This window comes from Antedon mediterranea, chromosome 11 (assembly GCF_964355755.1).
Source record: "Antedon mediterranea chromosome 11, ecAntMedi1.1, whole genome shotgun sequence".
NCBI classification, from domain to species: domain Eukaryota; kingdom Metazoa; phylum Echinodermata; class Crinoidea; order Comatulida; family Antedonidae; genus Antedon; species Antedon mediterranea.
Window position 1 is genome coordinate 21,944,320 of NC_092680.1, and position 56,416 is coordinate 22,000,735.

The 56,416-nt window shown below is 33.8% G+C and overlaps 4 protein-coding genes across 4 annotated transcripts; 3 read left to right on the plus strand and 1 right to left on the minus strand.

Moving 5' to 3' along the window:
- The first annotated feature begins 392 nt into the window (after nt 1-392).
- On the plus strand, nt 393-2,466 carry LOC140062611 (serine/threonine-protein kinase mos-like). The gene is made up of 2 exons (XM_072108902.1): nt 393-531; nt 792-2,466. The coding sequence occupies exon 2, from the start codon at nt 948-950 to the stop codon at nt 2,187-2,189; it is 1,242 nt and encodes a 413-aa protein (XP_071965003.1). The 5' UTR covers nt 393-531; nt 792-947; the 3' UTR covers nt 2,190-2,466.
- A 2,332-nt stretch (nt 2,467-4,798) lies between these two features.
- Nucleotides 4,799-28,645, plus strand: LOC140062078 (uncharacterized). The gene is made up of 26 exons (XM_072108124.1): nt 4,799-4,804; nt 5,058-5,174; nt 5,451-5,533; nt 5,722-5,899; nt 6,400-6,452; nt 6,898-6,943; nt 7,271-7,363; nt 7,634-7,691; nt 8,018-8,187; nt 9,615-9,758; nt 10,112-10,298; nt 10,526-10,912; nt 11,075-11,177; nt 11,514-11,686; nt 12,077-14,097; nt 14,514-14,581; nt 14,929-14,965; nt 15,179-15,769; nt 17,168-17,302; nt 19,304-19,453; nt 19,680-19,935; nt 20,311-20,462; nt 20,701-20,792; nt 21,043-21,192; nt 21,534-21,681; nt 28,123-28,645. The coding sequence occupies exons 1-26, from the start codon at nt 4,799-4,801 to the stop codon at nt 28,180-28,182; spliced, it is 5,658 nt and encodes a 1,885-aa protein (XP_071964225.1). The 3' UTR covers nt 28,183-28,645.
- Nucleotides 28,543-31,582, minus strand: LOC140062612 (coiled-coil domain-containing protein 25-like). Its single transcript, XM_072108904.1, has 7 exons — nt 31,314-31,582; nt 30,766-30,813; nt 30,558-30,597; nt 30,346-30,473; nt 29,929-30,032; nt 29,617-29,819; nt 28,543-29,531 (listed from the first exon to the last, which is right to left on the minus strand). The coding sequence occupies exons 1-7, from the start codon at nt 31,336-31,338 to the stop codon at nt 29,450-29,452; spliced, it is 630 nt and encodes a 209-aa protein (XP_071965005.1). The 5' UTR covers nt 31,339-31,582; the 3' UTR covers nt 28,543-29,449.
- A 126-nt stretch (nt 31,583-31,708) lies between these two features.
- On the plus strand, nt 31,709-55,195 carry LOC140062604 (multifunctional protein CAD-like). Its single transcript, XM_072108891.1, has 38 exons — nt 31,709-32,134; nt 33,276-33,545; nt 33,868-33,926; nt 34,906-34,989; nt 35,208-35,349; nt 35,479-35,650; nt 35,746-36,039; nt 37,000-37,153; nt 37,596-37,727; nt 37,948-38,181; nt 39,359-39,580; nt 39,874-40,062; nt 40,281-40,514; nt 40,971-41,108; nt 41,205-41,449; nt 41,803-42,049; nt 42,200-42,400; nt 42,529-42,651; nt 42,823-43,224; nt 43,331-43,498; nt 43,613-43,795; nt 43,886-43,990; nt 44,178-44,423; nt 44,610-44,858; nt 46,718-46,882; nt 47,888-48,019; nt 48,180-48,381; nt 48,592-48,707; nt 48,854-49,069; nt 49,423-49,624; nt 51,143-51,342; nt 51,795-51,872; nt 52,084-52,225; nt 52,335-52,531; nt 53,014-53,169; nt 54,313-54,414; nt 54,648-54,742; nt 54,862-55,195. The coding sequence occupies exons 1-38, from the start codon at nt 32,047-32,049 to the stop codon at nt 54,962-54,964; spliced, it is 6,687 nt and encodes a 2,228-aa protein (XP_071964992.1). The 5' UTR covers nt 31,709-32,046; the 3' UTR covers nt 54,965-55,195.
- The last annotated feature ends 1,221 nt before the right edge of the window (nt 55,196-56,416 follow it).

Genomic DNA, 56,416 nt, shown 5'->3' on the forward strand with positions numbered 1-56,416 from the left:
ACTGAATACCAAAAAGCGATGTATTTGATGTCTTTCTTATTAATTGTGTATAATTCAACGGAATTTATTTTTACAACAAGCGCGTATTCTGGGTTGTTGTTGCAATACATAACTACGAAAGCAATATCGTCCATGTAATGTGTGAAATGGCATGGAGCGCATTGCAGCAGAAGCTGACGTCATCAAATCAGTGTATCAATATTACGCACTAATTGTTATTATTTTCACTAAACCGATTACCTGTATAAATAGTGAATTTACGAGTGTCTGTATGCCACTGACTTATATTTGATGGTATGATGAGTGCATGCTAAACGATTGGCGTGGGTGTTAGAATTCAATAAAACAAACAATAACTACAACCTGTTGCCTGCTATGTATCGGAATCACACACTGTTTATCGATTACAGTCGGTTCCCATCCGAAACGACGTCCAGGAGCAATATTGTTTAATTTCACAATTAATATTTAAAACATTCTTATGGATGGTAATCCTGCAGCAGTATTGTAAGCAACATACGATAGCTAAATGTAAGTAAAATGTTATCTATATAATTTGGTGATGATGCTTTTCTTAACTGAACAAAATAATAAATATAACTACTTCGTTCAGGCTGCTGTCAAATTGTCATTGAATATGGTTTAGCAATTGTTGCTGATTGCGTTGGACTATTACAAATATAATACAGTCATGTTCAAAAGATGTTATTATTTCACAAATCTCGTGTTCTTTTAACACACGATGGAGAAATTTCATTATTTAAAGCGTCATATTTTGTTCTATTTTTCAGATTTATCTTCATTTTGAACAAGTTTGACGTTGAACAATGACGTAATAGTGTGATTAGTGTCAAATGGAAAATTGTATAGTAGTTCTATTCTTATAATTCCTTGTTCAATTACTTGAATGTGAACAATCGTTGTTCAATTACTTGAATGTGAACAAGATGACGAAGCTGTTTGAAAGTATCCTTGCTCAACTCAACAGACAGGTGGCGTTGTTGAAACTCAATATTATAATTATTCAAGACAAGCTGGAAATGCAAATGTATTGCAATAAAAACAATGCAAATACACAAATCGCGTCACTCGTTAAAGGCAGTTCAACAAAACATAATAAGAGGACTAAAATATTACGAAAAGCATTATATTTGTGTGTTGAATTTACTAACGTTTGTCATACAATTGAAATAATGTCACCAAGACGAAGTTTGAAAAGACAAGCTGGCTTTGAGTTGGTTCCATGCGCTTTTTCTCAGACTCTTGCTGTCGAACCAGGTAGGCCTACAACGTCTCAACATTTGGACTCGGTTAACGGTAATAATAATAATAACAACTGCTGCCAGCAACAACGAATGGTAAACGAGGATGACTTCTCACTGGACAAGTTAGCTCACCTAGGTTCCGGCGGTTTTGGATCAGTTTTTAAAGGTACTTATTGTGGCAGAAATGTAGCGATTAAATACATGCATGAAAGTAAAAGAAAAAGTCGAGCTTTAGTGCAGAGTTTTGAAGCCGAACTAGAAGCTGTCAACTTAGTTCATGAAAACATTGTTCGAATATTGGCGGCAAGTGACCCAACTGATGTACAAGTAGGCTGCTTTTTAATTATGGAGTACGCGGGTGATCGAAATTTATTACAATGTATTAATGACCCAACTGAACGATTTCCACTTCAGCGCAGGGCAAAGTATGCCTTTGATATAGTGAGCGCCTTAGAATACATACACAGCAACTGTTTGGCACATTTAGATATCAAACCAGCTAATGTTATAATTTCACCAAATGATAGCTGTAAAATAACTGATTTCGGATGTTGTCGACAAGTAAAGAACGGTGTGGTTATTAATGGTATCACAGACCGATCTTACTTAACCGGTACGTATACGTACCGCGCACCAGAACTTTTACGTGGTAGTCTACCGACCGTTAAAGCGGATATGTATTCCTTAGGTATAACTCTGTGGCATATGATGGTTCGTGAACAACCGTATGATGGAGATATGCACGTGGTTATATTTGCAGTGGTTGCGTACGGTTTGAGACCAGAATGTCCTGATAACGTGAATCTAAATGAACAGTGGTTTGTAAACCTCTTCAAGCAATGTTGGCATGCTTCACCAAGTGAGCGACCGTCGGCAAATGTTGTCAAGGAGACACTCTTTTGTAAACTTATTCGTTGCGTTTAAACGCCAATAAGAAACTACGATGTGAAGGCAATGTTGCCCACGCGCCATTATACTATTCAAGTCCAAAGTTTTATCTATGCCTATTGGCACAATGCCATGTACGTCTTTCTTTATTTGATAATTGTGTATTTTAGATATTTTTTAATTTAATCATTTTCTAAAAAAAAAAATTATATATATATTATAAAATTGTACATTATTTATTTGTATGGGTCGTTATTTTTTTGCACAAAGTATAATTAAATTGAAGGTATAATGCATGAATATTTTTATTTGATGGTATTTAATAACTGTGTATTTTAGATATTTTTAATTTTAATCATTTTATAAAAAAAAATTATATTTATACTAAAAATTGTACATTATTTATTTATATGTGTCGGTATTTTTTTGCACAAAGTATAAATTGAATTGAAGGTATAATATATGAATATTTTTATTTGATGGTACGTAAATAAATTAATATATTTGATCCTTGAATCGAATTTTCTGATTTTAATTTCTCAAGTTTATGTATTTATAATTTATTAGTAGCCTACTCAACATTAAACGGAGTAGGTGTATCATAATGAAATTGTACCATTCGGGCCTATTCGACGTCATTGTTTTTGCGAAAAAATGTAAGGTTTTTGTCTTAAAGTTAACGCAAAAATAAGAACAATTTTTCGCTTAGATAAATTAATAAATCTGAGGAGTAAAATTAAGGAGGATTTAAAACAAAGTTTTAGAGACTTCTTGTTTGATAAATCTGGCCCAACGCGCCCCAGGTACGTAAATATTATGCTTATATAGTAAGTAACTTTATTGACAAACACTTTTGGATCATTGGCAACACACTCATTAGTGGTGCAGTCAACTTAAACCACATACAAATAAACATTATAAACCAAACATACATACATATAGACATTAAATACAATGCAGTGGCTTTTCTTAAAGATGTATTGTCCCTTTGTCAAATTCCAAAAAAATAAAAAATAAAAGATTTTGAAAAAAAGTAGGTCATTTTGAAGTATCATAATAGTTATTAACTTTCACAAAAAATTAGTCAATTAGTCAAAAAAAATCATTTAACTGAAATACAGACGTTTTTTGGTTAAACAAGGCCAACAGCCATAAGTCGCGTGCTCTCAGAAAAAAATGAACTTTCAAAAAGTAATGTACTTTAAAACTTGTCTGTACATCAAAACAGTTAAAAAAGTACAGAAAAGCGATAAAACGCATAGTGATACCATACCGACCGACCGACATAGTGAACTATTGAGTCGCGTCCACGCGACTAAAAATAACTTTGACTTCCTTCCAGCATGGATTAATCCATGCTTCCAGTCAAAGTTTTCGTTCAAACCATATCTCATAATGCAACGCACTTATTTGGCTACTCTGTATGCATAATCATAAAACTTCCTCGCGATCTGTGTGAATTGGCAATTGAATAAAAAATGTTGTATATTTTCTATTTCACCACTCTGACATATAGTGCAGTGGCCAAAAATGTCTTTAGACCATTTACAGGTTCGTCCATCAAGGGGTAAAGTATTCGATCTTAATTTAAATTTTAAGCTTGGTTATAATCTGCATACTGCGCATGCTCTGATATGCATGAGGCGCGCGAGAAAGAGGATCATCGGGAGGATTAAATCGCGAGAGCGAGCAGCTGCTGCAACAGCAGCAGACGACAAGAAGTAGTAAAAGACGGTGATCGCGGGAATTTTGATTGGTTTTGGTAAGAAGCTTAGTGGGCCTAGGGCCTAGGTTAGCTAGACTAATTTGTTTGTTAATTTGTTACCCTTTTTCGGATGTTAATTAAATATTTGGGTAATAGACAGGCCTTATTAATTAGCCTCTAGCCTAGGGCCTATATGTGAGCTAGGCTGACTGACTGAGGAAGCAGCATGCAAGCAGTCAGCATCGGAGGACCAGGCCAGCCAGCCAGAGCAGGAAGGGATTTCCAATACAAACGAGACACCATCAATATGCCTAGCTAGGCCCTATCCTAGGCCTACATACAATATAGCCTATTAGTATTAGAAAATGTTTGCTGATCCAATAGGCCTATCTTAGAGGAAGGTGGCTCATAATAATACTTAAATTAATCCTTAGGGTATGTTAATAAATGTAAATTATAATAGGCTACTACTAGCCTATACTAATAGCCTAGAGGCCAGGCTAGGTTAGGCCCTAGTACTAGCCTAGGCCTAGTGTAGTAGGCCTATATTATTTTAATGTGAATCAAACTTGAAAATACAATATGAAACTGTTGACAGTGTTATCTCTAATCTAGCTAGGCCTAGGCTAGGCCTAAAGCTTGGTTCCCACTAGAACGTAACGCAAGGACGTAAACGCAACGCAAGCGTTTTAACCAATGACAAGCGAAGTTATAGACCGTTAGCAATCACAAGCGAATACGCCATCGCTTGTGATTGGTCAATTCACTTGCGCTGCGTTACGTCCTTGTATTGCGTCGCTAGTGGCAACCACGCTTTAGTAGGAGTCCATGTGTCTGTGGGCCTAAATTCATTTTTTTTTCTTTTCACACTACAGACATTCCTTGGATGAATTTCCCAAGACTAAGACTTAGAGGCCTATTCAAAGCTGAATAAACAAAAATGAATGTTAGTTTTTTTTTCATTCTTGTCCCACCCATTCTATATCAACTTTTCTACATCCTTGATACTATACTATCAAAAATGTAACTAAAACACTCCTTCTTGGGTGGATGCTGCATAATGATTTATAGTTAATTCTTATAATGAATGTGCTCTTAATGCACTGTACAAAAACAAAAGGAAATGTCAAAATAAAAGTTTTAGATTTATAGATATTGGATATTTAAGAAAAATAAATTCATGATTGCAATAATTACAGCCGTTAGTTGAATGCGAGAAAGGTCATAGCAAACAATCAATGATCCTGAAGTCATTAGACAGACTACTGGACCTTTTGAACAGTAGAAATAGAAATGATTTCTACACCAGCATGCAGGTAAATCAAAAATACACTTTTTCATTTTTTATTTATTAATAATAATGTAAGGAATTCCATAAAATGTTTTTTTATGGTTTTAATCAATCAATACCAAGTTATAATTTGAAAATTATTGTACTTTGTACCTCACTATATTAGACTAGTATTTATTCAGTATCATAATAATGTTTTGTTGTTTATTTCTTACTCTCTCAGTAAATAATAATAATATCCTGAATTTATATAGCGCCTAATGTTGTGAAACCTCTAAGTGCTGAACATTTTGTTTTATAGGCTTTGAGAGATATTAATATACTTTTAGAAGATTTTCGTCCTGATTCAAGTACCAAAAATGATTTAACCGTTAAAAATATTTTGTAAGTATGCCTACTATATTTGTACAACAAAAATTGTATGATGTTTTTTGCCAACAACATAGAAGATAGAAACTGGTGACAAATATACCTTGCTAAATATAATGTTATGTTACATGGATGATTGATTTCTATTTATATAATTCTTTCCTGATGTATTTTAAATTGATATTAATTGTAAATTAATTTAGGAAACAACTAAATCAGTTCTTAGTAATAGCTGGAGACTTTGAAATGCAGATGTCATTAATTGAGTTGATGGTACGATTAGTGAGAAAATCAGAACGTCCATTTTATGCTAAAAAATGGTTTCCACAACATCATCTCGCTCTCAAGTTTCTTGAAATAAAGGAATCTTGTTTTGATGAAGTATGTATTTTTTTAAATGTTTTTAAAGATGTATTGTCCCCCCAAAACATCTAAAATGAGTAGGCCATTTAGTTTCAATATAGTTAATCAATTCCAGAAAAAAATGTTTTCACTTAGAAAAAAAACCCCAAAAAACAAAGTTTAACCAAAAATCTAATTTGGACTATTTTTTGGCTTCAAATTACAGTTTTTTCAGGTAAATAATTTGTTTGGATCAAATTTTTGGTCAAAGTGAATAACTCTTGAAATTAAAAAAGCATATTATAAAGAGAAACAATTTAAAAATAAAAATAAACTTCATATGAGGCTAGACTGGTGGCATTGAAACTGCACACGCATTTCTTTTTTTAACTTGCAAAGCTAATTAATCAGTCTGCTAATTTGTGTCTAGCCCTGTAATAATTAAATTTACAATTTCTAGAAATTGAATCAAATTAAATAAATCAATATTTAAAATGATCAACTAATTCCTAAATAATATGTTTGTTATTACTTTAAAGGACTGTAGGAAATTCTTGAATATTTTAAATGAATCTGCTGGTAGAGAGAGGAGGTATGTTACTATATTTAGAAATATAATACGTATTGCTTATTTTGATGTTTCATCTTATTGGCATTACCTGTGGCGGAAGCATCAATTAATAATGTGTCTTTACTGTATTACTCTGACATGCTTAATTTACGGCGCTTATATTTATGGTTCTCGTCCTATTGGAATCACTTAATAATAATTTACACCATTATTGTATTTAAAACATTTTCTCACTATAATCTTAATATACAATATACCAATTTATTTAATGTTAATATTATCTTATAATATTTATAAAATATTTATAATTTAAACAAATAATATTAAAAAAAATTTCAGTATAAAAAGAAAATTTGCTAAAGGTGTTGTAACAATATTAATGTTATATAATTGTTTTTAGTGTCTACTCTAATATGTAGCTGCTGAAGGTGTTGTAACAATATTAATGTTATATAATTGTTTTTAGTGTCTACTCTTATGTAGCTGCTGAAGCACACCTTGGATATCATAAGGTCAGTAACACTCAAGTCTATTCAGAAAATATACCATGTCATTTTCAAGTAAAATATTGTTAAATATGGAAACAAATATATAATGTAATATTATGTAATGTATTCATGGAGAGATATTTATTGAAAGCCCGACTACTCAACAAATATTTTCCACATTAAACTCATAAACATTTATTATTTGTATACTACTGAAGCAAACATAGTGTGGGTGGTTTTCAATTAAAGCAACTGGATTCTATTCCAATTGAGAATTAACTATATAAAATCTATAATAATCTTTCAGACTGATTTTAATTGTGTTGATTTAATATTCTTTTCTTTTTACAGTTAACTGTCCCAAAAGGAAATGAATTTTGGGTTGATTTCAATTCAGTTTCAAAGTGCCTTACCATCTATGTTGATGATGAAAATAATAATAGTGTTAGTTATTTTAACTTTTCTAACTGTCTCAAGTTGCATCCTCTTTTATATTTATCATAAGTTGTCTGAACATAAACTTATCTTGCTCATGAAATGATACAGAACATAAACTTGTCATTTTATTTATGAACTTAGAATTTATGTCTCAATTGTATATTTCCTTTCTATTAATGAATTCAAAATTTCATCTGTAGTAAAAACAATCAATATTTACTGCTTTGGAATTTGACAAAAGTTTGTTATTTATAATTAAAAGTGTTTTACTTTTAGAATGCGTGGGAGACAATTACTATAGCAGATAATGATGTCAACAATTACACAATTAAAGGTATTTATCACATTCTGCATTTCAGAATTTGGCATATTATTTAGTTTTTGTTTTTTAGTTTTTGAGCATTAATTTGGTATATTATTTTGTTGTGGTTTCTGTAGTTTTTAGGTATAATTTGGCATATTATTTTGTTTTTTTTAGTGTTTTAGCATAATTTGGAATATTGTGTTGATTTTGTTCCTTCAGTTTTTTTTAGCATAATGAATTGTTGGCCAATTAAGTTATGTTTTTGTTCATTTAATTTTTTAGTATATAAACTAATGTAAATATCATTTCATTTTTACTTTTTGAGCATTAATTTGGCATGTTGTTTTTGTTTACAGAGAGAGGGAGGAGGTTTAATATGCTACATCTGAACCTTACACTTCTTGTGAGTGATTTATTTGAAAAGTGCCAGGATAACAGTCAAGTTGTTCAGATAATGTTTGACAAATCTATTAATCTTAAACATGCATTGAATGTGGCATTTGGAAACAAGTCTTGCAGAAGAAGTGTAAGTAGCAGTGTAAGATTTAATCTGCTCGCAAAAACATAAAGATAAATAAAATCGATTTGTAGTTTAATCAAGTGAAGTCCCCGGTAAAAATTCCAGTTGAAGACCAGTTGGGAATTTTCCCGGTTGTGAATTGAGACAATTACCAGTTGTAAATTTCCCAGTTGTGAATTTTCCAACTGGTCTGATAATCCCAGTTGTAAATTTTACCAGTTGTAAATTTCTCAACTGGTCTGATAATCCCAGTTGTGAATTTTTCAACTGGTCTGATCAATCCCAGTTGTAAATTTTCCCAGTTGTACATTTTTCCTAGTTGAGAATTGTCCCAACTGGTAAATTTCAGTACAAAATCGAATCACACAAACTACAGAACTTATTGTTTAACTGTTTATTTTATTAACTTTAATATTTACAATTACAGTAGTTACTTTCAATTCTGCAGTACTGTAGTTAATTACCCCACAAAGGTCTTAACGACCTGCATAACCCCTACATCTACACAAATGTCAGCATATATCCCTCCTGTTTCCTTTTTACAGGTCCATGAAAATGGAGATCTAGTATTTATTCAGTAATATATTTATGAAGTTATGGCCACGTACCTTCTTTATTTAGGCATGTTGAAAATTAGTCCTGAAAGAGAAAAACCAAAACAAATTGTTACTTATATAAACAATCTACTGGTAGTACAAGGAATAAATCAAATTCAAATCTCAAGTGTCAATTTATAATTTATATACTCTTACTGAAAAAGGAAGATGGAATAATATTAATAGAAATGAAAGATTATGCAAATTATGTGGTTCAATTTTTGGTCAAAATAAATAATCTTTATGACATCAAAATGGTCTATTCAACCAACATTCCCTATTTACATCATCATACAGTAAAATGAAAATCTTGCCTCGTCTATTGGTACTACAGGTCCTCGTCTATTGGTACTACTGTAATTAAAAAAGTATGTCCTTCCTTTTGCTGGCAAGATGGGGAATCAATTCCACCAACTTCTCCTATAAATGCTGGCAAGATAGGGAATCAATTCCACCAACTTCTCCTATAAATGCTGGCAAGATAGGGAATCAATTCCACCAACTTCTCCTATAAATGCTGGCAAGATAGGGAATCAATTCCACCAACTTCTCCTATAAATGCTGGCAAGATAGGGAATCAATTCCACCAACTTCTCCTATAAATGCTGGCAAGATAGGGAATCAATTCCACCAACTTCTCCTATAAATGCTGGCTAGATAGGGAATCAATTCCACCAACTTCTCCTATAAATGCTGGCTAGATAGGGAATCAATTCCACCAACTTCTCCTATAAATGCTGGCAAGATAGGGAATCAATTCCACCAACTTCTCCTATAAATGGAAGAAAGAAACCTTGTATAAAACGAAGATTCTGTATTGAAAGTATTATATTATAGATATCAGGTGGAAAGTCTTCAGTTACTGAGATGGATATTTCAGTAAATAGAACCACTAAAAGCAGTAAAGACATTTTGTCTGTAATACCAGTCTCTCCAGAATTAATAAGCTCAAGTCTACCACAAGACGAACCTTACCCAAAGGTAGTGTGTGTTTAAGAAACATTAAATTAATATCAGAAACAGGAGTTTAAGTTGTATCCTGAGTAGTTATAATATGCTACGATTTTGATGGAAAACTTATGAATAATGGTAATATAAGAATAATGGGATTCATTAAATCTCAAATTTAGTGAATGTATGTAAAGCTCTGTCTACACTATCAAACTTATGTGATGTGCTCATATATGGACATGATGATGTCATATCACTACCATATTTGGGCACATCACAATTGTTTGTCAAACTAGTTTGATAGTGTAGACGGAGCTTTAGTTGACTTATTGTGAAAGATCAAACAAGATCTTTAACAAGAATGTTTGTCTGAATATATTCAGATTGGAAGAGGAAACAGTGATGTAAGAAGAGTTTCTGTACCTTTGATTGCTATGGTTTCCCCTGCTAGAGAAACAGTACCAAAATCAACTTTTAAGACATCTAAACCAACTCCTAATGCCTCAATAATGGCTACAAAAAGCAAGAACACTGGACACAAAAAACATGATAATAGTAATGACAAAAAAGGTAGATATTTATGAAATAAATTATGGGATACAAATTAAATAGCACTAAAAAGTGACAATGCTGGTTATCAGTGGCTGAATCTCAATGGAGATACAAATAAAATAAGCACTAAATAAATGCTGTTGTTATCAGTGGCTTGATCTCAATGGAGATACAAAAATAAGTAAATACTACAAAAAGTGGCGGAGCAGCTTTACATTTGTATCTATTTTTGCATTTTGACATAGATGTTCCTAAAACACCCAAGACAAAGCAAGGTAGTACCAAACGAGTGAAGACGCCATTACGTATTATTATACCCAATGATAAATCAAGCACTGATAATGAAAAGTCTAATGATACTGATACAGACATGAAAAAACCTGTTAAAGAGAGAATAGAGATTTGTGAACAGATTGACATAAAACGTGAAGTTCAGACAGCACCCAACGGTGAACAGGTAGGCCATGAGGTTGAACTGAACATTGCTGACCTGGTGGTTGCTGACCTGGTTGTTGCTGACCTGGATATTGCCGACCTGAAGATTACTGACCTGGTAATTGCTGACCTGGGCGATGGCCATGGTATACAGAACAATGAAGCTGAGAATGATTCTGATGCAGAAGATTTACCAAGTATGTAAATGTGATCAAACAAATTAATTACCTTTTATGAAACTTTGATTATTTATTTAAAAATTTATTTTAATAAAAACACTGTTATCCAATCTTAATCATTGATTCTTGATTCTCCAACGGAAAACCTGGTATTAAACATGTTATTTGTCTTAATTTCAGTAGTATCTTCTGGTCGTATAGTTCCAGTGGAAAATGATTCTGATGTAATTCCAGACTCATTGCCACCTTCTTATGACAGTCAACTTAGCAAAGTGGACAACAGGTAATAATATTAATGATGTCATATTTAGCCTCTAACAAATTGTCCTATCGCTTAGAAATAAAAAAGTATTAAATAAAAATTAAGGTGTGTTCTTCTATTGAATAGAAAAGATTAATGTTTCACAGTTTAGGAGCTGTAAACTGCAAAGGCGCGATCACCATACAAGAGATGTTGCATAGACTAGAGATCTACATTTATTTAAGTTTGAAATATTATTACATTCACATGTATAAATATAAATTTTAGGACAATCTGTTAGAGGCTAATATAAATACTTACATATTTGTCTTAATATTGAGAAGGAAATCTAAACAAAATGTCTATAATTGATTGCAGTGAGTTGTATACTAAGAAGGTGTACTTAGCAGCTCTGACTCCAACACTAAGTACTGTCGCAGAAGAGGAAGCATCGCGTAGTAAGCAGACTACACCCAGTAATAAACCTGAAAGTCCAAGTGGATCCCATACTAAGAATCTTACACAAAGCAATGTACCATCACAGAATTCAGGTAAGCATTTATTTATTAATTATCTTTGATATGACGACAATTTTAGTTCTTCCATTCTGCTGTAATGTTTACAGATCTAGTAAAAAATCTTGTATAACTCTGCCCACCAGTTTAACCCTGCCCACCAGTTAAACTCCTCCCACCAGTAAAACTCCGCCCACCAGTTAAACTAAAATTATTTTTGTCTGTATTTTGTAAAACAAATTTCATGTATACCTCAGGTGTAAATGTGTCAATAAAGTTTATCTTATCTTGAATATTAAATAAATTAATTAAATAAGTAAAGCTACTGAATCAATTTGTTCCTCCTATAATTAAGAATTTTTCGTTACATTAATCCATTTTTCGTTACATTAATCCATTTTTCGTTACATTAATCTATTTTTAAAGATATTAATCAAGTATCAGATGAAGACCACCTAAATGTATCACAGGAATCAGTTTGCTCACAATCTAGTAATGTACTACTGAAATGCAGCCAGACAAGAGCAAAACCCAAGTATAACCCTAGTCTAGGTGGATGGCAGATAAAAACACAGAAACCCTCAAGAGGAAAAGTAAGAGCCAGCCAACCAAAGGAGAATATCGATGAAGTCATTCTGGAAAATGAATCGGACCCATACGAATTTCAAGTAGAAACAAGAGCAAGGAAACGTGAAAGTGATTCTCAGTCCTCCTCACCACCATCTTTCTATGCGAAGTATAGAAATAGACAAAAGGAATCAACAAAACAAAAAGTAAAAAAAACAAAAAAACAACAGAAAGGAAAAATAGGAAAAAAAAATGACGAGAAGAATGAATTAAATAAAAGAAAAACAGAAGACAAAATAGATCATTATTCATTTGAAAAAACCGATGAAGAATGTGGAGCACAAAAACAAGTAAACAGAAGAGGTTATGATGATACCGATACTGAACCAATTCCATATGACGACTTTATAAAAATGAAAGCAAAACAAAACTTAGAGAAGACGATCAGTGAAGAAGAGTGTCAGGAAGATTCATTAAGTGACTTTAAAAAGCAAAGTTGTAAAAAGAGTCAAACAAAAGGGAAAGGACGGAAAAGGAAATTTCTTCAATCAATTAATCCTGTCAAACAAATTAACAGTTTAAACAAAATACTGGAGAAGGAGAACAGGGGCCTAGAACGTAAAAACAAAAGAAACAAAATAGTAGAAATTGAGGTTCTGAGTGATGGAAATACTGATGAAATGGAGGTTCATCATCTTGAAGAATGTAATGAAATGGACAACAGTTATAGAAGAAATAAAAAGCAAAGGAAGAAGAACATGCATGAAATAGAGGTTCTGAGTGATGGACATACTGATGAGGTTCATCATCTTGAAGAATGTAATGAAATGAACAACAGTAATAGAAGAAATAAAAAGCAAAGGAAGAAGAACATGCATGAAATAGAGGTTCTGAGTGATGGACATACTGATGAGGTTCATCATCTTGAAGAACGTAATGAAATGAACAACAGTAATAGAAGAAATAAAAAGCAAAGGAAGAAGAACATGCATGAAATAGAGGTTCTGAGTGATGGACATACTGATGAGGTTCATCATCTTGAAGAACGTAATGAAATGAACAACAGTAATAGAGGAAATAAAAAGCAAAGGAAGAAGAACATGCATGAAATAGAGGTTCTGAGTGATGGACATACTGATGAGGTTCATCATCTTGAAGAACGTAATGAAATGAACAACAATAATAGAGGAAATAAAAAGCAAAGGAAGAAGAACATGCATGAAATTGAGGTCCATGATGAACAGCAAAAGAACATGGGTGAGATTGAGGTTATGCGTGATGCACATACTGATGATATTGAGTTCCAAGATAGAGATCTTAATGAACTTCACACAATGGTTGGTTCTATGATTCGGGGTTGTAAACCAAAACAGCAAGGTGCGAAAAGTAAGCAAATGCATACGGTTGCAGATTACAACCAAATGCATACGGTTGCAGATTACAACCAAATGCATACGGTTGCAGATTACAACCAAATGCATACGGTTGCAGATTACAATAAAAAAAAAAAATTAGAAAGAAAGAAGAAAGAGCAGCAAGAAATAAACAATTACCAGCTTGATGAAAATTACACAAAGAGACAAGAAAGAAGAAAGCCAGGATCTGATGATAGTAATGCACGGATTGAGGATTTTGAAACCCCTCAAGAAGTTGTAAGTTGTGAAGAAGATGAAGAAATTGACAAAGAAAAAAGTGAGAATGGTTCATTGAAGCTGCAGGAGCAAGAAGTAAAGATGAGTAAAATGGAAAACCTTATAGAAACAATTGAGATAATTGACACAGATGATGAAGAAGAGAAAGAAGACCTAAGTTACAGGAATGAAGAGGAAGATGTATTTGATGAAGAAGCATCTGTTACCAGCTTTGCAACTATGTGTAAGGTAGGTCTACTAAAGCATAGAAGTAAACATGCTGCAAACTCCAGTCAATTAAGCTTGATTCCCACTAGGACACAACGCAAGGATGAAAACCCAACCCAATGACCAGCGACAGTTTGAATAATCCATCGCTTGTGATTGATCAACTCACTTACGTTGCGTTACGTTCTTGCATTGCGTCTCTAGGGAACCAAGCATTACAAACTAAAATGATCTTAAATGGATTAAAGTCCCATATATAATTGTTTATCATAAAATATATAATATTTACAGACATTAGAAGAAATTTTAAACCGACAGGCTTTAAAAAAACTATTTATATCCATTATTCGGTTTCCTTTGAATTTTTAAAACTTTATTTTACTAATTGTTGTTCATAAAAGTTGTTGATGCCAATAATACATTTTTTGGGTTCTTAGGTCTTGATGACAGACGTGAAGAAATCTAGGAGATCTCGTAGACCTGTAAACTATGAAGAGCGAGGAAGGTAAGTATTTTTTTACAAAAATGACCAACATAGAATTAAATCTGCTTAATTTTACGTTAAATAAGTTTAATTTAACCTGATTTTGAAGAAATAAATGTTGAAATAGACTATTCGCATCCATATCATTCATCTTGTGTTATGTGTAACTAATCATTGACGTACGATAATAAAAATTCTTCTTACAATACCTGATAAGTTATTGGAAATTATCAGTGTTTAGTGTTAAAATTAGGGATGACTTGTTCATCTTGTATGCTATAAAACTGATGGAAGTTTAGAATTAGTGCTTATCCAAGTATTGATAAACCAGTAGGCTATTAATTGTCTGTGTTTTGTTTCATTTTCAGCTCTTTAGAAGATAGTTCAACAAGTGCCGGGTCACCAGTAAGATTACTTACATTTATTTAAAAATGACATTTATAATTCCCTGTTTCTGCTCCTTCGTTTTGTCAATTGCATTTGGAAAACTACCTTTTTTACATGTTTTGTAGTAGTAGTATTTAGTAATGGATGTACAATTCTATCCCAAAGATTGATAATCAACATGGTTTTTTTTAAAGTAAAATTAAGTTGTAAGTACATTTCTCTTCATTACAGACAAAGAAAGTGTGTAATAAAGTGGCCCTAAGACCTCAATTGAATACCCATAGTCATATGGATATTGGTACAGTTGGTAAAAAGAAGGGAAAAGTCACAAAAGACAATGATGATGCATCGAGTATTACAAGCAGAAGAAGCTGGTTAGTAGAAAAGGAAAAGAAACAAGTTAGTACGTACTCAAAAGGTCGCACTAATGTATGGGTGAAGCAGAAGGGAAGAACATCTTGGTCTCCGTTGGAACCACACTCAAATAAGAAGAATGGTACAGAAAGGTCTCCGTTGGAACCAGACTCAAATAAGAAGGAGAATGACGCAGAAAGAAAAAGCAAGAAAGGAAAAACAAAGAGGAAGTTGTCATCACTGGGAAATATGTATATGGAACCAAAAGAAGTGGAAAAGAGTGAAGATGGTAAGAAGAGGAAAAGGGTTGAAGAAGAAGCAGAAGATGATCTTATGGATGAGAAATTGAAAAGCATTCAGCATGTAATTGATGAATTAGAACAAATAGATATAGAAGAAGATATACACAAAAAGTGTATTGAAACCACTCCTGCACAAGTCAAAGATAAATATCATGACACTCATAAGGTAACGTATTAAAAGACAGATTTACGAAAGCCCATTAATGCCATTTTAAGTATATGTTTTTCGAACGTAATCCGTTCTAACGAATTAGTAATTCGTTTGAACAGATTAATAATCTGTTCAAACGAATTAGTAATCCGTTCAAACGAATTGCAACATATACAACAAGTGCCATTTAAAGTATATGTTGTAATTACTAATTTGTTTAAACGGATTACTAATCCGTTTAAACAAATTAGTAATTCGTTTGAACGAATTAGTAATCCGTTTAAACAAATTAGTAATTTGTTTGAACGGATTAGTAATCCGTTTGAACAAATTAGTAATCCGTTTAAACAAATTAGTAATTTGTTTGAACGGATTACTAATTTGTTCAAACGAATTACAACATATACTTTAAATGGCACTTGTTGTATATGTTGCATTTGTTTGAACGGATTACTAATTCGTTTGAACAGATTATTAATCCGTTCAAACGAATTACGTTCGAAAAACATATACTTAAAATGGCATTAATGGGCTTTCGTACAGATTTATGATATCATTACAATGTGTATTATTTATGGGAAAATACATTACTGGAACATAGGGCCTGTTCGTAGGGGTTGAAAATACCAGCTTATTCCCGATTTCCGTTCGCGTGATCCAATTAACTTTTGCCTCAGGCTACAAAAAATTCGAGGTAAAATGTTCACCAAATTTGCAGGTTATTTCAGCGATAATCCAATTATACTCGGCCTTCGAGGATAATAAATCTCCGATAGAGGCAATGTGTCAAATTTTGACAAACGTTCGCTGCCTAGGCCCGTCATTTCTCCTACGAAGCTCTTCCATACACGCTTCGAGAGCGATCGTCAGCTGGTGCTGTCCTTGTTGGTGTAGACCGCTTAGTAGGCCTAGCTGGTCGGGGAGCCGCTGGTCGGTGGTGTTTCCGTCGTGTAACATTGGGCTCAAATTCTTCGTCAATGAGTAAAATAATGGTCGTCAGGAGAAGGCATATTTCGGCAGGATTATCGGCGTTAAGAGGCATAAGGTTTGTCGCAAGGATAAGCAGTGTAAAAGGTAGCAAGTAATTGTTATTGTAAAGAAAGATCGCGAGTAAAAAATATACAACACGAAACTAGCGTGCGAAAATGGGGTCGTAGGTTGTAAAAACAACTGACCTTAAAACGTAATTTCCGGTTTGTGATTCGTCGATTAAGCATTTAAGCGGTTAAATATTTCAAGTACGAACAACGCTCAATTTATAACCCGAGGCATGGGTGAAATTAAGCGCTTATTTTAACCACCGTACGAACACGACCATATTTATAAAATACTAGGTATTTATACAAAGATCAACAAAAGTATTATAGAAAGTTTGCTCACAGTTATAACTTGTTTTGTTTTATCATTACATAGGTGACAAGAACACCTTGTAAACTATCTTCACAGCAAAGTGTAAGCACAGCTCAGGATTACATGTACTTTCAAACCTGTGAAGAATTAACATCGACAACAAGCACTCCTTACTTTGACAAGGAGCATAGTGTTGAGGTTTGCTCATTATTTTATTTAGTATTTACACTTTTTAGTAATTTATTTAAAATATGTATCTAAAAAAAAAAAATATAAATTTCTATTGACTAGATGGTACGCTCGCTTCGGTCGCGTACCATCTAGGTCGTACCCACAAATGGTTCTCGAATACACAGTAATTTCAAAGTAGCAAAACTGGCGATTTCAAATGTACGTACCGCAGGACTATAATACATTGTCGTTTACAGAAATGAATAAATAGACACGATGATTTATGTAGTCAACTAAAATTAGCACCCTGGGAATTACTTCCGAAGGAAAAACTTATCACAAAATGAGTCCAAATTTTTGATTTGGACTCATTTAAAGAAACCCAATTTGTGTTTTGTATGTAACCAGGGAGATGTAACATTAGGGTTTGAGGGATGGGAAAGCGGATAGGTGCAAAGAGGAACAATTTTTAAATATATTCTTTATCCACTCAGTAACGAAATATTTTTTTCATGTTTTATAGGCCTATAAATAATATACCTCTAAATACAGTAAAACATTTGCGATTTAATACTTTGTTAAAACTGTCACTGTCATAATCGATTGAAATATTAAAGTCACGATACACCACTACGACGTTTATATTTTTGGTAATTATTAATTAATACAAACGTTGAGAAGGAACTTCGCTCGCGTACCATCTAGGTCGTACCCACAAATGGTTCTCGAATACACAGTAATTTCAGAGTAGCAAAACTGGCTATTTCAAATGTACGTACCGCAGGACTATAATACATTGTCGTTTACAGAAACGAATAAATAGACACGATTATTTATGTAGTCAACTAAAATTAGCACCCTGGGAATTACTTCCGAAGGAAAAACTTATCACAAAATGAGTCCAAATTTTTGATTTGGACTCATTTAAAGAAACCCAATTTGTGTTTTGTATGTAACCAGGGAGATGTAACATTAGGGTTGAGGGATGGGAAAGCGGATAGGTGCAAAGAGGAACAATTTTTAAATATATTCTTTATCCACTCAGTAACGAAATATTTTTTTCATGTTTTATAGGGCTATAAATAATATACCTCTAAATACAGTAAAACATTTGCGATTTAATACTTTGTTAAAACTGTCACTGTCATAATCGATTGAAATATTAAAGTCACGATACACCACTACGACGTTTATATTTTTGGTAATTATTAATTAATACAAACGTTGAGAAGGAACTGTCAGTATAAAGTTTATTTGTATATAATAATGTGTTTATATATCTAACAGTAGAGCCTATCCACAATCTCAGTAATAAGTTTATTTGTATATATTTTTATATTACATCTAACAGTACGAACATTCACAGTAAGAAATGTTCAATTCAAATGAGGACCAAAAACAGTTAATAGGTATTTACAGTATTGTTCAAGTTTATTCTCAAAGGGCCCATATATTTACCTACCGTATGTGTTAAACCAAGGGCTCATAAATCTACCTACTTGTGTTAAACCAAACTCTGGCAGACTGAGAGATTAGGATGTTCCATTCATCGCAAATCAATACATTTGTATAATCATATATTAAATCTATCAAAATAGTATTTTTTTAAGAAATTCGGCCTGTCTTCAACATTATGATGCTGTACTCTAGCTGTTCAACCAGTTTTCAGCTATTGAAAACAATTATCGTAGGAGGAGATAGGAAAATGCGAAGCCTCCTCGCATTTTTGTGGCGGGTATTTTTCAAGATGGACATCCATTAGACAGTGTATACTACGATCGGGAAACACCCCTATTTGGGGCAAATCGTTGAACCTAAATTCGTTTTAATCGTCAATAACTAATTATCTAACTTAATTTAATTAGAAACAGGGTTACATCAGGTGGTTAAAATCAGTACTGAAAGTACGAACCAACTTTATATACCATCGAGTAAAAATTCTAGAAGTAAGGCGCGATTTACCGAATTTTGCCCTTACGTAAATTTATATATAGATTAATACTACAATAAACCACATTTTTCCTACAGCTTTTGAACTTCCATTTTGATTTTGACCAAGAAATGGGAACTCAAAAAGAAGATGACGAAGAAGAACAAAGAATGACAACAATTCCTGCAATCATTCAAGTTGTACCCAGCTCAAATAAAACACCTGCACTACGAGACAAATCAAACATTGCAAGTTTTTATTGAATTACTATAATATTATTGTTATCCTCAGTTTTTGAAATTCAAGTTAGTCCCTCGGTGAATCCACTGATCAACACACCAAGATGCTACTTCCTTCAAATACCTAATTCTTTTTAGAACATTGTACCAACTTCTTTACATCCCATCTATGCCCTTCTATCATGATTAACACGTTATTAAGAAAGTGTCATGACAAAATTTTCTTTTTTCATAGAAAATAGTTCAACCTCAAACAGTTGTATCAGGACCATCTAAAGATCCAAGACCCACAAAATCGGCTTTAAAGCGCAAATATCAGGTTGAAATTGAATATGATGAAGAGGACTTGGAGGAAAAGAGTGAAGATGATACTGTTGATTATGAAGTTCAGAAAGAAAGAAAACCAACAAGGAACTCAGCAAGAGGATCTTCATTATTGATGCCAAAGAAATTATTTGACTTTGAAGAACAAGAAGCAGATCAGAGTTATTGTAAGTAAACTACAAAATGAACAAAGGTTGCATCATTACATTTTTTGTAGTTCAATTGGTTTTGAACATAATTTTTAAAATCATAATTTATTTTTATTTTGTTCTTGATCATCAAACATTAAATAATTCTAAAATTAACTAATATATATACTCATTTACTATTAGGTATCCAGTGGTTGAGATAGACCATTATACTAGGGTGACCTCTCTTCTTTGAAAAATGGCCTGGGTTCTATAATGCAACACAGTCAGATATAGTTTTTAATCCTTATTTAAGAAGACGAGGAGAGCCTTCAACATGTGCTATGGTTATGGTGCTTCTGCCTAAACACCTTAGCCACTCTCTGAAATATATATTTTTTTAAATTGAAATAGATTTTAATGATGGCGAGCAAGTAGGCAAATCAGATGATGGCCAGTTTAATGCTGGTAAAGCATCAACATCATGCTTTACAGGTGATGAAGAGATTGAACAAATTGAACATTTACTACAAGTTGTACGTGGTACCATCAACAAGCACATTCAGGTATTATCAGCTTAAAGCTTGGTTCCCACTAGAGATGCAACATAGACGCAGGGAATGGATCAATGACAAGCGACTGTTTGAATAATCCTTTGCTTGTGATTGTTCAAATCACTTACGTTGCGTTACGTCCTTGCGTTGCATTCCTGGTGGGAATCCGCCTTTAAGCTATAAAATATGCATCTTATGTATTTTTGTCAATGGAAAACCAAATTGAAATTATAATTTGATAATGTTGCAGACAAAACAAAGTCAAACCAAGAAACTAGCGGGATGTGCTATTAATACTGTCACCAAGCATTTGAAGAGCTTTAGGAGCTATCATCAAGCTAGGTAAGAAATTTGTTTTGAAAACTGGTATATTATATGATAAATAAAAGAGTAAAAACACACAGAAAATTGCACCAACACAGATAAGCACTTCAACAACTTATAATAATTATTTGATATTTCTAACATTAGTAAAAAGTAGGTTCATCTGGATCTTTAGATTGTGATGTAACAATTTATTTTCATTTCAAGTCTTTATTTGCGCATACACAACCCATTGTGTTTTGTAACAGAAAATTTCTTTTTTAAACAGTTTCAAAGAATTGAAATTGGGACAACAAAAGATATTAGGAGAGATTTTGTCTTTGGAAGAAGGTTTAGAGGCGATGAATGCAATTGAACTAAAGAGTAGTAAACTAATGAAACAACTGCATGGAAAATTATCACTTAAGCTGTATGAAAAGTAAGGCAATAAGACAAGTTTCTTGTCCATATATAGGCACATCACATGATATGCTTGAATGTGGTAGTGATATGATGACATCATGTCTATATATAGGCACATCACATGATATGATGACATCATGTCTATATATAGGCACATCACATTTTTTTTTGTCACATGGGTTTCACAGTCTAGACAGAGCTTTAGCAATAAAATTATTTACGATTGTAGAAAGACTATATAATTTTTGCAGATTTTATTTCTGTTAATAATATATTTTATAACAAATGTTTAATTACTGTTTTCCTTCGAAAAATATTGTGAATCTAACCTGCAATGTAATTTATATATTTTAACAGCATTGAAACTATTAGAAATACATTGGAAGAGTTCCAAGAGAGGAATGTCCAACTGGACATCAGCCTTAAGAGGGAGTTGCAAAGTGGACTACAGAATATCATCTTCCAAGAGATAAATGAACTTAAGAACAAGATTATTCAAGATGAAGTAAGTAGAAGGTTTCATCCTGTGTAATGTTTGTGTATTATTCAAGATGAAGTAAGTAGAAGGTTTCATCCTGTGTAATGTTTGTGTATTATTCAAGATGAAGTAAGTAGAAGGTTTCATCCTGTGTAATGTTTGTGTATTATTCAAGATGAAGTAAGTAGAAGGTTTCATCCTGTGTAATGTTTGTGTATTATTCAAGATGAAGTAAGTAGAAGGTTTCATCCTGTGTAATGTTTGTGTATTATTCAAGATGAAGTAAGTAGAAGGTTTCATCCTGTGTAATGTTTGTGTATTATTCAAGATGAAGTAAGTAGAAGGTTTCATCCTGTGTAATGTTTGTGTATTATTCAAGATGAAGTAAGTAGAAGGTTTCATCCTGTGTAATGTTTGTGTATTATTCAAGATGAAGTAAGTAGAAGGTTTCATCCTGTGTAATGTTTGTGTATTATTCAAGATGAAGTAAGTAGAAGGTTTCATCCTGTGTAATGTTTGTGTATTATTCAAGATGAAGTAAGTAGAAGGTTTCATCCTGTGTAATGTTTGTGTATTATTCAAGATGAAGTAAGTAGAAGGTTTCATCCTGTGTAATGTTTGTGTATTATTCAAGATGAAGTAAGTAGAAGGTTTCATCCTGTGTAATGTTTGTGTATTATTCAAGATGAAGTAAGTAGAAGGTTTCATCCTGTGTAATGTTTGTGTATTATTCAAGATGAAGTAAGTAGAAGGTTTCATCCTGTGTAATGTTTGTGTATTATTCAAGATGAAGTAAGTAGAAGGTTTCATCCTGTGTAATGTTTGTGTATTATTCAAGATGAAGTAAGTAGAAGGTTTCATCCTGTGTAATGTTTGTGTATTATTCAAGATGAAGTAAGTAGAAGGTTTCATCCTGTGTAATGTTTGTGTATTATTCAAGATGAAGTAAGTAGAAGGTTTCATCCTGTGTAATGTTTGTGTATTATTCAAGATGAAGTAAGTAGAAGGTTTCATCCTGTGTAATGTTTGTGTATTATTCAAGATGAAGTAAGTAGAAGGTTTCATCCTGTGTAATGTTTGTGTATTATTCAAGATGAAGTAAGTAGAAGGTTTCATCCTGTGTAATGTTTGTGTATTATTCAAGATGAAGTAAGTAGAAGGTTTCATCCTGTGTAATGTTTGTGTATTATTCAAGATGAAGTAAGTAGAAGGTTTCATCCTGTGTAATGTTTGTGTATTATTCAAGATGAAGTAAGTAGAAGGTTTCATCCTGTGTAATGTTTGTGTATTATTCAAGATGAAGTAAGTAGAAGGTTTCATCCTGTGTAATGTTTGTGTATTATTCAAGATGAAGTAAGTAGAAGGTTTCATCCTGTGTAATGTTTGTGTATTATTCAAGATGAAGTAAGTAGAAGGTTTCATCCTGTGTAATGTTTGTGTATTATTCAAGATGAAGTAAGTAGAAGGTTTCATCCTGTGTAATGTTTGTGTATTATTCAAGATGAAGTAAGTAGAAGGTTTCATCCTGTGTAATGTTTGTGTATTATTCAAGATGAAGTAAGTAGAAGGTTTCATCCTGTGTAATGTTTGTGTATTATTCAAGATGAAGTAAGTAGAAGGTTTCATCCTGTGTAATGTTTGTGTATTATTCAAGATGAAGTAAGTAGAAGGTTTCATCCTGTGTAATGTTTGTGTATTATTCAAGATGAAGTAAGTAGAAGGTTTCATCCTGTGTAATGTTTGTGTATTATTCAAGATGAAGTAAGTAGAAGGTTTCATCCTGTGTAATGTTTGTGTATTATTCAAGATGAAGTAAGTAGAAGGTTTCATCCTGTGTAATGTTTGTGTATTATTCAAGATGAAGTAAGTAGAAGGTTTCATCCTGTGTAATGTTTGTGTATTATTCAAGATGAAGTAAGTAGAAGGTTTCATCCTGTGTAATGTTTGTGTATTATTCAAGATGAAGTAAGTAGAAGGTTTCATCCTGTGTAATGTTTGTGTATTATTCAAGATGAAGTAAGTAGAAGGTTTCATCCTGTGTAATGTTTGTGTATTATTCAAGATGAAGTAAGTAGAAGGTTTCATCCTGTGTAATGTTTGTGTATTATTCACTGGGGCGGATCCAGACATTTTTGAGAGGGGGGGTCCGCCGATAAAAAGGGCACATCAGATATTGAGTATTTGAGCCACAGCCCCCCCATGGTGGGGGTTGTGGCGAAGCGAATTTTGTTACAGGACACACTTAGATGGCCAGAAATGGCACTCTCGCACGCAAAATCCATGATAAATGGCACCTTTCTAGTTCGCCGGAAATGACACTTTATTAGCAGGGATAACGATGCAAAATTAAAAGTTGTTATTTTTCAACCAATTTAAACATTATCTGTTGGTATTTTGTTTCAATATTCCAATAAAGAAAGAATTACGAAAATCTGACTTGTAGTTTTCGAAATATAGGGTCTAAAACATTGCCGAAAATGATCGTTTTTAGCCACGAACGTTGTAAACAAATTGCGCCATTTTTCGCTAAAATAATTACATATAATTACGTTTTATAGTAATTTCTTTTATATATCAACATTGGAAATATCAATAAAATATGTTATTAAATGTTTATAAAATATATAGAGTTGTTTATTTAACGGAGTTCGTACAAATTCATTGCTCTAAATTTGTGTAGTACCGTTCAGTACAGAGTGATCACGTGACTTCTTGGTACACGTACGCGAGAGAAAACATTCCGCTGTGGGTGATTCGCGTCCACCAATCAAATAGCCAGAATCCAAAATCATTCAACCGGCCGTGAGCTCTGCCGATCGCGAGAAAGCTCAGCTTTGATTGGCTTACGATGACATCATATCACAAAATGGTGGTTTTGTAGTTGAGCCTCACGTAATTTTCACAAATAATTGTTTCAAAAATGAAATAAATGAACCTTCTTTATGGTATGTGTGATTTTTCTTTAAAAGATTTGAATAATAAAGGCTTGATATCGAGAAAAAAACATTTTTTTTGCACTTATAATAAATATTTCTCAAAGAAAAAAGCACATGGCTTGTAGAACTATATTATCTTGGCGTAGGAAGTCAAACAAATCCCAGGTCATGAGAGGCTCAACTACAAGAACAAAGTTGAATAGTGTAGGATGACCGTTCGATGATTTTTGAGTAAACAATCTACCGCGTATGGTCGTACGCGCTAGATAGTACGATATTTTAAATACATTTTTTACATGTTTGGTTGGATGTAATGGAAATAAAAAATAGTTGATCTGATGGAATGATATGTAAATAAACAAATACTCAAAAGAATTATGTTTACAGTTCAATTATTTTCAGAATAATAATACATCAAAATGTGTTTACCAATGGACAAATAATCACGTCAATGACATAGCGCGCATGGTAACGTACGCGGAGTTGAATCGTAAACAGTTTACATGCGCCCTCTGTAGTATGTGAAACGATCTATTTTTAGAAGTTTAAGTAGAGATCATCACGCGTCACCACCTCTCACGATGCTCTTTGATCGGCCGCCGTAACTTAACATCGCGCTCATTGTGATAAATTTCTGTTTTTATTTTTGGGGTTAGTGTAGCCTACTCTGTGCATACTAATATACACACAAATATGTCACACGAATAAAATATTGAACCTCTAAAAAAAGGGCACCCTTAAAATTTAGGGGGGGTCCGGACCCCGTGGACCCCCCCTCTGGATCCGCCCCAGATTCAAGATGAAGTAAGTAGAAGGTTTCATCCTGTGTAATGTTTGTGTATTATTCAAGATGAAGTAAGTAGAAGGTTTCATCCTGTGTAATGTTTGTGTATTATTCAAGATGAAGTAAGTAGAAGGTTTCATCCTGTGTAATGTTTGTGTATTATTCAAGATGAAGTAAGTAGAAGGTTTCATCCTGTGTAATGTTTGTGTATTATTCAAGATGAAGTAAGTAGAAGGTTTCATCCTGTGTAATGTTTGTGTATTATTCAAGATGAAGTAAGTAGAAGGTTTCATCCTGTGTAATGTTTGTGTATTATTCAAGATGAAGTAAGTAGAAGGTTTCATCCTGTGTAATGTTTGTGTATTATTCAAGATGAAGTAAGTAGAAGGTTTCATCCTGTGTAATGTTTGTGTATTATTCAAGATGAAGTAAGTAGAAGGTTTCATCCTGTGTAATGTTTGTGTATTATTCAAGATGAAGTAAGTAGAAGGTTTCATCCTGTGTAATGTTTGTGTATTATTCAAGATGAAGTAAGTAGAAGGTTTCATCCTGTGTAATGTTTGTGTATTATTCAAGATGAAGTAAGTAGAAGGTTTCATCCTGTGTAATGTTTGTGTATTATTCAAGATGAAGTAAGTAGAAGGTTTCATCCTGTGTAATGTTTGTGTATTATTCAAGATGAAGTAAGTAGAAGGTTTCATCCTGTGTAATGTTTGTGTATTATTCAAGATGAAGTAAGTAGAAGGTTTCATCCTGTGTAATGTTTGTGTATTATTCAAGATGAAGTAAGTAGAAGGTTTCATCCTGTGTAATGTTTGTGTATTATTCAAGATGAAGTAAGTAGAAGGTTTCATCCTGTGTAATGTTTGTGTATTATTCAAGATGAAGTAAGTAGAAGGTTTCATCCTGTGTAATGTTTGTGTATTATTCAAGATGAAGTAAGTAGAAGGTTTCATCCTGTGTAATGTTTGTGTATTATTCAAGATGAAGTAAGTAGAAGGTTTCATCCTGTGTAATGTTTGTGTATTATTCAAGATGAAGTAAGTAGAAGGTTTCATCCTGTGTAATGTTTGTGTATTATTCAAGATGAAGTAAGTAGAAGGTTTCATCCTGTGTAATGTTTGTGTATTATTCAAGATGAAGTAAGTAGAAGGTTTCATCCTGTGTAATGTTTGTGTATTATTCAAGATGAAGTAAGTAGAAGGTTTCATCCTGTGTAATGTTTGTGTATTATTCAAGATGAAGTAAGTAGAAGGTTTCATCCTGTGTAATGTTTGTGTATTATTCAAGATGAAGTAAGTAGAAGGTTTCATCCTGTGTAATGTTTGTGTATTATTCAAGATGAAGTAAGTAGAAGGTTTCATCCTGTGTAATGTTTGTGTATTATTCAAGATGAAGTAAGTAGAAGGTTTCATCCTGTGTAATGTTTGTGTATTATTCAAGATGAAGTAAGTAGAAGGTTTCATCCTGTGTAATGTTTGTGTATTATTCAAGATGAAGTAAGTAGAAGGTTTCATCCTGTGTAATGTTTGTGTATTATTCAAGATGAAGTAAGTAGAAGGTTTCATCCTGTGTAATGTTTGTGTATTATTCAAGATGAAGTAAGTAGAAGGTTTCATCCTGTGTAATGTTTGTGTATTATTCAAGATGAAGTAAGTAGAAGGTTTCATCCTGTGTAATGTTTGTGTATTATTCAAGATGAAGTAAGTAGAAGGTTTCATCCTGTGTAATGTTTGTGTATTATTCAAGATGAAGTAAGTAGAAGGTTTCATCCTGTGTAATGTTTGTGTATTATTCAAGATGAAGTAAGTAGAAGGTTTCATCCTGTGTAATGTTTGTGTATTATTCAAGATGAAGTAAGTAGAAGGTTTCATCCTGTGTAATGTTTGTGTATTATTCAAGATGAAGTAAGTAGAAGGTTTCATCCTGTGTAATGTTTGTGTATTATTCAAGATGAAGTAAGTAGAAGGTTTCATCCTGTGTAATGTTTGTGTATTATTCAAGATGAAGTAAGTAGAAGGTTTCATCCTGTGTAATGTTTGTGTATTATTCAAGATGAAGTAAGTAGAAGGTTTCATCCTGTGTAATGTTTGTGTATTATTCAAGATGAAGTAAGTAGAAGGTTTCATCCTGTGTAATGTTTGTGTATTATTCAAGATGAAGTAAGTAGAAGGTTTCATCCTGTGTAATGTTTGTGTATTATTCAAGATGAAGTAAGTAGAAGGTTTCATCCTGTGTAATGTTTGTGTATTATTCAAGATGAAGTAAGTAGAAGGTTTCATCCTGTGTAATGTTTGTGTATTATTCAAGATGAAGTAAGTAGAAGGTTTCATCCTGTGTAATGTTTGTGTATTATTCAAGATGAAGTAAGTAGAAGGTTTCATCCTGTGTAATGTTTGTGTATTATTCAAGATGAAGTAAGTAGAAGGTTTCATCCTGTGTAATGTTTGTGTATTATTCAAGATGAAGTAAGTAGAAGGTTTCATCCTGTGTAATGTTTGTGTTAGCACCATGCATTTAAAGCTCTGTCTACACTATTACACTTTATGTGAAAACAAAATGTGATGTTCCCATATATGGATATGATGTCTTATCACCACCATATTTTGGGCACATCACATTTTTTTAGTCAAACTAATTTGATAGTGTGGACAGAGCCCCCTATTACAAAACAAAAGTTAATTGAACAATTCCAAATCACTGTTATAAATAAGTTTGTTAAATTTATGTATTTTCAATTAATTTCAGAAACGCCAGGAATTGATGCAAGTGAAAAGATCATTGCAGTCACTTTTTACGACATTGTGAAGGACAGGTGGTCGAGGACAATAACTTGTATGTAAATGAGTTGCTTTTGATACTGTTTAAAAATATATGCAATAATATCGCTATCTACTGCAATATGTAATATATATGAAATTATTATTAAATTTATAGAAAATTATTTTATTTTGAAAAAAGATATTTATGATAATTTTGAACATTCCTGTTAATTAGCAGTTGAATTGTTGAGTTATTTAATGTTATTTAAGATAAAACTATTGTTATAACTGTTTTTGGAGAAAAATAAATGCGTTACCAAAAAATTACTATGCATACCGATTTTTATTGTATTTATCTGAAAACTATGCACGCAATTAATAATAGTAAACACTTTTAAGCTCTGTCTGCACTAATTAGACACTGACAAAAAAGTAAGGTGTGCCTAAATATGGTAGTGATCTCTTATACATGGGCACATCACATGTTTTTGTTGCATACAGTTTGATAGTGTAGATTCTGGTATACAGTATGCATTGTTATGTAATCCCAAAATATAAGAAATGCTTGATAAACATTGAAACATAGCTGAATACAATGCCAACAATTACAAATGTTTGTTTCAGAATTAAAACATTTAATGCATATTTATATTTTATTTTCTTTCTACAACTGAATACATTTCTAGGTTATGAATATTATGATAATCTACTGTTGTTCTCACTCAATACAAAAACACAGGTATATTACATATTATAGGGTAACTACTGCATCACTGTACATGCCATTTACATAGCACACATAGTGTTATTGTATATTAATTCTAAAATTACTGTTGCTGCGGATTTTATCACGATAGTTCTCTAAAATCAACCTTAGCCATTTTCATTGCAATTTGCATATTCAAAGTTAAAAAAATCTCTTGGTTTGGGAACACATTACAGTAAAAACAGGTTGACCATGAAAAGACCAAATTAAAAGTGTTGGTGCAGCTGGCCTTCAGAGCTAGACAGCGTGTTTCATTGTTCAGATGTAAAGGGTGAATATTCACAGTATCTTTCATAATTTTCAGATAGTAGAGCCATATACCAACATCTTAGGTAACCAGTAAAATGTATGATCCAAATATAGATAATGCTATCATCAGCAGCGATATTCTTATAGTTATCATATGGGTTAGATTGTTTTCTTTGGATTGCCCGGGCAATTTACATTTTTCCTGAACTGTAAATGTGTCTGTCTGTTTAGAGGGCTGGAACTCAGCACTGGCCTACAAGGCAATACAAGTTACACCACCAAGTCATGTGACGAGTCTTCACATGAAATCGTCTGAAGCGTCCGAATCAACATCTTGATTCGACGTCATTTTATCACTTGTCATTAAAGATGAATAACTCCTGAAATTAAAATTACATAAATGTTGAAGCAACAATAATGACTGTACTTTCTAATTAGTAAATTGATGACTTTGTATTATTTTACCTTAATTCTGCTTCCTCTTTACGTTGTACTGCTGCAGACTTTTCCTTTTCCCTTTCTTCTTGCACTTTCCGCCTACTTTCTTTTCGTTCTTCTTGATCTCGTTTTTCTTTTTCAGCTCTGAGGTCTGGAAATTTCTCTTCTTTTGTTCTGTTGAGTCTATTTACTATTTCATTTTTCTTTTTTTCAACTTTGATTGATTTAACCTTTTATTTGAGAAAAGAGATAATATAATTAGTAAGATCAAATTTAGTTTAAACATAAGTTAACGAACACAGTATAAGTTGCTTATTTAAACTGACTGTGATATCTTACATCTTTTCCTCTGTGGAAACCTATTTGTCCGACGTCCATATCACCAGTTTTCTTCAGGTTTGCCCAAGGTGTGTACACTATATTGATATTGTTCATCTTGCACCCTTAAAAAAGGAAAGTTAATTAATTTTGGAAAATTTAATTCAATAATAATTTTATTTTTCTATCAATGATTCTTTTGACATTTGCAATAATTATAATTTTGTATTTAAAGTTAATTACCACCAGACCTAAATTTTGGTTGTCTCAATAAAAAAGTATTACAAATTTGGCAGAAACATACTGTCCAGCAGTAATGACAGCCTCTTTACACTGTAATTCAAAAATATGAACAGAGTATTTTTATTTAGCACTATACTAATAGTTCATATTACAACTGTATATAAAAATGATAATCCAAAGTTCACCAGTATTTACCTTGTATACTGTTGGCTTTGACTAGCTGAGCACAGTCTTCTAGGACAGCAGCTGGAATGTCATCAATTGTTTGATGCTTTGGTAACCGAAGATAGACATGAGCTGATGATAGTTTATCAACATGAAACCTAAAACACAATGAATTTATTACTTATAATTCATAATAAATTCAACTTTTTTTACAACAATATTTGCATGTTAAGATAACTCACCACACATCTTCTGGGAATCCAAATTTGATTAAACCTTCATCTAAAAATAAATTAAAAAACAGACTACACTGCTAGTTATAAAGTTAGTTATTATAATATTTTATATTAAATTATTTAAATGTAATAAATAATTTAGGCCAATAATACTATTTATAAATTAAAATTTTACTGAGAATACCTATAGATTAAAACAACACTTTTCACTCACTTTCATGTTTATCCAAACCCATGTATATACAATAGGGAGGTGAAACAACTGAAAAATAAGAACAATAATTAAATACAGTACTAATTTTAGGCCTATAATATTATTAATAAGGCCTGCCTAGCTACTGTAGGGCTAGTATCCTTGTCCAACTAACTAAGTCATAAATTATAAACATTTCTACTAGACTAGGCTACTACTACTCTAGGCCTGCCTAGCTACTGTAGGGCTAGTATCCTTGTCCAACTAACTAAGTCATAAATTATAAACATTTCTACTAGACTAGGCTACTACTACTCTAGGCCGGCCTACTTAATAACTTTCATATAGCCTCCTGTATTTGAACCATATAATAAATATCATTGGCCCGGGCATATAGCTAGGGGCCCTAGTTAGCCTAGGCCTGGCCCTCTAGCTAGTAGTAGTAGGCCTCTACTAGGCCTAGTAGGCTAGGCCTACCTATCCTATTAATATTATTAATATTATATTAAATAATGTTGTTAAATGATAAATTTAGCGTAATTCAACTTAACTTATGCTACTTTACATACCATCACTGATATAGTAGAATACCATGTCGAATAGCCACCGTTATTCAATTTTTATTTATCAATGGACTTGGCTGCTAAGCCCACCCGCAAAACAATAACAAGGTAGGCCTTTCCCCCTCTTCCTGCTGCCACCGCCTGCAGAAGCTGCTTGCAGCCGCCGATCTGATGTCTCATACGCCGTCTTCGAAACGCGACACGCTGGCCTCACGCTGGAGAGAGGATCGGATGGCACCCACATGAAACTTAACGCCCTCTCTAAACTATTAGACTTCGAACAGTCGTCAAGTATGACTCACAATTGTTTTATTATCAAGGCCGGTCGTAAACGCTACAGTAAAGAGACTACACCCAATATCCTACTAATCCTACGCACCAATCATAACAGCATGGCCGTCATGCTGCTCTGTCCATCTTTTTAGAACACTCAAATTGAATCTGCTGAAGAATTAATCAACTTATATATTTCAAGCTATCCAACCAAATCTACCATCCTTTAAAAACAACGGAAGACATACGTCGTACTGCAGACTTGGTTAGTGAATCCGTAATAAAGAAAAACAGTTTTCTGGTGGACACCACATGTTATTCTACTCATGAACTTGGATTACAAATAGTGACGTAATAAGTGGAAAACGCGCGAAATTGAAACATCAACAACAAACACTTCGTACACACAGAGTACGGCCGCACAGGATACGAAGCCAGCTCTGCAACCTGTGTGAAGTAGGTCACGATGAAAGGTGCTACGCTTTACCTTGAAGATGGGTCATGCTACCCTGGAAAAATGTTTGGTGCAGAAACCAGCAGTCCAGGCGAAGTTGGTTAGTTCTTATTATTTGAATATGATTTGAAGCAAAATATATTTCATATTATTATTAATAGACCTGTAATTATGAATATTTAATATACAATTGAAATTGCACAATAATAATAATAATATTCTTTTAATTTAGTAGTTTTTTATTTATTTTTTTATTTATTTTAATCAGTTGACAACCAACAGCGATAAAACCACCACTAACACTCTAACAGGTTGAATCTAAACATAATGAACTGTAAATAATAATACATTCAAATAACAAGCAACAATAACATAAGCAAAGATTGAAACATTTATAGAGATTTAACAATTTTACCCTTATGAATACATTTAAACTATCATAAAATAAATCAATATCCAAACAAGCACAATATTAAAGCCCCATTCCCTACGTTTTTTAGATCTAATTTAAGATCACAAACTATATTTAATGTAAAAATAATACTATATGGTCCTATTGCGATAACTTTTCGTCTTTAAACGGTTAAAAATGTGAAAAATAAATCGATTCTAATAATTATAGCGGCCCGCTATAAATCCCAAAATGCATTGCGCGCGGATTGATATTTTTGTTTTTCACCTGTAATTCGCCCACTTTTCGATCGATCGTGAAGCCAAAACAAATGGAAGACTCCTAACTTTTCAGCGAAAATACCGGGTTTTCCCCAATTTGTATCAACGGAGTCTGGCAAAAATAGAAAGACAATTAATGCAGCAACTATACAACGTCAGGCTAGGTATATAGCTAGCGTACGATGTTCGTACGTTATCGATGTTTACCAGCTAGGCCTACAAAACTAAGCCTAGCTAGGCTAGGCCTAAGACCGTCCACGAGAGGTCGGTCGCCGCGAGCTACTTAGGTAGTGCATTGTTTCTCACTTTTTATCATAATTTACCATAAAACGTACATTTAAGACAAGGAATGACATGGTTTAATGTTTTTAAAGTGATATATATGTATTATTTTCCAAAAAACGTCCAAAATTGCAGGGAAGGGGTCTTTAATTATTATTAAATTAATTGACTAACTATTAAATTGATATCATTCATATCCACATGGAATTTTACAAATACAGATTTTGAAACAATTGATAAAATTAGTTCGTGCTAACATTGTGCTGTATATTAATTTATACTTTTAGTGTTTCAAACTGGAATGGTTGGTTATCCAGAATCTTTGACAGATCCTTCTTATAAATCTCAAATTCTTGTGTTGACCTATCCCATGATTGGGAATTATGGGATTCCAGCCAATGACCAGGATGAGCTTGGACTATTGAAGTGGTTTGAGTCCAAGAAAATTCATGTAGCTGGTTTGATTGTTGGAGAAATCTCAGCTGAGTACAGTCATTGGGCTGCTGTTAGGTCACTCTCTGATTGGTTGAAAGAACACAATATTCCAGCCATACATGGTATGTGTGCTTGTCTCTCTGCTACTTAATATTTATAAAATCTATGCTACTGTATACTTAACAAATTAATTATGCATAAAAATAAGGTTTTAATACTGACACTGTATTAAAACCTTATTTTAATGTTTTCGACCGATATGTATAAATCTCTTCATTTTAGTTATGCATACATAGTCCCTGTTTTGTTTTTCACCTTTTTATTTCCTTATTTAATTCCATGTACAAAATGAGCACTTCTCCTATTGCTCATTAACTTGAGATGTTGTTAAATTGTAATGGCACTGAATAAATTTACACAGCCTCCACCTTTTTATTTACATAGGAATAGATACAAGAGTTTTGACAAAGAAAATCAGAGAGCATGGAACTATGCTTGGAAAGGTATGTACATTGTTACATTAACAACATACTTATCCTCTTTCACCCCATTGGGACAGGTATGTACATTGTTACATTAACAACATACTTATCTAGGCTCTTTCACCCCATTGGGACAGGTATGTACATTGTTACATTAACAACATACTTATCCTCTTTCACCCCATTGGGACAGGTATGTACATTGTTACATTAACAACATACTTATCCTCTTTCACCCCATTGGGACAGGTATGTACATTGTTACATTAACAACATACTTATCCTCTTTCACCCCATTGGGACAGGTATGTACATTGTTACATTAACAACATACTTATCCTCTTTCACCCCATTGGGACAGGTATGTACATTGTTACATTAACAACATACTTATCCTCTTTCACCCCATTGGGACAGGTATGTACATTGTTACATTAACAACACACTTATCCTCTTTCACCCCATTGGGACAGGTATGTACATTGTTACATTAACAACATACTTATCCTCTTTCACCCCATTGGGACAGGTATGTACATTGTTACATTAACAACATACTTATCCTCTTTCATCCCATTGGGACAGGTATGTACATTGTTACATTAACAACATACTTATCCTCTTTCACCCCATTGGGACAGGTATGTACATTTTTACATTAACAATATACTTATCCTCTTTCACCCCATTGGGACAGGTATGTACATTGTTACATTAACAACATACTTATCCTCTTTCACCCCATTGGGACACAATGCCACTATTGTGGTTTCTGTAACAAGGTACTTGTAAGGTTGTAGTCCAACACAGTGACAGGTCTGAAATGGACCAGATCTCGGTGGGCCAGATGTGTACACTTGTTTTAAGTCCTCCGTGAAACACAATTTAAACCTGTACTGATGTCTGTAGCTTAACTGCTTAGCCATTCAATTCAACTAGATTCAACATGTACAGTACTAACTGACTTGCATCAACATTTTACCTTTATTAATCTTGTTAGATTGTGACAGAGGGAGTTGATGCTGATTCTGTTAAGTTCTATGATCCAAATGTCAATCACTTGGTAGCTCAAGTATCCACAAAGGTAAGATAAGATCTTATAGGTAATTTTTGAGTGGAAGAATTGTGGAAGACCTGTCTGTAATGGAGGACTTGGCAGTAGCTGCTCTATCATGTTTAATTTTATAATAATGATAGGCTATATTTAAATTCATAGTTTCTGATAAATCCATGTAATTAGTATATAACAAAATACATTTTATTACATAATGTATCATCTATTAATAACCTTTTTTACCTTAGCAACCTATGACATTCAACCCTGAAGGTAAACTAAAAATAGTTGCAGTGGATTGTGGGATAAAAAATAACCAGATTCGTTTATTAGCAAAGAAAGGAGCATGTGTGAAAGTAGTACCGTGGGATCATCCTCTCCAAAATGAAGGCAAGTTTTTACATGAAACAATTTTAATTAAATATATTTTTTTCTTTTTGAATATATAATATATTAGAAATGTTACTACACATCAGGTTTGTCCTGATTTCTTGATGTTTTTGTTTGTTTTCTGTTTAGTGTATGATGGTCTGTTCCTTAGCAACGGCCCAGGTGATCCAACACAATGTAACGTAACCATTGACAACCTGAAAGTTATCTTGAACAAATCAAATCCTAAACCAGTCTTTGGAATCTGTTTAGGTCATCAGTTAGTGTCCTTAGCAACTGGAGCAAAATCATACAAAATGAAGTACAGTATATTTTTTTTTTAAACTTGATTAAGCAGTTTTAAAGCAAATGTAATATAAATGTTAAATTTCACTTTATTCAACATTTATTTGATAGGTATGGAAATCGTGGTCACAACCAACCCTGTACACATAACGGTACAGACCGTTGCTACATCACAACTCAAAATCATGGATTTGCTATAGATGCTCAAAACTTGGCAGATGATTGGTCAATCTTGTTTACCAATGCCAATGATCACACCAATGAGGGGATTGTTCATGATGTTAAGCCTTTCTTTAGTGTACAGTTCCATCCTGAACACATGGGAGGCCCGCAAGATCTACAGTTTTTATTTGATATTTTCTTGGATACAGTTTCTGCATACAAAATGAGTGATGGGTCTTTAGGGTAATTTAGGTGTTCATTTGTAAAATTTTGTCAACATTAGTAATCAGAAAAAGTTTGAAATACTATCTTGTTACTTCAGAATTCTGACATTGTAAACTTAAAATCTTATAAAAGATTGATTGAAACTAAAACTACTAACTCCCTTGCCCATTGGACATTTTGGTTGGTTGGTATATGAAAATTCTTTTTTCCTCAATTAACTAATGAATCAAGCTTTATGATATGATCAGCTTTTGTAGTAGTAAAGTCATCCTTTAATTTAACTAATGAATCAAGCTTTATGATATGATCAGCTTTTGTAGTAGTAAAGTCATCCTTTAAATTAACTAATGAATCAAGCTTTATGATATGATCAGCTTTTGTAGTAGTAAAGTCATCCTTTAAATTAACTAATGAATCAAGCTTTATGATATGATCAGCTTTTGTAGTAGTAAAGTCATCCTTTAAATTAAATAATGAATCAAGCTTTATGATATGATCAGCTTTTGTAGTAGTAAAGTCATCCTTTAAATTAACTAATGAATCAAGCTTTATGATATGATCAGCTTTTGTAGTAGTAAAGTCATCCTTTAAATTAACTAATGAATCAAGCTTTATGATATGATCAGCTTTTGTAGTAGTAAAGTCATCCTTTAAATTAAATAATGAATCAAGCTTTATGATATGATCAGCTTTTGTAGTAGTAAAGTCATCCTTTAAATTAACTAATGAATCAAGCTTTATGATATGATCAGCTTTTGTAGTAGTAAAGTCATCCTTTAAATTAAATAATGAATCAAGCTTTATGATATGATCAGCTTTTGTAGTAGTAAAGTCATCCTTTATTTCAAATATAAAAAACATAAGAATGTAACGAACATTCCAGGTCACAGCTTGGAGGACTAATCATATGCAGGGCAAAACAAGACAAACAAATACGAAACACTATGATTAATGCTAATGTTACTGGATTCTTTTTAGCATGACTGTAAAAGAACGTATCCAGTCAAAGCTTGAATACAAACAAGTATCTACTTCAAAGTTCCAAGCTTCCAAGCCAAATAAAGTACTCATCTTGGGATCTGGTGGGTTGTCTATTGGACAGGCTGGTGAATTTGACTATTCCGGATCTCAGGTTTCTAAAACTTTAATGTCAAACAAATTTATTAAATTGATAACTCTATATGTACTGTAATGTTTGTTTTGAATTTTAACCATTTTAAATCGTTTTAACAGTATTTTAACTTTGACCTATACCGTTTGTGCAATTGTCTTTCTGTCAATCAAAATGAATTTCCATTTTAAGTAGACTAAAACAATTTCTTGATCTTTTTTTTAACTATTTGAAATTACTGTATCTTGTTTATAACAGTGTTGTCATCTCTACAGGCAATCAAAGCTTTAAAAGAAGAAGGCATTGGTTCAATCCTCATTAATCCTAAATTACTGTATCTTGTTTATAACAGTGTTGTCATCTCTACAGGCAATCAAAGCTTTAAAAGAAGAAGGCATTGGTTCAATCCTCATTAATCCTAAATTACTGTATCTTGTTTATAACAGTGTTGTCATCTCTACAGGCAATCAAAGCTTTAAAAGAAGAAGGCATTGGTTCAATCCTCATTAATCCAAATATTGCAACTGTCCAGACTTCTAAAGGAATGGCAGACAGGGTTTATTTTCTACCAATTACACCGGAGTATGTCACTCAGGTAAAACTTATGTTTATTTGCTCTAGAATAACTAACAGTGGTCTATAATAATAATAATTGAATTATAGATGTCAATAGAATTGACATTCTTGATTGATTGAGGAAGAGTATTCCATAAGAATTTATGCATATTATTATCTACCCATAAGCACTTTTTGGTATAAATAAAATTATCTTTTTATCCCTACTACATGTTTTTCAAAACACATTTTTATTTCAGGTAATAAAAAGTGAACGACCTGATGGCATCTTACTAAATTTTGGAGGACAAACTGGTTTGAATTGTGGAGTACAACTTAAGAAATTAGGGGTTCTTGAGAAATACAATGTAGAAGTAATGGGAACACCTGTGCAGTCAATAATTGATACTGAGGATAGAGAAGTGTTTGCTGATAAGATGGCTGCCATATCTGAAAAGGTTGCTCCAAGCCAGGCAGCTTACTGTGTTGAACAGGTAAGACACCAAAATCAGTGAACTGTAATATTTCATTAAATTCCAGATTTATCTAATCTTCTTTTACACTTTTTGAGTGCCGAAGCACATTCACGGTTAAGATTAGACTTGCCCCAAGTCTGTATTGGTTTTTTTTATAATTTATTTGTTTTTATTTCGACCGCGATTTTTGTCTGAAAATACAGACTTGTGAAACACGTATAGAAATCGATTTGCAGACCGCAAACAACTGATAAGAATGACGTAGGTTATCATACCGTATTTGGCTATATGGGGCGGGCGGTATGTAAATATGGATTTCAAATCAACCAATGATCATTTTGTTTCAAAATGAAAAAGATCGAGTACGTACAGTGCTGAATGTACGATCGAGACAGTTGAAATATGAAATCGTGTTGCCAAGTTGTTTTGTTTATTAATTGTTTAGTCCTTAGCCTAGGCCTACTTCAACTCGCACGTATGATCTGCCAAATAAAACGCCAATAAGATGTAGGCCTACATACCACCACCGGCACACAACAGGATTCACACACAACAGACAGGGCTACGACACCACACTACACAGAACAGGACAGGGTCTAGGCCTAGGTGGGATTTAAATCAAATTATCTCCGCGTAATATTAAATGATCCATTCAATGTTTGATTTGCGGAGAAGCAAGACGAGTTTTCATGTTCTTGGGGAAAATCCCATCAAAATCATTTCTAGCCTTCAGAAAATGTACCCAAGTACATTGTCTAAACGTAACATAGCGCATGCGTACCATCTTAGTTGTTGAGTCTTTGAAATTCTGAAATATGAATATTAAAACGGTGTACGAGTGAGTAGCCAATCGCATGCAGCTGAAACTAGTCAACCGGATAATCTATGCACCAAGAATTCTTGGTGTCAAACCACGTGACTTTTGCGTGTTTCCCCAGACGGAGTATCCAAACTCAAGTAATACACGTATGAAACGTCATATGTGCAAAAATGTTTATATTTTTACTAATATTAAGAAAAAACTCCGTCTGGAGCCCAGACTAGGTTAAGATATGTGTGCTTTAACATGTGCATGGGCATTACACAGCATTAATTTAAGCAGTACAAAGATATTGTGTATAAACTAAATTGATGATATCTGCTGCAATATTTATTGGGTGTGTATCGTGGTGTAACTGTTTTTTATTTAATTTAGGTTGTATTAGCAGCAGAGAATATTGGATATCCTGTACTTGTGAGAGCAGCATTTGCACTTGGCGGTTTAGGGTCAGGATTTGCTGATAACAAGGAGCAGTTATTGGAGATTGCAACGGGTGCATTTTCACATACAAGCCAAGTACTTATTGATAAATCACTCAAAGGATGGAAAGAGGTTGAATATGAAGTTGTCAGGGATGCCTATGATAACTGCATTACAGTAAGAATTTTAATAAATGTACTTCTGCAGACATTTTACATAGATTCATTGGAAAAATGCTTTGCTTTGAAGGATTTTCAGGTTGACAATCAAACATGCCAAATATTAGTGTTAAAGCCCACTTAAAATGCTGGAGTATTTAACACTATGCTATAAATGTTAAGCTCTATCTACACTATCAAACTTTATTGGACAACAAAATGTGATATGCCAATATATCACTACCATATTTGAGCATATTACTACCATATTTGGGCACATCTTTATGCTGCATTTTTTTTCATTTCCTTTAGGTATGCAACATGGAGAATATTGATCCTTTGGGTATTCACACCGGAGAGTCCATTGTGGTTGCTCCGAGTCAAACGCTCACAAACATTGAGTACAACATGCTTCGTACAACGGCTATTAAAGTCATTCGACATCTTGGAATTATTGGCGAATGCAACATCCAATATGCGCTTAACCCTTTATCTCAAGAGGTAAACATTCAAGCTTATTAATAGCTAATTTTCAATTTTCTACATTCTTTGACAATTTGTAATTGTTCATACAAAGGTAAATTTAATATATGTTGAGTACCGCAAGCTTTATATCAACATTTTATTTTGCCATGCAAATATTTAAACAATATAAAGAAAAACTTAAAAATAATAATTTAATCTACATTATTTAATTGAGCTTCCATTTTTTCTTTCAGTTCTTTATAATTGAGGTGAACGCTCGTTTGTCTAGAAGCTCAGCCTTAGCCAGTAAGGCCACAGGCTATCCGTTGGCGTATGTTGCTGCTAAACTTTCCCTTGGTATACCTCTACCACAATTACGTAACACTGTTACCAATGAGACTACAGCGTGCTTTGAACCTAGCTTAGATTACTGTGTGGTCAAGATTCCTCGTTGGGACTTAAATAAGTTCAACCGGGTCAGCACAAAGGTCAGTGGTTTGGTCATTTTAGATAGCATTCAGTATGTCTTTTATATGTAACCTATAAATCAATAATTAAAATAAAAGTATATAGCATTGTATAAACGTGGATCTCCAATACACCAGCAGTGAAGTCAATTAAGTGTCAGTCAATGACGGCCATGTGTCTGTCAGTGTCAGAAGAAGATGGCTACAAGAACAGTAACAGTAAAGAACAAGAAAAAAGCAAACTATTGGTTAATCATTATTTTGATCTACAGATTTTAACTGTTCTTTACATTTAAAGACAATAAATCTAAAAGAACAGCAGCAACATTCAGGTCAAAACAATCAAAGCTGCATTGAGATTAATCCTCCATTTTGATATAAATGTAGTGTCCCATTTGGATCTATAGGTTGGAGACATTATTTATGATTTTACTATGCTATGTTTGAGTAAGTCTGGTTTTATGAACTAATTTATAGATTGGTAGCTCTATGAAGAGTGTTGGTGAAGTAATGGCTGTAGGTCGCAAGTTTGAGGAAGCTTTACAGAAAGCTCTAAGAATGGTTAATGAAAATGCAAGTGGATTTGACCCTGGTGATGTCAAACCATCAGAGGAGGTAAGATGCAGTTGTTGCTTTTAGAATTCAAAATAGAAGGTAATATATTGCTGTGTTTTCTAAAGATATCTGTAAAACTGTTTCTGATTCTTTTAGCTACTGAGCATGCCTACGGATAAACGCATCTACATCTTAGCAGCTGCTCTCTATGCTGGATATTCCATTGATCGGCTGTACACCCTCACCAAAATAGACCCATGGTTTCTACACAAAATGAAGAACATTGTTGATTTAAATGGACGTCTTAAGGTATTCCAAGAGAAAGAGCTTCCGAAAGATCTTTTATTGGAAGCCAAACAACTTGGATTCTGTGACAGGCAAATTGCAAAGGCTATTATGAGGTAGATTACAATTTAGATGTCATTTAATTCTGATAATAAAAAGCTTTCTTCTATTTCTTTAGGTAGTACAGTTAGTAGTATTTCTAAAATAATACATAAAGTATGCAAATGACAATAAAAGGAAATGATGATATCCACTAATGAAAGAATGAATAAAAGCTCTGTCTACACTATGAAACTTTATGTGACAAAAAAATGTGATGTGCCAATATATGGACATGTCATATCACTACCATATTTGGGTACATCACATCAAACTAGTAATAGTTAGACAGAGCTTTAGACGCTGAGGCAATTCTAAATAAATGGTGTACACCTTCTCTATTGTGATGCATTAATGTATAACTTTTTAGCACCGAGTTAGCTGTCCGCACAATGCGTCAAACAATGGGAATCAGACCGTATGTAAAACAAATTGACACAGTAGCAGCTGAATGGCCAGCCAGCACCAACTACCTTTATCTGACGTATAACGGCTCAGCACATGATCTTGAATTCTCTGGAGGCTATGTTATGGTGATTGGTTCGGGTGTTTATCGTATTGGTAGCAGCGTTGAATTTGATTGGTGCGCTGTTGGCTGTATTACAGAACTCAGAAAGGTATTATTTTAATTTAGAACACTATTATGATTTAATACAACTGTTTTCTAAAGTTCAAATAATTTCATTTTCAAACTGATTTATGTGTCAGTTTCACGCACAATATTTATGATGTACGTATATTTAATATGAAATGAACTTTTTGTTTAGATGGGATATCAAACGATTATGGTGAACTTTAACCCAGAAACAGTAAGCACCGATTACGACATGTGTGACAGACTTTATTTTGATGAAATCTCATTTGAGATTGTGATGGACATCTATGAAGCGGAAAATCCAGAGGGTGTCATTTTGTCTATGGGAGGCCAGCTACCAAACAACATTGCAATGGCACTACATAGACAACAGGTCAGTTGTGATCTATAAATTCTTTTTTAAAAAGTTATTTTTGATACAACTGAAGGGTTCCTGAATTAAAAGTTAATGGTTTTAAGTACAATTTGTGTATAATATGATTTAAATTGTTTTTATTTTAGTGTGTTGTACTTGGAAGTTCTCCAGAATCTGTTGATAATGCCGAAAATAGGTTTAAATTTTCTCGTATGTTGGACAATGTTAATATTAGCCAGCCACAGTGGAAAGAACTCACAAATTTAACTGTAAGTTTATTTCAGTCATTTCTCAATTAATTTATCTTTTCATTGTCATTGTTTGGTTTTCCATATCACAAAAAAAAAATGTTTTCATGTGCAACTTCACAGTATAAGAGAATAAGATAGATAAACAAAAAAGTGATGCCTTCAAAGATAGTTTGATGTTCTTATTTTCAGGAAGCTAAGGAGTTCTGTGACCGTGTAAGTTACCCATGTTTGATTCGTCCATCATATGTACTTAGTGGAGCTGCAATGGCGGTTGCTCACACTGATTTTGATCTTGAGATGTTTTTAAACAATGCTGTTGCTGTCTCTAAGGAACACCCAGTAGTTATTTCAAAGTTCATCCAAGAAGCCAAAGAAATTGATGTAGATGCCGTGGCCTGTAACGGCAAGGTCGTTGCCGTGGCAATATCTGAGCATGTTGAAAATGCTGGTGTACATTCTGGTGATGCCAGTTTAGTGACACCACCTCAAGATCTTAATCAAGAGACAATTGAGAAGATACTTAGTATTGTTAATGCCATTGGTATAGCCCTAGAAGTTACTGGCCCTTATAACTTGCAGCTCATAGCTAAGGTAGTTTTTCTTTTTTTTTTTTTTTTAATGGGTGTTAAAAAAGTTACAAATTTTAAATTATTCATAATGTTTATAAAGGTAAATATTGTTTCCTTTACCTTTTCAGGACAATCAACTAAAAGTCATTGAATGTAACCTACGTGTATCTCGCTCATTCCCATTCGTTTCCAAAACACTTGGTTATGACTTTATTGCTATAGCAACCAGAGTTATTATGGGAGAAGCTGTTGAGCCAATCAAATGTCTTGCTGGTTGTGGGAAAGTTGGAGTTAAGGTAAGCATCACTTAACACTTACATTCACCATTAACATAAGTATAATAAAAGTTTTTTTTTTTTTTTTTTACATTTTTGTGACATTAATATTGTTGACCCATTTTGTTGTTGCAGGTGCCTCAGTTTTCTTTCTCTCGTCTAGCGGGTGCAGACACGTTACTCGGCGTTGAGATGTCGAGTACTGGTGAAGTTGCAGGGTTTGGTGAGACTCGTTATGAAGCTTACCTTAAGGCTATGCTCAGCTCTGGATTCAAAATACCAAAAAAGAACATCTTGCTATCTATAGGAAGTTACAAGGTAACTTTTAAATTATTTTACCATGGCTTGGACCACACTACTAGAAAATGTTTTTGTTGTATATTAACTGATTTCCGTTTTTTTTTTTAGTGGAAGGTTGAGTTATTGAGTGCAGTAAAAACCCTAGAGAGTATGAAGTACCGTTTGTATGGCAGTATGGGAACAGCTGACTTTTATGCAGAACATGGTGTTCAGGTAAAAAAAAAAAATGATATCCACTTTAGTTTATTGGACGTTTTTGAAATTTAGTAGTATGTAGTAGTAAATAATAATAGTTTGTCCATTCTATAATAGTTTATTCATAATTGGCGAGTTACTTGCTGTTAGATGCATATAGAAAAAAAAATTGATGGTAATGGTAATTTGATTCTACTTGTTTTAGGTGACCCCTGTTGATTGGCCGTTTGAAGAGGAAGAGGAACCTGGTAAAAGGCAGGAACCACAACGCAATATAGCAAGTTACATTATGGATAAACACTTTGACCTTGTCATCAATCTACCAATGCGTAATGGTGGCTCACGGCGTGCCTCCTCATTCATTACTAAAGGGTATCGTACGAGGCGGATGGCCATTGATAAAGAGATTCCGCTTATCACAGACGTCAAGATTGCAAAGCTGTTTATTGAGGTGAAGGCAATTTTCCAATAATATTGTAATGAATTCTTTTCCCTGAATTTTAAACATCAAATGATTTATTCAGAAATAAATTAAATTTAAAAGAAAAAAATTTGGATTTAACAAGTTTTCATGACTTCCATAGTACGTACATGTCCTAATGTCATTTTAGTGTTTGTTTTATACATTTTCTTCTAGGCTTTGCGTAGAGTAGGTGGCACTCCAAGTGTATCCACTCACATAGATTGCATGGCATCAAACCGTGTAATTAAGTTACCTGGACTTATTGATGTTCATGTTCATCTAAGAGAGCCTGGCTTTACACACAAGGAAGACTTTGCATCTGGTACCGCAGCTGCTCTAGCTGGTGGTATTACGCTTGTTGGCGTCATGCCAAACACAAGCCCTACGATTACTGATCAACCTTCATTCCTACTAGCTCAAAAGGTGAGTCATAGGATTAGACAACTATTTTAAACTCTGATCGATGTTCATTGTGTATCTCTTTGGCATGTATCTGTAGTGCTATTGTGTATCTCTTTGGCATGTATCTGTAGTGCTATTGTGTATCTCTTTGGCATGTATCTGTAGTGCTATTGGATATCTCTTTGGCATGTATCTGTAGTGCTATTGTGTATCTCTTTGGCATGTATCTGTAGTGCTATTGTGTATCTCTTTGGCATGTATCTGTAGTGCTATTGTGTATCTCTTTGGCATGTATCTGTAGTGCTATTGGATATCTCTTTGGCATGTATCTGTAGTGCTATTGTGTATCTCTTTGGCATGTATCTGTAGTGCTATTGTGTATCTCTTTGGCATGTATCTGTAGTGCTATTGGATATCTCTTTGGCATGTATCTGTAGTGCTATTGTGTATCTCTTTGGCATGTATCTGTAGTGCTATTGTGTATCTCTTTGGCATGTATCTGTAGTGCTATTGGATATCTCTTTGGCATGTATCTGTAGTGCTATTGTGTATCTCTTTGGCATGTATCTGTAGTGCTATTGTGTATCTCTTTGGTATGTATCTGTAGTGCTATTGTGTATCTCTTTGGCATGTATCTGTAGTGCTATTGTGTATCTCTTTGGCATGTATCTGTAGTGCTATTGGATATCTCTTTGGCATGTATCTGTAGTGCTATTGTGTATCTCTTTGGCATGTATCTGTAGTGCTATTGTGTATCTCTTTGGCATGTATCTGTAGTGCTATTGGATATCTCTTTGGCATGTATCTGTAGTGCTATTGTGTATCTCTTTGGCATGTATCTGTAGTGCTATTGGATATCTCTTTGACATGTGTCTGTAGTGCTATTGTGTATCTCTTTGGCATGTATCTGTAGTGCTATTGTGTATCTCTTTGGCATGTATCTGTAGTGCTATTGTGTATCTCTTTGGCATGTATCTGTAGTGCTATTGTGTATCTCTTTGGCATGTATCTGTAGTGCTATTGTGTATCTCTTTGGCATGTATCTGTAGTGCTATTGTGTATCTCTTTGGCATGTATCTGTAGTGCTATTGTGTATCTCTTTGGCATGTATCTGTAGTGCTATTGTGTATCTCTTTGGCATGTATCTGTAGTGCTATTGTGTATCTCTTTGGCATGTATCTGTAGTGCTATTGTGTATCTCTTTGGCATATATCTGTAGTGCTATTGTGCATCTCTTTGGCATGTATCTGTAGTGCTATTGTGTATCTCTTTGGCATGTATCTGTAGTGCTATTGTGTATCTCTTTGGCATGTATCTGTAGTGCTATTGTGTATCTCTTTGGCATGTATCTGTAGTGCTATTGTGTATCTCTTTGGCATGTATCTGTAGTGCTATTGTGTATCTCTTTGGCATGTATCTGTAGTGCTATTGGATATCTCTTTGGCATGTATCTGTAGTGATATTGTGTATCTCTTTGGCATGTATCTGTAGTGCTATTGGATATCTCTTTGGCATGTATCTGTAGTGCTATTGGATATCTCTTTGGCATGTATCTGTAGTGCTATTGTGTATCTCTTTGGCATGTATCTGTAGTGCTATTGTGTATCTCTTTGGTATGTATCTGTAGTGCTATTGTGTATCTCTTTGGCATGTATCTGTAGTGCTATTGTGCATCTCTTTGGCATGTATCTGTAGTGCTATTGTGTATCTCTTTGGCATGTATCTGTAGTGCTATTGTGTATCTCTTTGGCATATATCTGTAGTGCTATTGTGTATCTCTTTGGCATGTATCTGTAGTGCTATTGGATATCTTCATTTTTCATTTGCTATACTATATCCTGCACAATTCAGGAAAGTTATTTATCTATTTTACATTTCAGCTTGCTCGAATTGGTGCTCGTTGTGATTACGCCCTCTACGTGGGTGCTGGACCAAATAATTGGGATGAACTTCAAAAGTTTGCAATGTCCAGTTGTGCACTCAAAATGTATCTGAATCAGACATTCTCAACTTTGATGTTGTCTGACCTCACTATCTGGAAAAAGGTGTGCAAACATGTCTTCATAATATAATAAAAGAGCATTTATAATGCGCCATATCCAATCAATGATTGCTCATAGGCGCAGTACATACATGTATAAAACCATTATAAGAATTAAAACAACTTTAGAAATTGAAACTAGATAGTACAGTAATTAAAACTTAAAGCCCCATTCCCTACGTTTTTTAGATCTAATTTAAGATCACAAACTATATTTAATGTAAAAATAATACTATATGGTCCTATTGCGATAACTTTTTTCGTCTTTAAACGGTTAAAAATGTGAAAAATAAATCGATTCTAATAATTATAGCGGCCCGCTATAAATCCCAAAATGCATTGCGCGCGGATTGATATTTTTGTTTTTCACCTGTAATTCGCCCACTTTTCGATCGATCGTGAAGCCAAAACAAATGGAAGACTCCTAACTTTTCAGCGAAAATACCGGGTTTTCCCCAATTTGTATCAACGGAGTCTGGCAAAAATAGAAAGACAATTAATGCAGCAACTATACAACGTCAGGCTAGGTATATAGCTAGCGTACGATGTTCGTACGTTATCGATGTTTACCAGCTAGGCCTACAAAACTAAGCCTAGCTAGGCTAGGCCTAAGACCGTCCACGAGAGGTCGATCGCCGCGAGCTACTTAGGTAGTGCATTGTTTCTCACTTTTTATCATAATTTACCATAAAACGTACATTTAAGACAAGGAATGACATGGTTTAATGTTTTTAAAGTGATATATATGTATTATTTTCCAAAAAACGTCCAAAATTGCAGGGAAGGGGTCTTTAATTAAAAATAGATTTTCTAATAACAATAGATAGAGCTATCATAACTTATGAGTGAACTTTATTTTAAAGCCAGCTTAAATGACAAATCAGATTTACTGTAATGATATAATTAGTTTTAATCTGAGCTGGAGGTATGTACGTAGTGCAATAGTATCACAAAATGAAAATACATTTTATATCGATGAGACTAATTGTTAAATGGGTTTCTTTATCAGCATTTTGAGAATTGGCCACGGAACATGCCAATTTGTGCGCACGCCGAAGGGAAGACCACTGCTGCTATCTTATTCATGGCCAAGATGTTTGATCGATCCATTCACATTTGCCATGTTGCTAGGAAAGAAGAGGTTAGTGAAATAATTTGTATGTTATTTCATGATTAATTCAAAATGGCTGCTTTCAGGCCTGGTTTATAATTAAAAACTTGCTTAGTCCTAAAAACTATCACATTTAACTCATTGTGTTTTAAATATCTTGCCTACAAACATTAAACAATGATGATTTCAGATTGAGATGGTCAGGTTGGCAAAAGAATCTGGCATGCAAGTGACCTGTGAGGTCGCCCCTCATCACCTGTTCCTAACAAATGAAGACCTAGATGTCATAGGTCATGGTAGAGGTGAAGTTCGACCAGTGTTGTGTTCTGTAGAAGATCAACAAACATTATGGGATAACTTGAAGATTATTGATTGCTTTGCTACTGATCATGGTGAGTGGCTCTCAAATTTGTTTGGCCAATTGGTATTGTTCATGCATTGTCAGCCTTGGCTTCCCTCATTAATCAAAGTTTAATAAAAAATTAATACAAAAATAATGTTCACAACAATCTCTCCTATACATTCTTGCAGTTAAATAACTGAAAAATAAAGTTAAAAAAATTATTTAAATCGACATGGAATTATTGTGATTTAATCGGCAGCTCCCCATACAGTAGAAGAAAAGGACTCAAGCAAACCACCGCCAGGATATCCTGGACTAGAGACTATGCTTCCACTGCTGCTGACTGCTGTAGATGAGGGCAGGCTAACACTTGAGGTTAGTTTGCTATATTCTCCAATTCCAAACAGGACACAAATCTGTTGTCTAGGTGTAACAGCAGATAATTTTCTTTTAAATATTCACAAAGTTTTTTTTTTTAGTTTCTCTTTACATTTCAATGTTGCTTTGTTTTATTAATTTAGGATATAATCCAGCGACTGTACACGAATCCTCGTCGTATCTTTGGATTTCCAGAACAGAAAGAGACATACATTGAAGTTGACCTGGACCAAGAGTGGACCATTCCAGATCACATGACCTACACAAAAAGCAAATGGACACCATTTGCTGGACGGCGTGTCAAAGGAATGGTGCGCCGCGTTGTGTTGCGCGGTGAAGTAGCTTTTGTCGATGGAAGGGTGAGGATAAATGAATACACATTTGTTTGTTTTATTGATTGACATGATAATATAATACGGCGTTCATTACCTGAAATAACAAAATTAGGATAAAATTGTGTGTGGATGGAGGCCAAAATAAGTTTGTTAAACAAACCTTAAGTCATGGCCACCGGTATAACACATAACATTTTGTAGGCATACTGTAAAATATTTAGTGTGGACCATTTTAAGATGGCTTATGAACATTCTTTATTGTAAATAACTGTTTGACGTTGTTGCTACTATACCACAATTGTAAAAAGGTTTTTTATAGAAAAAATAATAGGAAAAAAAAAGACTAGATGAATAAAGAATTATGAATTATGTTGTAGGTATTGGTTCCAACTGGTTTTGGGAAAGATGTACGAAGTGGGCAAGATGTGTTCCCATCAACTCAACCACTTACAGTGCAAGTACCTGGACCATCGCCACTACCTTTACCAGGTTCAGTACCATCATCGGCGCCCTCATCGCCTCGTAAATCTGAAAGATTCACCTTGCCACCAAGAGTACATAGGGTTTCAGAATCTGGAGGTACTAATTGTAATCACCTGTTCTGGCATAGTTCCAGGCGCTGGCATCAAGTGAAGGTCAATGTTTTTTTTCGCGCGGTTACACACACTAGATTGGTGCATGGCTGTGTGGAGTGTTGTGAAAACAAAACATTGACATTCAGTTTGCCGGCATCAGGTATGAAAGATCCTTGGGACCTTCAATTAAACCTAGGACACTGGAAACCTTGGGACCTTCAATTAAACCTAGGACACTGGAAACCTTGGGACCTTCAATTAAACCTAGGACACTGGAAACCTTGGGACCTTCAATTAAACCTAGGACATTGGAAACCTTGGGACCTTCAATTAAACCTAGGACACTGGAAACCTTGGGACCTTCAATTAAACCTAGGACACTGGAAACCTTGGGACCTTCAATTAAACCTAGGACACTGGAAACCTTGGGACCTTCAATTAAACCTAGGACACTGGAAACCTTGGGACCTTCAATTAAACCTAGGACACTGGAAACCTTGAGACCTTCAATTAAACCTAGGACACTGGAAACCTTGGGACCTTCAATTAAACCTAGGACACTGGAAACCTTGGGACCTTCAATTAAACCTAGGACACTGGAAACCTTGGGACCTTCAATTAAACCTAGGACACTGGAAACCTTGGGACCTTCAATTAAACCTAGGACACTGGAAACCTTGGGACCTTCAATTAAACCTAGGACACTGGAAACCTTGGGACCTTCAATTAAACCTAGGACACTGGAAACCTTGGGACCTTCAATTAAACCCAGGACACTGGAAACCTTGAGACCTTTAATTAAACCTAGGACACTGGAAACCTTGGGACCTTCAATTAAACCTAGGACACTGGAAACCTTGGGTCCTTCAATTAAACCCAGGACACTGGAAACCTTGGGACCTTCAATTAAACCTAGGACACTGGAAACCTTGGGACCTTTAATTAAACCTAGGACACTGGAAACCTTGAGACCTTCAATTAAACCTAGGACACTGGAAACCTTGGGTCCTTCAATTAAACCCAGGACACTGGAAACCTTGGGACCTTCAATTAAACCTAGGACACTGGAAACCTTGGGACCTTCAATTAAACCCAGGACACTGGAAACCTTGAGACCTTTAATTAAACCTAGGACACTGGAAACCTTGGGACCTTCAATTAAACCTAGGACACTGGAAACCTTGGGTCCTTCAATTAAACCCAGGACACTGGAAACCTTGGGACCTTCAATTAAACCTAGGACACTGGAAACCTTGGGACCTTTAATTAAACCTAGGACACTGGAAACCTTGAGACCTTCAATTAAACCTAGGACACTGGAAACCTTGGGTCCTTCAATTAAACCCAGGACACTGGAAACCTTGGGACCTTCAATTAAACCTAGGACACTGGAAACCTTGAGACCTTCAATTAAACCTAGGACACTGGAAAGCAAGAAGATTGATCTTCTTTGATATGAGGCAGACTTTAGTTATATTTAAACATTTTATATTTGTATATAATATTAACATCATTTTTTTAGATATGTCTGGATTACTGTCCCCTCCTCCTGGACCAAGCAGTGGCGGACGTGGCACATTTGTTACCCCAACGTCGACTGGCTCTACCCCTCAAGGGGGCGGGCACTATGCTTTAGTACCAGCAATGTTGATGCCAAGTGAACTTAAGAACAGTCTTATTAACAAACATATTCTTAGTGCTGCACAACTTACTAAGGACCAGGTAGGTTACAATAAAAACAAGAAATTTAAAAACAAATAATGAGATAAGATATATAAGATATGTATGATATGTAAATTAATTTAATTTAACCTAATTATTAAAGAGATAATACTGATAATTTGGTAAGAAATAATTAGTTTTGATCTATTTAATTTAAAACAATCTGATTAATTTATCATTTCTATAAACAAAACTTTCAAATTATTTTTGTTCCACCAAAAGCATGACCATTTTTTTACCAATCGGTAACTGATAATTGCCAGCTACTTTTAAATTGACCAATGGGTAACTGATAATTGCCACCCATATTTAAATTGACCAGTGGGTGACTGATAATTGCCAGTCACTTAAGTCTTGCAAATGTATTAATCCTGTATGGTAGAATTAATGTCCAGAATTATAGAATGGAAGTATTTTTATTTGTTTGTTAAAATAAATGTAATTTTTTACAGCTTCACCATATTTTTAATGTTGCCCACAACATGAGGTTGATGGTACAACGAGATAGACCACTGGATTACATCTTGAAGGTGAGATAAAAACGCTGTATATCATGTACATGCTATTATAGAATGAATCTCTTTCAGGTTAAAATAATAGCATTTATATAACATCTAAATAAATTCCTGTCATTTTATTTGATGATTGTGTGTGACATGGCATGCAATACGAAATAGTACCCCTTTTTTCATTTTTGTTCATGTACATTCATTATTATTTGTATATTATGGTTTTCTTCAGGGTAAAGTGATGGCATGTATGTTCTATGAAGTTAGTACTCGTACGTCTTGTTCGTTCCAAGCTGCAATGCAGCGACTTGGTGGAAATGCTATCAACCTTAATGAAAGTTCATCTTCACATAAGAAAGGTGAATCACTGGCAGGTTAGTTCATTTTACTTTTTTTTTTATAAACTGATTGATCTGTAATAAATCTGTAGTATACAGTAATATTTTAATTACCAAATAAAATTTGAATTAATTTCTTTTATAGATACCACCCAGGTTATGGGTGGCTACTGTGACGTGATAGTTATACGACACCCAGAACCAAACGCTGTAAAGATTGCAGCTCAAAATTGTAGGAAACCGGTAATCAATGCTGGTGATGGGGTTGGAGAACACCCTACACAGGCACTACTTGATGTATTCATCATTAGGGAGGAGATTGGTACAGTAAATGGATTGACTGTAAGTCATTATTACAAGTGTGGGAGTAGTGGCTAAAAATAGAAGCTATTCAATTACCAACTGGAAAGTAAAATTGTCATGATAAATTTACAGGATACTTTTCTTAGCGTGTTGTTCTATTGTGGAACTCTCTTTCTGCAGATGTTGTGCTTGTTCAGTCTAACTTTTAAATACTTTACATTTCTGAACAAAAAACAATTGTATTTAAAGTCATTTTAGATACACTTAAAAATGAAATTACCTTACCTTTTCGGGCCAAGTGTCCCATAAGGCTACGAGATGCTCTCTCCAGTCAGTTTCTAGCTTTAACTTTAGCTTCATTCCATGATCTCCAGCCTAATCTATCTCTTTCCTTCTCCACTGTGCGCCTCCAGGTTGTTTTGGGTCGACCCACCCAACGTTTTCCTTATAAAAATAATCATGCTCCATTCAGAATTTGTTTTATTTTCTTTTTATGTAATGTTTTACTTGATTGTTCATAGATTACTATGGTAGGAGATCTGAAACATGGGCGCACTGTACATTCACTTGCTCGGTTGCTGACGCTTTACCGCGTTAAATTACGTTATGTTTCGCCAAAGAACTTGAAGATGCCCGAAAAAGTTGTAGAGTATGTACAAGACAAGGGAATAAATCAGGTAAATTATATTGTACATTTTAAAAACTAGATATAGATATTAATAGGTAGCATTGAACACTTTTAGTGCAACTTTATTCTGAAAAGGATAACTTTAAAAATGTTTATGAAAAGGCTGTTCAAAATGGAAAGATAATCAAACATATAGTTAATAGAAAATTGAATATTTATATTATACCAATTTCACAGAATTAAAAATCAATCATGAAAATAGACAAATCAAAATAGTACAATTATGTATGATATTTTGACCCATTAGTTTATCAATCAATTAACATTTATTATTTTCTATCAATGGTAAACTATACAGTAGAATAACATGGTAAACTATATAGTAGAATAACATGGTAATATATAATGAAACAATAGAACAATATCATTAATAGAGGATCGTGTAGTAGCCTCTCAACAGCTCATTTTGTTGCAATACTATTAATAGAGGATCGTGTAGTAGCCTCCCGACAGCTCATTTTGTTGCAATACTATTAATAGAGGATCGTGTAGTAGCCTCTCAACAGCTCATTTTGTTGCAATACTATTAATAGAGGATCGTGTAGTAGCCTCTCAACAGCTCATTTTGTTGCAATACTATTAATAGAGGATCGTGTAGTAGCCTCTCAACAGCTCATTTTGTTGCAATACTATTAATAGAGGATCGTGTAGTAGCCTCCCGACAGCTCATTTTGTTGCAATACTATTAATAGAGGATCGTGTAGTAGCCTCTCAACAGCTCATTTTGTTGCAATACTATTAATAGAGGATCGTGTAGTAGCCTCTCAACAGCTCATTTTGTTGCAATACTATTAATAGAGGATCGTGTAGTAGCCTCTCAACAGCTCATTTTGTTGCAATACTATTAATAGAGGATCGTGTAGTAGCCTCCCGACAGCTCATTTTGTTGCAATATCATTAATAGAGGATCGTGTAGTAGCCTCCCGACAGCTCATTTTGTTGCAATATCATTAATAGAGGATCGTGTAGTAGCCTCCCGACAGCTCATTTTTTTGCAATATCATTAATAGAGGATCGTGTAGTAGCTTCTCGACAGCTCATTTTGTTGCAATACTATTAATAGAGGATCATGTAGTAGCCTCTGGACAGCTCATTTTGTTGCAATACTATTCGATTGATATTGATATTTCAGGAAGAGTTCAGTTCCCTAGAAGCTGCATTGCCAGATACAGACGTTCTTTACTTGACTCGCATTCAGAGAGAAAGGTTTGCGTCTGTAGAAGAATATGAAAAGGTAAACTTTTTGTTGTTCTTGTATGGAAGCCATATCATGTTAGGCTCCTCCATGTTAATGTCATTAAAATGAAATAAAAGGAAACAATCAGAAAGTGGTTGAAGAATTGTTATATACCAATAAATAATCAGAATTATGAATTTACATGAAATACTTTTAAATATTGCTGTATATTCTGATTATAATATTTTGTCTTGGAATTAATAAAGTTTGATTTGTTTGTTTCTTTGCAGTCTGTAGGTCAGTTTGTGTTGACCCCTAATATAATGACCCGAGCAAAAGAAAAGATGGTGGTACTCCATCCTTTACCAAGACTTAATGAAATTAGGTAAGACTAGATGGTAGATTGTCATTCTATTGCATGTTGATTAGAAGTTCTGTCCAGTAGTTTATAATGTGATTTGTAATCCTATTTCAATTATAAATTATTTGTTTTTTTTTTTACAGTCCTGCTGTTGACCGAGATCCAAGAGCTGCTTATTTCCGCCAAGCTGAGTGTGGCATGTATGTCAGAATGGCTCTATTGGCACTGGTCCTGGGAAAGTGCTAGCCACAAATCTTTACATATACTGGTCAATCAAGCTGAGTGTGGCATGTATGTCAGAATGGCTCTATTGGCACTGGTCCTGGGAAAGTGCTAGCCACAAATCTTTACATATACTGGTCAATCAAGCTGAGTGTGGCATGTATGTCAGAATGGCTCTATTGGCACTGGTCCTGGGAAAGTGCTAGCCACAAATCTTTACATATACTGGTCAATCAAGCTGAGTGTGGCATGTATGTCAGAATGGCTCTATTGGCACTGGTCCTGGGAAAGTGCTAGCCACAAATCTTTACATATACTGGTCAATCAAGCTGAGTGTGGCATGTATGTCAGAATGGCTCTATTGGCACTGGTCCTGGGAAAGTGCTAGCCACAAATCTTTACATATACTGGTCAATCAAGCTGAGTGTGGCATGTATGTCAGAATGGCTCTATTGGCACTGGTCCTGGGAAAGTGCTAGCCAGAAATCTTTACATATACTGGTCAATTATCGAATGGCATTATGGGGACTGGCCAAATGCTTGCCATTGACCTTTTTCAATTTATCTAGGCCTAAGAATACATTTTGAGTACAGACCAAATAACTTAATATTTTGAGTGTCTTAAAATACTGTAAGTGTAATACATTCCTAAATATACTTAAAGTTTGTATACATTATCAACAGCAGTAAAATTGGTTAAGAAAATGAATTAAAGTAAATAATTATGGAATTCGCACAAGCCGCACAACAGTAGTTCATAAGAAATATACTGTCAAATGTATTATCAATTTTTCGTAACAAAAGTTATATATTTACGCACATTGAAATATGAGAAATAAAAGATAATACAGTACTAGCTTGTACAGTGGCGTGTTGTTTTCATTTATATGTATCAATGAAAATTAAAGATGTATTGTCCCTTTGACTAATTCCCAAAAAATAAAAAATAAAAGATTTTGAAAAAAGGTGGCTCATTTTGAAGTATCATAATAATTATTAACTATCACCAAAAAATTTTCGAAAAAAAAAATCATTTAACTGAAATACAGACGTTGTTTTTGTTAAAAAAATAACTTTGACTTCCAGTCAAAGTTTTCGATAAAAACATATCCCATAATGAAACGCGCTTGTTAGGCTACTCTGTATCCATAATAATAAAACTTCCTTATGATCCGTGTGAAAATACCTTCTGAACCGTGACAAGTTGTAAACAATCCTAATTAACGTATGCATAATGCGTACTCATGGTTTGAAATCTTTGTTTACTTTCGCTTGCGATGATTTTCCAGATGAAATGTAATCAAACTAATTTACCTGTTAATTACGTAAACTTATTGTTTTTAGCTCGAATTTTCGACTTAAAGTAAATAACTTTAATATTACTTTGATATGGCAACTTTAAATTTAGAATATTTTGACCTTCATTTTTTTGTGTTTCAAGGGACAATACATCTTTAAAGCCCCATTCCCTACGTT

Bases quoted from the DNA above. Each gene is read 5' to 3' on its own strand.
- LOC140062611 (XM_072108902.1), top strand. From the start codon at position 948: ATGACGAAGCTGTTTGAAAGTATCCTTGCTCAACTCAACAGACAGGTG.
- LOC140062078 (XM_072108124.1), top strand. The intron at 5,900-6,399 runs GTATGTATTTTT...ATTACTTTAAAG, and splicing joins AGGAATCTTGTTTTGATGAA to GACTGTAGGAAATTCTTGAA. The intron at 9,759-10,111 runs GTAGTGTGTGTT...GAATATATTCAG, and splicing joins AAGACGAACCTTACCCAAAG to ATTGGAAGAGGAAACAGTGA.
- LOC140062612 (XM_072108904.1), bottom strand. From the start codon at position 31,338: ATGGTATTCTACTATATCAGTGATG. The intron at 30,598-30,765 runs GTGAGTGAAAAG...ATTTATTTTTAG, and splicing joins GGGTTTGGATAAACATGAAA to ATGAAGGTTTAATCAAATTT. The intron at 30,033-30,345 runs GTAAATACTGGT...TCCTTTTTTAAG, and splicing joins CAAAGCCAACAGTATACAAG to GGTGCAAGATGAACAATATC.
- LOC140062604 (XM_072108891.1), top strand. From the start codon at position 32,047: ATGAAAGGTGCTACGCTTTACCTTGAAGATGGGTCATGCTACCCTGGA. The intron at 43,991-44,177 runs GTAAAAAAAAAA...TACTTGTTTTAG, and splicing joins ATGCAGAACATGGTGTTCAG to GTGACCCCTGTTGATTGGCC. The intron at 46,883-47,887 runs GTGTGCAAACAT...TTTCTTTATCAG, and splicing joins ACCTCACTATCTGGAAAAAG to CATTTTGAGAATTGGCCACG.